Below are 60,948 nucleotides of genomic sequence, written 5' to 3'. Positions count from 1 at the left end.
GTTGCCGCCATCCATCGTCACCTCTGATACTAGCCTGGCCTCCCTCCTCCCTCACCTCCTCTCTCCCAATTCCTCTGCCGACTCCGCCATCGTCCTTTGCTCTGCCGCCCCCTTCTTCCTCCCCCTCCTCAACTCTGGCCTCCACCTCCCCCCTCCCCCTCTTCCAAGCCTTTTTAAAGAGAAGCCCAAGGGGGAGGCGGCGGCGGTGACGTTGAGAGTATGGATGGTGATCCATGCGCCGGAAGCAGTGGGGGAGTACGAGGAGCTCTTGAGGGCAATGAAGGAGTGGGGAGTGGTTGTGAGGGACGGGGAGGGGAGCATGGTGCTGCAAGTTGCGGCGGAGAGGGGGCAAGTGAGATGTGCAAGGTGTTGGTGGAAAAGGAAGCCGAGAAGAATGCGAGGAGCGAAGACTGGCATTGTATTAGGCAGCGATGAACGAGGATGCGGAGATGGTGGCGAATCCATTTCCTTTTTTTTTTTTTTTGGCTTTTGTTGAGATGGTTAGAATGGTACATGTGGCGGTATATTATTGGCTCAAAATCAAAATAAAAATACATACTTCACATCTACTATTACATTAATTTTAAATCTTATTTAAAAAACTAAAAGAAATTACTACCCGACTACCTATTAATTTGTCACATATGAATATAGTTTATATAGGTAAGAATGTACGTCAGCGATCAGATTGTATCTCATCATGAGAACAAGCTTCCATTCTTCAAAACAGGCTTGGCTGGTGCAGTGGACCCAAAACGGAGAATCCACTACTTCCATTCTTCGAAACAACTGGAGCCCCGGCCGTCAATGCAGCGGGTCGCCCCCGGTTTGTACACTGCAAAAACAATGGGGACTTACAACCTGCCTTCGGAGGCCGAAGCCAAGGTGGTAGCCCAGTTGGAACGGGGCGTTTGCTTCTAACCAAGTGGTTCCAGATTCGAAACGCACGGGCGTCGATTAAATTTGGGGACCGTATGCCCCGCGCCTGGACACGGGGTCTAGAAGTGCTACTGGTCGGCTGGTAGCCTGGGTGGTGCCAGGTGTGACGTACTCCCACGAGGTACTCGTGCCAGAGCCCAGTGGGGTAATGAGCCGAGGCCACGGGTGGGAAGGGTATGAGTAATATATGGCTGGGGCCTGGGGAGCTGGGCCTATACCAAACGGTCATTCTGCCCGCATCGAACATGCTCCTGGCGGGGCGGGGGCCCAGTGTGGGGCTGCTACGTGGGGGTGGGCTTGTCCCTTCTTCCCCTCTTCCCCTTTTTTTTAGCAAAAAAAAAAAAAAAAAAAAAAAAATAAAGCCAATATCACAAGTCAAATATGAGCATTTTGGCCCGGGCCATCAATGCTCTAATTTATTTGAATCCATCAATCCAGAACAACAAGCAAACGTAGTCACTCCTAACTAACTCCTAACTCTTATTATTCCCAAGGCTCTAGTAATTGCCTTGGCTCTCCATGACTGAAAACCACCGTAACTAAAGAAAGCTTTCTGATAACCTATCCTAAGCATCACCACACACAGTCCGACGGCCATCAACACAAGTAACCTGACCCGTGATATAGGAAGCGGCAGGTAGGCATAGGAACGACACGAGAGATGCCACCTCCTCTGGTTCTCCCACACGCCTCATAGGTGTGCGGGAGAGCTCTCTTGCTGTGGCTTCCTTGTCTTCAAGTACCTGCACAAATGCGAAGGATGAGAGATTCCAGCAGAAATTTAGCCCAACGACTTACCACATGTATTTGCCTTGGCGAAAGATGCAGCGCAAATGACATGAGGTTTGATTGCAACAACTGTGGCCACCACTAATTTCCTATCCATTTTTAGTTGCCAAAAAGAAAAAAAAGTGCAGCCCTGTAGGGCCACCTTGATGTATGGTATGTTGAAAAAAAAAAACTTAAATACGCACGCGGCCAAAATCTCGGGCCGCGTGCGCGTTTGAGAAAAAGGTAACGCCCAGCGGGCGTTACGCATTTGAAAACGGACGCGTTTGAAAACGCGTCCGCAAATGACCAAACGGCCCCTGTAAAAACCCCTATTTAAACCCTTTGATTTCATCTCTTTGGAAGCACGAAAAATTTGAGAAAAATAGTGGAAAAATTTTTGAAGAAATTCTTCTTCCTCTTAGCCACTTCCGATTTTTGTTTTTACATTTTTATTCAGTATATTTTGTTTTTTTTCATTCCGCTCTTTGCTGGATCTGCAAGTCCGATCGGGTTCGCTTTGACTTCTTCCGAGACGTGCCGAAGAAGAAGTTGTAGGGTCGTCGTATCTCTGAGAAGGATTGCCGGGTGACCCGTACGTGGGGGCAAATACTTCTTTGGAACAGCGTCTACGCGCTTCGACCTGCCTTCAATCAGGCTACTTTCTTCTACTTTTATTTTTAACTTAATATTAGTAGATTTGTAGGATTTGAATTTCTATAATATAAATTTATTAAATGCATAGATTTATTTTGTGCTAGAATAGATTTATTTTGCATTAAAATAGAATTATTTGGTTGCCGAATAATATGCATGTATATTATTTCCTTTAAGATTTTCCATTAATTGAATTAATAGATTTATTGTTTATTTATATGATATATTGCTAACAATCCAAAGAAGTATTTGTTTTTTGTTAGTAATATATAATTAATTAAATTCTTTATTACAATTGTGGCATATTAGATTTTAATTGCAATGTGTTTTTGCTAGCACATCATTAATAATAAATTATTCTAAAGAGTTAATAATTTGGTTAACCTCCAAGAGGTTTATTATACCTCCATTTGGACTCCTCAAGGAGTAATTTCCAGATCCCATTCAAACGGAAAATTCGGAAATTGGTTGATACATAATAATTAATCTATTGAATTGACTTATTAGATCTCAATCAATTATTCTAATAAAGGAATAAATCTTATAATTCATTAAATTGACTTATTAGATCTCAATCAATTATTCTAATAAAGAAATAAATCTTCTAATTCATTGAATTGACATCTTAATTACAATAATTGATTTGCTACCACAAGATTACTAATCAATTATTCTAATAAGCAAATAAATCAACTCTAATATATATATAATTCATTGAATTGATAAATTAGATTTTAATTATAATAATTGTTTGCTAGAATTAAATTTAGTAATCAATTGTTACTAATTCGGAAAGGTCAAACAAAAAAAAAAAATCAAAAATTAGTTAATTCGTTTAAATTTGCATTTAGGTTATTTTAAATATTGAATTTGTGTGATTTCTAGTGATTATATCCACTAACTAATAGTGTCTAAGAAAAGCTTGTCAAAAAGGCATACGTGCCTAAGAAAGGCTGGTACTTAAGTGAGCCTAGTGCTCCACCACCGATCTGGAGCTGATCTGGCTATTAGTTTTTTGGATATATCAATTAGACATCCAAAGTTCAATATAAATATTAGTGCAACCTTTTGACATAGATTTTTTGCCTTCAATCAGGTTTCTTCACTATTCTGTAACCCTGATCCTATGGCCTCAAACACTAGTGACCATCTTAGTGCCAAACCTGAAAAATTTGATGGCCATAACTTTAGGAGGTGGCAGAATCAAATGCGGTTCTGGCTCACCACATTAGGGTTAATCTCAGCCATAGGTGAAAGTACGACCGAAGTTGATAATGGGTCCAACCCAACTACCTCTTCCAACACTGAACATTCTGCCTCCACTAGCACACCCTCTAGGACACCTGATGAGATAGATTATCATTGTATCCATAGAATCCTAGGTGCTCTTTCTGAGAGGCTGTATGATATCTATTACACAGCCAAGAGTGCCAAAGAACTCTGGGACACCCTAGATAGCAAATATGGTCTTGATGATGCTGGGGTAAAGAGGTTCAAGGCCTCCGATTTCAATAAGTTTAGGATGGTGGACTCAAAGCCTATGAATGACCAAATTCATGAATTTGAAACCCTGATCCACCAGCTTAGGGCTAATGGAACCAATTTGGATGAATCATTCCAGGTAGCCTGTCTGATAGATAAACTACCTACTTCCTGGTCTGATTTTGCTAAGACCCTGAGCCATACCCAAGGAGTTCTCACCCTAACCCAAGTCTTAAACTCCATTAGGATTGAAGAGCAGCATAAGCTCAGAAATAATACCTCTACTGGACCCAAGAATAATGCATATAATGTAGAGGCCCCTCCTAAGAAAAATCAAAACCGACCATTCCGTAAGAATTTCAAAAAGAAACCCTACAACCCTAGAAACCCTAATCATAATTACAATAGGATACCTATTCAATCCCAGGAGCAGAGGAAGAAGAAAGAGGAAGGTGGTGCTCGTTTCTGTTATGTGTGTGGTCGGACCAACCATTTGTCTCCACAGTGCTTCTATAAGAAGACTGCACCTCTTCAATCTAAGAAGAAGGGTCCACACACATCCAGTGCTCAAGTCAACATGGTGACTTCCGGCGCTGGCTCCTCTGAGACAGCTTTCAGGTCTGTTTCCTTCACTCCTGAAGTTAACATGACTTTACAATCACTAGATTGGTGGATTGATACCGGAGCTGGTATTCATATTTGTTCGGATCGTTCCTGGTTTTCTTCTTACGAGATCTCAAGTGGAGGAGCTGTGATCATGGCAAACAGCTCGGAGGCGCGTGTGTTAGGAGTAGGACGTGTGGACTTAAAGCTTACATCTGAAAAAGTCCTGTCCCTGCACGGCGTCCAACATGTTCCAGTTGTTAGGAGAAATCTCATTAGTGGTTCCTTGCTTGTCCAGCAAGGCTTTCGTCTTGTTTTTGAGTCCAATAAGGTTGTAATTTCTCATGGTGTAATGTTTATTGGAAAAGGATTCCTTAGTGAAGGATTGTTCAAGTTGAATGTAATAGCTCCTTTAATAAATGAAAATCATTTGATTATGAATATAGAACCCCCTTCTATTTGGCATGGTAGATTAGGTCATGTAAATTATAATTCAATTAAGCAACTTATGAACCTAAATCTAATACCAAAAAGTAATCTTAAGAACCATGAGAAATGTCAAATTTGTGTAGAAGCTAAACTCCCTAGGAAGCCTTTTAAATCCGTTAATAGGGATTCAGATCTATTAGAGTTGATCCATAGTGATGTTTGTGACTCTGGTAAAACTTCTAGGGGAGGTAACAGATACTTTGTAACATTTATAGATGATCTATCGAAGTTCTGTTACATCTATCTAATTAAAACCAAGGATGAGGTGCTCAGCAAATTTAAAATTTTTAAGATTGAAGCTGAGAACCAACAGGAAAAGAAAATTAAAATTCTTAGATCAGATTGGGGAGGTGAATATACATCAAATGACATAACTCAATTCTGTGAAGATCATGGAATCATTCATGAAGTGACTGCACCCTATTCTCCCCAATCAAATGGAGTAGCAGAAAGGAAGAATAGGACTTTAATGGATATGGTGAACTCCATGCTTATAAGCTCAGGAGTGCCAGAAAATTTGTGGGGGGAAGCTCTTGTTTCAGCCTGTTATATCCTTAATAGGATTCCCTCTAAAAATAATGATCTAACCCCATATGAAGTTTGGAAACATAGAAAACCTAATCTTAGCTATTTAAAAGTGTGGGGGTGCTTGGCAAAAGTAAAAATACCTGATTTTAAGAGAAAGAAAATAGGCCCTAAAACAGTGGATGCCATATTCATAGGTTATGCAGCCAATAGTAATGCCAATAGATTTCTGGTGATAAGTTCAGAAGTAAATGATATTAGTAACAACACTATCATAGAAGCTAGAGATGCAACATATTTTGAAGACACCTTTCCACTTAAGACTAGAGTAGATAGCGGTATAGCTAGTAGCTCTAGTAGAATAAGGACAAGAGAAATAGAAATAGAAGCAGAACCTAGGAGGAGTAAAAGATCCAGGGTAGAGAAAACATTTGGAGATGATTTTTATACCTTCCTAATAGAAGACTCTCCAACTACCTTTGAGGACGCAATGAAATCTTTGGATTCACCTTTTTGGAGAGAAGCTGTGAACAATGAGATGCAATCAATTATCCAAAACCATACTTGGGAATTGACTGATCTTCCTCCTGGTTGTAAAACAATAGGATGCAAATGGATCTTTAAGAAGAAACTTAGGCCTGATGGCTCTGTAGATAAATTTAAGGCTAGATTAGTTGCCAAGGGCTTTACTCAGAGACCTGGTGTAGATTTCTTTGATGTTTATGCACCTGTAGCTAGGATTACTACTATTAGGGTCCTTATAGCATTAGCCTCCATTCATAAATTAGTGATTCATCAGATGGATGTTAAGACAGCTTTTCTAAATGGAGACTTAAATGAAGAAATTTATATGGACCAGTCAGAGGGATTTAAAATCCCAGGCCAAGAAAATAAAGTTTGTAGACTAGTCAGATCTCTTTATGGTCTTAAACAAGCACCCAAGCAATGGCACTTGAAATTTGATGAAACCATACTGACATTTGGATTTGAAATCAATAGTACAGACGAATGTGTATACCACAAGAGAGTTGGACACAAATTTGTGATCTTGTGCCTCTATGTAGATGATATACTGATCTTTGGGACAGATCTTCAGATAATTGATGAAGTAAAACAATTCTTAACTCATAAGTTTGATATGAAAGACTTGGGACAAGCTGACTTAATTTTAAATACCAAAATAATTAGAAGTGCAAAAAGTATTGAGTTATCCCAAAGTCATTGTGTTGACAAGATACTTAATAAATTTAATTATTCCGATTGTCAGCCTGTCTCTACTCCATTTGATCCCTCTACTCATCTTAAGAAGAACTTAGGAACTCCTGTCCTTCAAAGCCTATATGCTCAAATCATAGGCTCACTAGGATTCCTAACAAACTACACCAGGCCAGACATAGCATATGCTGTAAATAGACTTAGTAGATATACTATTAATCCAAATAGAGATCACTGGACGGCATTAGATAGAATTCTTAGGTATCTTAAGGGTACCAAGTCCTATAGTTTGCACTTTAGTGGGTTTCCTGCTGTTCTAGAAGGCTATAGTGATGCCAACTGGATTAGCGATACCTTAGATGTTAAATCCACCACAGGATACGTCTTTCTCCTAGGAAGTGCTGCTGTGTCTTGGAAATCCACCAAACAAACCTTAATATCTAGGAGTACCATGGAGTCTGAACTGATAGCTTTAGACACTACTAGCACTGAGGCTGAGTGGCTCAGAGATCTACTAATAGACCTTCCTGTAGATGAGTCACCTTTACCACCTGTCTCCTTACATTGTGACTGTAAATCTGCAATAGATAAGTGCAACCAAGAAAATGCCAATGTAAAAATGAACAGGCACTTAAAAGTGCGTCATAAATCATTAAGATATAAATTGAAAAATAATGTTATTACCTTTAATTTTGTTAAATCAGAAAATAACTTGGCTGATCAGCTTACTAAAGGCTTGTCTAGAACAGTAGTTCTAGAGTCGTCGAGGGGGATGGGGCTTAGCCCATAAAGATAGATCACCACGGTGGGAACCCAACCTTAAAAGGTTCAATGGGTAGAAACAAACCGGAGTGTGACTAAGAGGAGCACTATTTCATGTTTTCCTTATCCCTATGGCGCTAGTGCTCATAAAAGCAAGCGGTAGGATGAGTTCGTTTGTATAACTCTTAATGAGTCCGAGACCCAAGAGGCAGGAGCTTCCTTGCTAGCTTCCTTATTAGGACTCACCTATATGTGCAGTCGTGAGGCCGCGATTATGGGAAATGGGCGATTCCCAAAAAAGCACATGATAGATATCTGCGCATGGCCATAACAGCGCAACCCGCTTAGAACCCAGATCGGGCTATATTATGTGTGTTGTTGATTTAATCTGAGCCATGGACCGAGGTTCAAGGTTAAGACCACCTTGGCTCCACAGATGTAATCAATTGTCACTAAGTGAAGGTTCAAACCGAAGGGTACCTACACCTATTACATAATATAAGATATCCAGCATTTTATTTTGATTTTAAAATTATTTAAGTTTTTTTTGTGGGGGATTGTTGAAAAAAAAAAAACTTAAATGCGCACGCGGCCAAAATCTCGGGCCGCGTGCGCGTTTGAGAAAAAGGTAACGCCCAGCGGGCGTTACGCATTTGAAAACGGACGCGTTTGAAAACGCGTCCGCAAATGACCAAACGGCCCCTGTAAAAACCCCTATTTAAACTCCTTGATTTCATCTCTTTGGAAGCACGAAAAATTTGAGAAAAATAGTGGAAAAAATTTTGAAGAAATTCTTCTTCCTCTTAGCCACTTCCGATTTTTGTTTTTACATTTTTATTCAGTATATTTTGTTTTTTTTCATTCCGCTCTTTGCTGGATCTGCAAGTCCGATCGGGTTCGCTTTGACTTCTTCCGAGACGTGCCGAAGAAGAAGTTGTAGGGTCGTCGTATCTCCGAGAAGGATTGCCGGGTGACCCGTACGTGGGGGCAAATACTTCTTTGGGACAGCGTCTACGCGCTTCGACCTGCCTTCAATCAGGCTACTTTTTTCTACTTTTATTTTTAACTTAATATTAGTAGATTTGTAGGATTTGAATTTCTATAATATAAATTTATTAAATGCATAGATTTATTTTGTGCTAGAATAGATTTATTTTGCATTAAAATAGAATTATTTGGTTGCCGAATAATATGCATGTATATTATTTTCTTTAAGATTTTTCATTAATTGAATTAATAGATTTATTGTTTATTTATATGATATATTGCTAACATGGTACCCACGGCAAAATTCTTCTTCTAGGATACATAAACCAAACTTACGAATCATTGTATGGTACCCACCGCAAAATTCTTAAAATGATCAATATATCTTAATGTAATGCAATGCAAATGACATAGACAAGACATAAACAAGGAACTTAATTTCTACTGTTGTTATAAAAATGCCTACACAAGTAGCCAGTGATAGTTATACTTTCTTTTCGTTTCCTTGATAAACATGACGATCTTTTCCAATATATAGCATGGATTTGCTCGGCTTAGGGGTCTTCTAAACCCCCCATCCGATCCTCTCTGGATGGCTTGGTAGATATACAGAAAATGCAATGATATAATTAACTAGGTATGCTACACTAGAATATCTTTTTTTTTTTTCGAAGACAAGGTTCAGGCAACAATGAGAAAGGCCCCTTACAGACTTTACGAGTGGGGTCCGGATGAACCCTGGAACAACGCAGTTGACTCGGATATTGTCTTCTATCCACTCACAAGCCAGGTTCTTCGTGAGCTGATTTATTGCTCCTGAACAACATAGAAGATAAGAAAGCCATGAAGAGTGGGGGATCCACAGTTACTGATAAGAAAGTCATAAGATGGGCCTTATCTTAGATTTACCTTTAGTTGCTGCATAAATGGATATCTTTCGTAGGGCTACAACGCCTGCAATTGAGGAGATGAACACGATGCTGCCTGCCCCCGATGCCTTCAGAAGAGGGTGAGCTAGTTGGCTCAGATGGAAAGCTGATTCCAAGTTGGTAGCCATGAGAAAGGAATACTCTTCAGCAGTGAAATCCTGGGCTGGCTTCCAAATGTACGTCCCTGCATTGTTAACCTGGTGCGGGCACCACAACTTCGTTATATGGATGGAATGGATTCATACTTCAGTTTATTGTACTCAGAGAGTCAGCTATGGGAATGCTAAACAAGAGATCATCTCAAGAGAAAATTTACGGGTACAGAAACAATAAACGCTAGAAGACTCCTTATCAGAGCCGTGGACTACCTACATGAAAGAGGAACAAGCTCATACAGGATGTGGAACAACCTGGATATGGCCTCATAACTACATCAAATGCTGCAGCCGTTTAGTATGAAACAAGTTTGACCAGCATTAATGGTGTAATAAGAGATTTGTTGCAAGTTTTAGAGATTTACTTTTGTTGTTCTTTTTTTTTTTCACAGTTCCATCATTCATTGAACTTACAAGGATATTGAGCTTCCCCTGGAAAATGGAACGGACGTCCTCCATTAGTTTCTCTCTTTCCGCTAGGGAAGAGACATCGCAAACCGATCCGGTAACATGAATGTTCAGACTTTTCCATCGTTCCAGGCATTTGTTGAGCTCTGCTTCAGTCCTGGAACACGTATGTACAGTTGCTCCAAATCCAGCTAATTCTTCAACTATGGCATGCCTGGAATGTCATCAGAAGATCACATTTACATCGGTTGCAGTGGCTAAACAATGTCAGGAAACTTGATGAACTCTCTAGGATCTTCTTTGATAAGCAATCAAGGAGGTGTAAACCACTATCAGGTGCACTGGTTATAAATGAGCATAAATTTTATAGTCGCAATCCTAAGCAGGGGCGGCCCAATACAATTGGGGGCCTAAGGCAAATCCAATAAATGAGACCTCTTTTTTTTTAATAATAATTTTTTAATAAGTATAAAATATTAAAAAAAAATGATATGAAAATAGATAGCTATCAAGTACACTATTTCAACAAAGATACATGAATCTAACAAAGATGGACAAGAAGTCTTTTCAATTTAATATAATTTTTGAATAGGAGCACAAAAAAGTAATTACCCTAAAAAAAGGGCCATAAAACTGATTAAATAACTGAGATAATGCTTGATGATACTTTTACCCTGTCAAGCAAGAGCAGAATAGGAAAAGGTCATCCCATGGCACTTCATGGCCAAGGTAAAGAAAAAAATTTGTCCAAAAGGGAGCCTAGAAAGTAGGGGTATTATGGGAAATTCACTCAATCTAATTAACAAAAGTCCCATCCCACTATCTCCCCTTCAAGAACCGAGAGGAGAAAATTAAAAGAATCTCCACCCTCCAAGAAGTCCATTTCCTATCCCCCTTTCTTCCGGATGGCCCAGCTGGATCAGGAGTAATGTGAGGGAAGGAAAACCAAGACCAAAACCAAAAAAGAGAAGGGATGAAAGATAAGAGTGGCTTCAGGCGTGTATCAAGCCAACCAAATCCCTCCTCTCTATCTCTCTCTCTCTCTCCCCCCCCCAAAACAAAACTACTGTCCCCAACTTTCCAAATTGCCCCTCTGCAGGCCAGAAAACTCTCTACCTCCCTTCCATCAAGGGGAAAGACTCGTAGCCAGCTCCTGTTCCCATTTTATATGGGGCCTTTGCTTCCTTTTGGTCAGCCTCCCGGGGGCCTTTCATTGGCCCGAGGCCTTAGGCGACCGCCTCGATCGCCTAAGGCTTGGGCCGGCTCCGATCCTAAGTTCCTAATATATTCTTCTCTAGAAACCACTTGTAAACTGGAGAAATCTCTATCACCATGGGAGTTTAAAGAGACTAGGCTTTATTCTATCATCCTTTTTGATCGCGGCACCCGTGTGAATTACCGTTGTGCAAAAAAAAAAAAAAAAAGTTTCCAAAAATTAAGAAAAAAAAGAGACTAGGTTTAAAACATTAGAATTGCAAGTAGTTCAAATTTCAGAAAAGTGCAGAAATTATGATGATAGAGATTCTTCAAACCATTTATGAGATTGTTCAGCTTGTTGAATAGTTTAACCGGTTTATTTACAAACTGCTATCTTTTATAAAAAAAATTTATTGCTCTTCCGTGTTTTTATTTCTTACAATTTTTTTAGAAATAGTTTCTATAAACCTCCTTTCTCTAGTAAAGGCTGGGTGTCTTCGTCAAAAAAAAAAAAAAGGAAAAAAAAAAGAGAAAAAATTGGGATAGGAGGATAAGGCAGCAGATGCCTTACCCGATTCCTTTGGTGCCCCCAGTGACCAAAGCTGTGGTTCCATCGAGGGACCATTTCTTCACTCTGTTGCTGGCCCTGCTACTCTCTGCGTCCTCCATGGCTGTCTTCTCTCTCTCCATCAGAAGAAACCCGTTCCTCCTCCGTTACTTTGAGCCCACGCAAGGCTTCATATCTAAAAGGAGCTAGCCGCAGAACTCGGTGTGGTAGATAGAGCCCAAAACACCATCAATTTATATCCGCGAATAATGGAAGGCTATTATTGATGGGACTCAAAATATCCAGTGAAGCTTTCTTTTTTATTTTCGATGAGCAAGTGTAGCTTTCGAACATGTACTGTATCCATTCTGAACATAATTTTCCACTCAGACAACAGTATTAATTATTGCAGGCTCTACCATCGTCAAAGCGGCTACCAATGCCAAACTTTTTCGGAATATAATAAAAGAGCCGTCTGTCGAACTGTGAGTGGTGATGCTTAGGATAAGTTATCAGAACGCTTTCTTTAGTTAAGGTGGCCATCACCATGAGTGCGCAATCTGTTGTAACGACCCTATGTGTTATTTGAAACCTTGCTCTAAACCGACCAAGCATCATCGTTGGTGCAGAGTTTCAAGTTGCTTTATGATCTGTGCTTGCTCATAATGCGAAAGGCATCGGATGAATTTGCACGCCATGTTGGAATAGCAGTGGACCAAACTTGGGATCTAGTTCCATTCTTGCTTGATAAGTGCTCATGAAGCGTGTCACGCTCTGAACCCGTCACTTAGATCGACTATATGACATAGCCGCATGATCTCTAGAGCAATGCCCTAGAGATCATGCAAGACCAAAGATGAACAAATATTCATTAACTCAACGGTAAATAGTCGAATAATCCAAATAAATAAATTCATCATATTCAAATAATCTAACTAGTTTACTTATATAATCTTCAAATATTCATCAATATCAAAAAATAAACTAACTAATAACTCTAATGCTCGAACTCAATGCCCAACTCATCTGAAACTACGCATTCTGCGATCCTTAAAAAAGAAGAAAAGAAGTAGTATCATAGCATAGGTTTATCTTGGTTTGCCACCATAGGTAGCAACGTAGATTTTCTGGTTTGTCACTGCGGGCCGAAACATAATTATCATGGTTTGCCACCACGGGCCGAAGTGCGAATATTCTGATTTGCCATTGCGGGCCGAAGTGTAGTTATTTTGGTTTGCCACCGCGGGTCGAAGCGCAGATATTTTTGTTTGCCACCGCGGGCTGAAGTACGGATATTTTGGTTTTCCACTATGGGCCAAAGTATGGAATTATGGTTTGCCAATCATGGGTGGAAGCATGATTATGAATAGTTCAAATCAGGTAGATAATAGTTGATTAGAAAATATGCAAGATTAAAAATATAAAACCACTGTATAATAATATCTTACATATTTTTTGGAATGGGTTATATGTTTGATGACACATATTTATGGATGCATATTTACAAGGATTTTATCGAGCTATGTTGGATAATCAGTATTATTGTTATGATTTTTGTCTGTATTTTGATGTGGTTTATAGTTAATCTTTATTTTAAATTTATTATATCTATATTAGTGTAAGTATATGCAATTTTTACTGGGCTGTAAAGATCACACTACTTTTCTTTTTCTTTTAGAGCCGTAGGATGTATAGTTTCGGATGGGTTGAGTATGAAGTTCAAGCATTAGAGTTATGAGTTAGTTTATTTTCTATTACCGATGAACATTTGAAGATTATGTAACTAAACAATTTGGATTATTTGAATATAATGGATTTATTCATTTAGATTATTTGGTTATTCACCGTTGAGTTAATAGATATTTGTTTATTTTAGGCCTTGCATGATCTCTAGGGCTCATGCGGCCGTGTCACATAATTGACCTAAGTGACGGGTTCGAAGTGTGACCAAGGATTTCCTTATAAGCACTCAAGTAGATAGAGGCCTCTCCTTGAATTCTCATAAGGGCATAGTAGGTATTTAGAGGAGTGTTAAGTCACATACCTCCAAGGTGGAGTTCTCGGATGTCATGGAATCTTCTTTCACTCCACTGATTTCTTCTTCTTACTATAGAAAGATCTCTCCTCCTTATCTTAGCCCTTTCCCTTTTTCTTTGTTCAGTTGTCATCTGACTTTCTCTAAGTATTTATTGTCTCCTCGGCATTGATGTACTTTGGTACCCAAGTGAGGCTCTTGGAAAGGGGAGAAACTGGGTCTAGAGTTCTTTCATGCTTGAGTAAATGAAAAACAATGCAGTTACAGACAATTATCCATGCCTAATGTAGCTGATGTTGAATGCATCTGCAGCCAAAATGCAAGCAAAGTCCAGTTGAATCAAATCCCCTCGCCGAAGTAGGAAATCACCTCCAAGGGCGTGGCCCGCCGCGCAATGAGCTGCTTGATTTCCTTCCACCTACTCGAATCAAAGATTCGGGCTTTGACTTGAGCTAGGGGACCTCGAAGGCGTTGATGGGAGGCCATGGGCTGCTTCTAGGAGGCCCAAGTCGTGTACTAAAACAGGCCCGAGTCGGATACAAGGCGCCAGCTCAAGCAATGTTAATTATAAGGGAATGGATTTGCCCACATTTGATTGAAACTTGAACTGAGTTTCGTTATAAAATTCCATGGTTTCATCTCTTAGTGAATGCTATGTTAAGAAATGTCTAAAGGAAAATTCAACAACACCAGTTATTTGATGACCTGCAAGCATATTTTGGTAGTGAATATTACAAAGTGCTCAATAGAAATTGGTATTTTCTTTCTTTTTAAACCAACCCTCCCACGCATTAAACACCCAACGTCCGTCCCACGTTTCATTGATCAATGAAACGAGAGAGCAAGACAGCAAACCGTAAAAAAATCAAAGGAGAAGTGAGGAAAGGTTGTGGGGAGCCTGACGAGGCCAAGCATCGGGCCTGGTCCAAAGAACAAAACCCTGTCCAAAATTCTTTTGAGAAAGAAAGTTTCTGGCTGACAATGTCGACTAACCAGCATGCTCATAGGCGCCGTTTGAGTGTCTGATCTGTCATCCTAAGAAACAGGATCTTCTATAGTGCGGCTTTTGCATTGTAGAGTCGGATAGCTATCATCATATCATCCATCTCAGAGATGGTTGGCTCTTCTTCATTGTCACGATGCGTTATGTGTATCGTTTATATTTTAGGAATAAATGAGAGCCGCCTGTCTCCAAGGTGGATGATGTAGTAGCTATCCGCGGTAACAATATTCCGAACTCGCCTTCTAAAATTGTAGGACCGAGCGCTTACCATTACACCAAAAACAATTGCTGTTAGTGAATGCGCTATTCTAATACCTCAACCGTCTAGGGGCCCTTGTAGCACGAAGCGCCTCGAGTCGACTCGACCGACACCCAGCTGGCCTCCGCCACTTGTGACCCACACGCCAGAGACACCAGGCATCCACGCTGGAAATAGAGGACTTAATGCTGCGCCATCGAAACCGAGGCCAACAAGCACCATATCCAATGATCCATGATGTACAGCGACATGATTATGTCCATCATTTTTCTTTACCGATCCTTGGCATTGACACCATCATAAGTTGCATGGCTTCATGAGGGCAACATAAACATAGATTCATAGCTTCCACGGATCATGTATGCCTGCAGGCATACAAGGAAGGTAGCCCTAAATGTCCTCCTTTTGATCACCCAGGAGACAGCCAGCGGTAGTTTATCAAAGATCATAATGAATGATTCTTCCAATATAATACTCCGGGTTTCCTGTTGTTATTCTAATGTTTCCACACATCACAGGTGGCAAAAACATCCCTTCATGACGTATAAAACAATCAATCTAATGTATTTGACAATTAGTCAATGATAGTCTCATATAATTAAGTAGGAATGGATGACTGCCCCAGCAGTCATAGTTATCAGTTAGTAGCCAATTCTGATTTGATCAGGAAGAAGCAAGATTTCTTTCAACCCGTGCAACTCGAATCTTTCAAAAGATAACTAAAAAAATACAGAAGATTTTCGAAAGTAAGGCTTAACTCTCTTTTTCTTTAATTAATGATTGAAAAATGATGTACATCATCTCTATTCGTAACATGAGGTCCATCTTTACACAATTTGGGTTGGATTTCTCTTCCCAACTCTAGCAGAATTTTTTTTTCCTAAAATAGATATCTCCAGTACGAATCTTCTAGAAAAGACTAAAAATCTTAAGAAGGTAGATCTCGACTTTTATATTAACTTTGTCTTTTGTTGCTCTGTCTGATTCTTCTTGGATAAAGAGCTACGGCCAGTCAAAATCTTACCTAAAAAAGAAAACTTTCAATTTGACCGGCCCGTTTCTGACCTTAAACAATGGAATTTGGGCTCGATCGCTAGGGGCTTGGTCCAGTCTTGCTTGTAGTAGCCAAAATAGTTCATATCCATATGGGGATTCTTCTGGATCAAATTCCTTTGGTAGCTTGGTGGCTTGCAGCATCAATGTAAAAGCTTCATGTGACAACTGAGTACCCGATTGCATCAAGCGATTAATGAATGATTTAAGTATGTCCACTAGTTACATCAGAACAAGTAGATCCCCCAAGAAGGGGGTTGCCCTCTCCATTGGAACTGTGAAGTCACGGGGCTACTCCCAGCTTACTCTTTGGAAGAAAACTATAAGGAAAAAGAATGCCCGTTGTGGAGCCATGTTTGCTAGGTTGATACGTGACCAGTGCCGGCTCGAGCCTTAGGCGACCGAGGCGGTCGCCTAAGGCCCCCGGCCCAGGGAAGGCCCCCACGGGCCACCACCCACTTGTTTTTTTTTTTTTTTAATTCCAGCTCAGGGCTATCGCGGAGGGGACTGGCTATGCCTATGGCTATGGGCTATCAGCTATGGAGGGAGTGGCGGAGTGGGCAGCGGGTTTGGGCGGCGGCGACGCGACGTAAAACGGTGAAAGGCTGAGGCCGACTGCGGCGACTGGCGACGGGCGACGGGCGATGGCGTGGTCGATGGTCGAGCGGTCGAGTCGTCGACACTCGACAAGCAACGGGCAAGTGGGCAACGGCTTTTTCCTCCCCGGCTCCCCCCTTCTCTCCGACAGTCCGACTCTCCCCTTCTCTGCCTTTTTAATGCCGGAACCTTCTCCGGTTCTCGGCACTCGGTCTCGGCACTTGGCAGGGCAGATCGGCTATTCGGCTTGCAAAACCCTCTCTAGCTCTCTGCTCTCCTCGCCGACGTCCGGTCCACTGTGCGTCCGTGCAGAGTCCCGTGACTTCCGTCCTCTCCTCGGCGTCCAGCGTCCTCGCCGACTCCGAGTCGCCGTCCTCGGCTCCTCCGACATCCGACTCCGCGGCGACCGAGGGCCGAGGCGGTGAGGCCTCAGTCCCATCCTCTTCTCGCCGACGTCGCCGACTCGCCGTCCTCGGCCTCCCGTGAGGCTGTGACCGGCGCCGGCGGTGGCCCCGTCCTCTCCTCAGACCTCAGCTCCTCCGCCGCTCCGGCCGGCGGCCTCCTCGTCCTCGGGGTTCCCGGTTCCCAAATCCCAAGTCCCGACGGCCGACGGACCCGACACCCGACCTCCTCCCACTCCCAGGCTCTCAGTCCCACGGTCCCACCGGGCCACCTCCCGAGGTTCGGCTGTTCCCAAATCCCAGTTCCCACTGTAGCACTGTGCCACTGTCTACAGTCCACTGATCCCGATTCCCCAATCCCACTGAGGTGAGTAAGTAACTGTAGTATGTAGTTACTTAGTTTATTAATTATTTTTTGGTTTAATTAAATTATATTTAGTTAAGTAATTAATTTAAAATTTGTTATTTTTTGGTTCAATTTGTAGATTGGTTGTGACTTCACTACTTCAGCGGTTCGGCACTATTCGGCCTCTTCTCGCTGTCGAGTTCGGAACTATTCCACCTCTTCTCGACACAATTAAGTTCGGCACTACTTGTCGGGACCCGAGTTTGTTTTTCTTGACACAATTAAGTTTTATCATTTTTAACTTTTTATATTTTGATTTGTTTGTGGTGGTTTTTTAATTGCTTAGTTTGATAATATTATTTATAGATTAAAATGTCTAATAGAAAATATGACTGTGGGTATGAAAAACTCAAAAAAAAAAGAAAAATCGATAAACTCATTCAATCTCAAAAAGGAGCTCTAGATAGATTTGTTGTTACAAACAAACATAACACTACATCAAATTCAACTCAAGAATTAGCAATAGAACAGGCACCCGAAATAGAGTTAAAAAATGAGATTGCCAGTGAAACAATATCTAGTGAAGAACACAATGGAGAATCAGATGGAGATAGGATAAACAAGGAAAAAGATTGTAAAACTAGTTCTATTCCTACAAATTTATATGATCCTGGTCAATGGAAAATAATTGATACAAAATTTAGAGATCTAATAGTGGAAAGAGGTCCAATTAGGAAAGATTAAATGGATTAGCTATATTATCGATTGAAAATAGTATTTTAATGGATCTTGAGTATAAAAGTTTAATTAGTAATTTTGCTTCTCAAAAAGCTAGGCGAATTATTTTTAAATAAAAATTTTAAAATATTTTTATACTTATTAAAAAAATTATTATTTAAATAATAATAAAAAAGGCCCCTTCTAATGAGTTCGCCTAAGGCCCCCAAATGTATTGGGCCGCCCCTGTACGTGACGCTTACCTCTTCTCCTTCATTACTTCTATTCGATTGCAGGTTGTCCCAGTAGCTATCAGTATCAAAGCATCACATCTTCACCTAGGGCTGAAATTGGACTCTTTCTAGCTGTGATTATAATAAAAATGGCTGTTCTTTTCGAGCAGGAGATCAGACTCATGAGAAGACAAGCAAGTTTAGATCCGTCATGAGGAAATTCTTCAGAGGAAATTTGAAGGGTCACTCTCCAACCATTTGAGATTCTACTATAACTGATCGAGATCGTAAACAACCATCAAGGAATGTGCTATAATCATCCAGAAATGTGCTGTAACCGCCCTGGGACATTATTATAAGTTTTAACTCTCGGCGTATGTATGAAGCGATGGGGCAGCCATCGGCTAAGATAAAATGGATCGGGTCGGCTTGGGATGGTTGCCGAGTCGAATAGTTATGTGGCCGTGCCGCAAGATTTCATTTGGCGATGTGTGATCTCAAAGGTCGGTTCCTTTTGGTTTGCTCGGCTGGCTGGGCTTTTAGATTGATCGGAGTTGACTTGTTTTATTGGTCAAAGGGTTGTAAAGTGTACCTAGTTACCAAGTCATTCTTCGCCCCAGCCTCTCCCCCTAGCTCCCTCTTTCCCCTGAAGCCTTATGATTGCTTCCTCATCAAAGCCTCCCTCTTCGCCTCCTTTGATGACTTCAATGCCACCACACCACCCGCCGGTTGGCTATGTTGACCCCTCCTCCTTCACCATGCCACACCATGCTCGGCGATGTTGCCGGTGGATACTTCCTCCTTCACCATGCCACATCATGCTCGGCGATGTTGCCGCCATCCACCGCCTCCTCTCCCCTCACCTCTGCCGACTCCATGATCGTCCTTTGCTTTGCCGCCCTCTTTCTCCTCCCCCTCCTCAACTCTGGCCTCCACCTCCCCCCTCCCCCTCTTCCAAGCCTCTTAAAGAGAAGCCCAAGGGGGAGGCGGTGACGTCGAGAGTATGGATGGTGGTCCATGCGGTGGCAACAATGGGGGAGTACGAGGAGCTCTTGAGGGCAATGAAGGAGTGGGGAGTAGATTGATGGATGGGGAGGGGAGAATGGTGCTGCAGAGGCGGCGAAGAGGGGGCATGTGAGACGTGCAAGACGTTGGTGGAGAAGGGGGCTGAGAAGAATGCGAGGAGCAAAGATGGACGTTGTATTAGGCAGCGATAAACGAGGATGCGGAGATGGCGGCGAATCCATTTCCCTTTTTTCTGCTTTTGTTGAGATGGTTAGAATGCTACATGTGGCAGTATATTATTGGCTCAAAATCGAAATAAAAATACATACTTCACATCTACTATTACATTAATTTCAAATCTTATTTAAAAAATAAAAGAAATTACTACTCGACTGCCTATTAATTTGTCACATATGAATATATTTTATATAGGTAAAAATGAACATTAGCGATCAGATTGTATCTCATCATGAGAACAAGCTTCCATTCTTCGAAACAGACTTGACTGGTCAGTGGACCTAGACCTGACCACGGTTCTGGAACTGCCGGTTCCGGTTCCACAAAAACCTAGAACCTTAACCATAACTGAAAATAGTCAGTTCGGTTCTGGTTCTAGAACTGCCGGTTTCGGTTCCGGTTCTAGACAGATCCGGTTCCGGTTCTAAACGGTTTCGATTCCAATTTTTCAACATAAATTATAAAATTTTGAAAAAAATAGATTGTGTAATTAATTTGGAAAAAAAGTATAAATACAAATAGATTGTGTAATTAATACAAAATGATAATTTGTACCTCATTTTGTTATTTACTATCAAAGTAAATTTTAATAATACAACTAGATAACATTATAAAAAATAATAAGTTACATTAAATAAATTTGAAACTAATTTATTTTATTATAAATGAAAAAAAGAAAAAAATTAGGCTTCGGTTCCGGTTCGGTTCCATCAAACCTGGAACCTTAACCGAACCGTATTTCTCAAAGTTCCGGTTCGATTAAGAATTGTGAGACACGGTTCCAGTTCCGGTCCTGTTCTTCCCGGTTCGGTTCCGGTCCGGTTCCCCGGTTAGAACCGAACCGTGGTCAGGTCCAATCGTCCAAGTGGACTCTGCAGTTTGCACGCTGCAAAAACAGTGGGGACTTACCTGCCTTCGAAGGCCGGAGCCAAATAAAGCCAATATCACAACTCAAATATGAGCATTTTGGCCCGGGTCATCAATGCTCTAATTTATTTGAATCCATCAATCCATAACAACAAGCAAACGTAGTCACTCCTAACTCTTATTATTCCCAAGGCTCTAGTAATTGCCTTGGCTCTCCATGACTGAAAACCACCATAACTAGAGAAAGCTTTCTGATAACCTATCCTAAGCATCACCACACACAGTCCGACCGCCATCAACACAAGTAACCTGACCCGTGATATAGGAAGCGGCAGGTAGGCATAGGAACGACACGAGAGATGCCACCTCCTCTGGTTCTCCCACACGCCTCATAGGTATGCGGGAGAGCTCTCTTGCTGTGGCTTCCTTGTCTTCAAGTACCTGCACAAATGCGAAGGATGAGAGATTCCAGCAGAAATTTAGCCCAACGACTTACCCCATGTATTTGCCTTGGCGAAAGATGCAGCGCAAATGACATGAGGTTTGATTGCAACAACTGTGGCCACCACTAATTTCCTATCCATTTTTAGTTGCCAAAAAGAAAAAAAAAGTGCAGCCCTGTAGGGCCACCTTGATGTATGGTACCCACTGCAAAATTCTTCTTCTAGGATACGTAAACCAAACTTACGAATCATTGTATGGTACCCACCGCAAAATTCTTAAAATGATCAATATATCTTAATGCAATGTAATGCAAATGACATAGACAAGACATAGACAAGGAACTTAATTTCTACTGTTGTTATAAAAATGCCTACACAAGTAGCCAGTGATAATTATACTTTCTTTTCGTTTCCTTGATAAACATGACGATCTTTTCCAATATATAGCATGGATTTGCTCGGCTTAGGGGTCTTCTAAACCCCCCATCCGATCCTCTCTGGATGGCTTGGTAGATATACAGAAAATGCAATGCTATAATTAACTAGGTATGCTACACTAGGATATCTTTTTCTTTTTTCGAAGAAAAGGTTCAGGCAACAATGAGAAAGGCCCCTTACAGACTTTACGAGTGGGGTCCGGATGAACCCTGGAACGACACAGTTGACTCGGATATTGTCTTCTATCCACTCACAAGCCAGGTTCTTCGTGAGCTGATTTATTGCTCCTGAACAACATAGCAGATAAGAAAGACATGAAGAGTGGGGGATCCACAGTTACTGATAAGAAAGTCATAAGAAGGGCCTTATCTTAGATTTACCTTTAGTTGCTGCATAAATGGATAAGTTTCCTATGGCTACAACCCCTGCAATTGAGGAGATGAACACGATGCTGCCTGCCCCTGATGCCTTCAGAAGAGGGTGAGCTAGTTGGCTCAGATGGAAAGCTGATTCCAAGTTGGTAGCCATCAGAAAGGAATACTCTTCAGCAGTGAAATCCAGGGCTGGCTTCCCAATGCCCGTCCCTGCATTGTTAACCTGCGTGCGGGCACCACAACTTCGTTATATGGATGGAATGGATTCATACTTCAGTAAATTGTACTCAGAGAGTCAGCTATGGGAATGCTAAACAAGAGATCATCTCAATAAGGCAGCACCCGGCATGAACTTATTTACTGCAGTATTTAGGTTGAAGTCGTACGTTCTAGGTTGCCATCCGACGGACGTAGGCTGGAAGAGCAGGTATCAAGGAATGGTAAAGGTGCAGTAGGTATAAATTAATGAAAAGAAAAAGAAAATTTACGGGTACAGAAACAATAAACGCTAGAAGACTCCTTATCAGAGCCGTGGCCTACCTACATGAAAGAGGAACAAGCTCATACAGGATGTGGAACAACCTGGATGGCCTCATAACTACATCAAATGCTGCAGCCGTTTAGTATGAAACAAGTTTGACGAGCATTAATGGTGTCATAAGAGATTTGTTGCAAGTTTTAGAGATTTACTTTTGTTGTTGTTTTTTTTTTCACAGTTCCATCATTCATTGAACTTACAAGGATATTGAGCTTCCCCTGGAAAATGGAACGGATGTCCTCCATTAGTTTCTCTCTTTCGGTTCGAGAAGAGACATCGCAAACCGATCCGGTAACATGAATGTTCAGACTTTTCCATCGTTCCAGGCATTTGTTGAGCTCTGCTTCAGTCCTGGAACACGTATGTACGGTTGCTCCAAATCCAGCTAATTCTTCAACTATGGCATGCCTGGAATGTCATCAGAAGATCACATTTACATCGGTTGCAGTGGCTAAACAATGTCAGGAAACTTGATGAACTCTCTAGGATCTTCTTTGGTAAGCAATCAAGGAGGTGTAAACCACTATCAGGTGCACCGGTTATAAATGAGCATAAATTTTATAGCGGCAATCCTAAGTTCCTAATATATTCTTCCCTCGAAACCACTTGCAAACTGGAGAAATCTCTATCACCATGGGAGTTTAAAGAGACTAGGCTTTATTCTCTTATACTTTTTGATCGCTGCACCCACACCCGTTGTGTGTGAATCGCCGTTATACCAAAAAAAAAAAAAAAAATTGAAAATAAAGGGACTAAGTTTATAACATTAGAATTTCAAGTAGTTCAAATTTCAGAAAAGTGTAGAAATTATGATGTGAACCATAATTTCAAGCAGGGATTTCTGATATTAAAAAAAGGGGATAATCTGAATGTGATCATTGACAAAGAGACAAGCTTCTTGATCAGGCTGAAAAGAGATGGCAGCAGCAAGAGAATAGAAGGGAGCCGTCTTACACAGAGCGATGGACTTTCAAGCCCACTTCATTGGATGTTGGCAATTTATTTTATCTGTTCACTCTCATTTTTCTGTTCATTTTTTATTGACGAGCAGAACATATATGCTCTGTGTCCTCATGTATCTCTGAGTTTTACCCACTCTAGCATTAAGCTTTCTTTTACTAAGAAAGCAATCATACTATAAACGTTTTAAAAATCTAAAAATGCTTCTTCTAATGAAAAGGCAGCGTGATAAATCATCAGGCAATGAACAAGAAAATTATAGAATCTACCCATTTATGTATAATTTACAACCTCTGTTTTTCTTAACTTCATGATCTACAGATTTAAACTGAATGGAGAGCACCGATTGGACAAGTTGGTAAGAAGCAGACAAGGACATGATAAAGTCATCGGCAAAGATCATCCAGTTCGGAGATTTGGACGAAAACCGAAGGAAAACTACTTGGGTGGCCGACGATGTGGGATAGGATAAGGCAGCAGATTCCTTACCCGATTCCTTTGGTGCCCCCAGTGACCAAAGCTGTGGTTCCATCGAGGGACCATTTCTTCACTCTGTTGCTGGCCCTGCTACTCTCTGCGCCCCCCATGGCTGTCTTCTCTCTTTCCATCAGAAGAAACCCGTTCCTCCTCCGTGACTTCGAGTCCACGCAAGGCTTCATATTAAAAGGAGCTAGCCGCTTAACTCGGTGAGGCAGGTGGCAGATGGCTCTGTTATTATATTCCGAAAATGTTTTGCATTGGTAGCCGCCTTGACGGGGGCAGTGCCGGCAATAATTAATACGGGTAGTTTAATTCCCCACCGTCCGAAAGACGACAGTCGACACTGGTATAACAAAAAATTTCTTGGTCGAACAACTTCATTTAGTTTAATTCATTGTCCTTTAGAGCATTTTATTAAGTTTAAGGCCATGGCCCCTGCGGCTGCTGCAGGCGCTGCTGGCCAGCCGTGGTTGCCGGCAGCCACGACCCGGCCCCCTTTCGAGCACTCAAATGAAAAAAAAGCTCTCCCTTGAGTCGCAGGTGAAGGAAAGAGGAAATGAGAAGAAAAGAATAAGAAGGGAGGCCGGGCCGCTTTCGTAGGTGCCACCGGTCAGGGCTCGGGCCCTCTCTCGCGGCCACCGCGGGTGCCGCAGGTGCCGCCGGCTTCGCGAGAGAAGAAGAAAGGAGGGAAAGCCGGGCTGCTGGCTACTGCCCGACCCCCTCTCGGGCTCTCTCTAGCGGCCGTCACGACCCGACCCCCTTCCGATGCAGCCGGCCTCGCGGAAAAAGAAGAAAGGAGAAAGAAGAAGGAAAGAAGAGAAGAAAAAAAGAAAAGAAAAAAAAAAAAAGAGAGAAGAAAAGCAAAGTAAAAGAAGAAAAGAAAAGAAAAAGAAAGATAAATAAATAATGCATATATATATATATATATATATATATATATATATATATATATATATATATGAATGAATAAATAAATAAATAAATAATTATATAAATAAATATATTTTAATAAAATAAAATAATAAATAAAAAAATAAGTGAGTGGCAAATAATTTTATCTTTGTGATATTGATAGGCGCAGTGGATTTGTCATCATTTCAATTAGTTAAGTAAGCTTGGAACTCAGTTCATATAGTCTCGAATACAGTTAACTCACCATTACAATTAGGTTAGTAAACTTGGTGCACAGATAATATAGCATAGCACACATTTAAGTAAGCTTAGCACGCAATTAATCAATATTGAACACTTAATCTAGCGGTGAAGTCTTTTCCTCCCGCGAGGCCGACGGCGCCGGAAAGGGGCCGGGTCGCGGCGAACGCGGGAGGGGCTGGGCTATGGCCGATGGTGGGACGCGGGAGGGCACCTCCTTCTTCTTCCTCTTCTTCGGCACCTTCCCACCATAGGGGCGGGGGTATTCCCAGTGTGGAAGGGGGCTCGGGAGGAGGCCGGGTCGTGGTCGGTGGCGGCCGCGGCCCGGCCTCCCTTCTTCTCCCTTTTTCTTCTTTGTTCTCCTCCTGCGAGACCGGTGGCGCCGGAAGGAGGCCGAGCCGTTGTGGCCGCGGGAGGACGCCGGGCCTAGCCGGCGGCCAAGGTGCCCAACGATGCATCTCTCGGCCTCACCGTGGAAGAGGTATTTTCGTCGAAGAATCGAAGAGCAGATTCATAGGGGGTATTTTCATCTTATGATAGAATATCGAAATATAGTTGGGCAGGTTGTTAAACAACCAATCAACATGGATTGAAAGTTAGAGTTCGGTTAAAAAATGGACCGGTCATTAGTTACTCCTAATTAATATTATTGTTTGAGGGGAAAATTATGTTCAGAATGGACCGCTTTGGTCGGATATTTTTGTTTTTTATTTTTTTTAACGATACAGTACATGTTCGAAAGCTACACTTGCTCATCGAAAATAAAAAAGAAAGCTTCACTGGATATTTGGAGTCCCATCAATAATAGCCTTACATTATTCGCGGATATAAATTGATGGTGTTGTGGATGGTGTTTTGGGCTCTCTCTGCCACACCGAGTTATGCGGCTAGCTCCTTTTAAATATGAAGCCTTGCGTGGGCTCAAAGTAACGGAGGAAGAACGGGTTTCTTCTGATGGAAAAAGAGAAGACAGCCACCGCAGAGAGTAGCAGGGCCAGCAGCAGAGTGAAGAAATGGTCCCTCGATGGAACCACAGCTTTGGTCACTGGGGGCACCAAAGGAATCGGGTAACGAATCTGCTGCCTTATCCTCCTATCCCACATTTTTTTTTTTTTGATGAAAACACCCGGCCTTTACTGGAGAAAGGAGGTTTACAGAAACTATTTATAAAAAAGATTTGTAAGAAATAAAAACACAGAAGAGCAATAAAATTTTTTTTATAAAAGATAGCGGTTTATAAATAGACCGGTTAAACTATTCAACAAGTTGAACAATCTCATAAGTGGTTTGAAGAATCTCTGTATCTTCAATATGTAACTATACAAGTTTTGTATCCTAATATGAGTCGGTCTTTTTCTAAAAAGATAGATCAATGTCTTTCAACGTGCGGCACCAATGTTGCGAGGTTATTTCAAAGTTTGAGATGAGCATCAAGCAGCTTCTGTGAACACAAATGCTTCTAGTTGAAGAAGGTTGATAAGATTTTCTGCAAAACAATAGATAGAACTTGATTTTTTTAAGAATATCTGACCATTTTGCTTCTTCCAGTTTTTCCAATAGATAGCAGCAATCAACTGACCCACAGTTTTTCTCATTGGTTGTTGGAATTTTTCGTTTCTCCATTTGGTCTCCAGATCACTAATACTAGCAGGCCATCCTCTTAAGTTTAGCTGCATTTTAATTATCGTCCATAAACTACGAACAAATGGGCACATAATTAGTAGATGGAAGATCATTTCGGCTCTTCTTCCACAGCGCACCCATTTATCACTAACTTGTCATCCTTTCTTAGCAAGAATCTCTTTTGTATGCAGTTGAATTCTAAACGCAAGCCATATAAAATTTTTTACTTTTTTTGGTAAAGCCGCCTTCTACAGGCTCTTATAAAAAGGATAGCAAAGGCCACCATTATTAAGAAATTTGTAGAAAGAGTTTACTGTAAAACAATCTCTTTGTGAGAGTTTCCACCAAGGGGAGTCATTGCTCTGCAAAAATATCCAATCCCATTTTGCAAGAAATGCCAGGTTCATTTGCTCAATATTTTTTATCCCCAGCCCTCCTTGTTTCTTGGACTTACAAACCAAATCCCAATTCACCAAGCAATGGAAGCCACTAACTTTGTCCACTCCTTTCTAAAGGAAAGCACAACACATCTGATCAATTTTGTTAATAACCTATTTTAGCAATCTAAACACCGACATATAGTAAGAAGGGAGAGCTGACATCATGCTATTAATAAGGGTAGGCCTACCTCCCAACGAGAGAAATCTCCCTTTCCAAGCAGCCAATCTCCTATTGATCTTCTCTAGCAGTGCAAACTAACATTGTCTTGTAAGTCTCTTGTCAAATAGTGGCAGTCCTAAATAAGTAAAATATATGGTTCTTTTCTTGCAATTCATCAAAGCAGCCATCACATCAAATTTCTCTCCATACATATTAAGGCCGATAATGGAGCTTTTATAGAAATTTATTCTTAACCCCAAAGCCCCTTCAAAGGATAGGAGTATGGCTTTTACTGCAACAATACTTCGCGGCACATAAGAGCAGAGTGTCGTCAACAAATTGAAGGCTTTTAATGGTGTGAAAGACATCAATTTCTCTAATTTCTTCAACTAGCCCTATAGATCCTTCCTATTTAAGAAGCCTCGCCAAAACATCAGTAGCAAAGATAAATAGGAAAGGAGATAAGGGATCACCTTATCGAAGACCTTTGCAACATTTGATCCAATGGTTTACCGTTCACAAGGAGAGCCACCCAAGTAGTTTTCCTTCGGTTTTCATCCAAATCTCTGAACTGTATGATCTTTGCCGATGACTTTAACATGTGTTTGTCTGCTTGTTACCAACTTGTCCAATCAGTACCCTTAATTCAGTTTAAATATGTAGATCATGAAGTTAAGAAAAACAGAGGCTGCAAATGATACATAAATGGGTAGATTCTATAATTTTCTTGTTCATTGCCTGATGATTTATCATGCTGCTTTCTCATTAGAAGAAGCATTTTTAGATTTTTAAAAAGTTTATAGTATGAAAGAAAGCTTAATGCTAGAGTGGGTAAAACTCAGAGATAAATGAGGACACAGAGCATAGATGCTCTGTTCATCAATAAAAAGTAAACAAAAAAATGAGAGTGAACAGATAAAATAAATTGCCAGCATCCATTGAAGGGGGCTTGAAAGATAGTCCATCGCTATGTATAAGACAACTCTTTCTTTTTGTTTTTGGGTATATTAGCGGCTCACACTAATCTCGTATGAGCATTACCATGAGAGTCCAGAGAGAGGATACACCCTAGGGAGGAATAGATATATAGCGAGTCCAGAAAATCTCACTGGATTGGTGAGCAGCAAAGGAGACGACCTAATCTGCAGCTCTGTTCGTCTCCCAATAGACATGTGCAACCTAAAAGGCATCACACTCCCCCGATAGCTTCCGGATGTCGATTAAAAGGGGATGGTCTGCCTCTCTCGACCCCATCTGTAGAATTCGCTCAATGATCTCCACTGAATCATCCTCTAGGATGATGCTCCGTGCTCGAACACCCGCTTGGCATAGAAGATCTACTCCCGCACCGCTCTAAGTTCTACTCCAGGGACACATGCCTCAAAAGTATGCCGTCCCTCCATAGCTATCAGCTTAAAGTAGTGGTCCCTGATCACAAATGCAACACCTGTATAATCGCCGCACTCTGGCAGACTACCATCAAAACAACTCTTTGCTATTTTCTTGCTGCTGCCGTTTCTTTTCAGCTAGATCAAGAAGCTTGTCTCTTTTCAATGATCACATTCAGATCATCCCGTCTTTTTCTTCTAGGTTGCAGAAGTTTCTGAATCAAAAATTCTGAATCTTTGCTATTTTTCTTTTTGTTAATTGCAGGGTACCTTAACTTGCTGTGTCTTTTCTATACATATTCTTGTACATAATTTTTATCTTAACAATAATGATGGGCGGTATCTTGCCTCCCTCATCCCTTTTTTAAAAACTAACAAAAAAAAAGAATAGATTAAATAAATAACTGGAAATTTAGTGCTAAATTGGAGAGCAAAAATTCCTAATCTTGCTGGTCTATACCATCTAGGCAAAGTAGATGTCTGATAGGTAAATTCAATAAACAGGGTATTACTTCTTGATACTATTTGTTTGGAAAAAAAATATAGAATAATAATGTCAGGCATAGTCTGTAGCTTATATGGAATATATATCTTTTTCTACCAAAACAGAATGTGAACGTATGAAAGGATTATAGTTGTTTTTCCAAACACTTAAGTTTCTCTTTTTTCAATATCAGAAATCCCCTGTTTGAAATTATAGTTCACATCATAATTTCTACACTTCTCTGAAATTTGAACTACTTGAAATTCTAATTTTATAAACCTAGTCTCTTAAAACTCACATAGTGATAAGAGATTTCTCCAGTTTGCAAGTGGTTTAGAGAGACGAATATATTAGGAACTTAGGATTACCACTATAGAATTTATGTTCATTTATAACCAGTGCACCCGATAGTGGTTTACACATCCATGATTGCTCGTCAAAGAAGATCCTACAGAGTTCATCAAGTTGCCTGACATTGTTTAGCCACCGCAACCGATGTAAATGTGATCTTCTGATGACATTCCAGGCATGCCATAGTTGAAGAATTAGCTGGATTTGGAGCAACTGTACATACATGTTCCAGGACTGAAGCAGAGCTCAATAAATGCCTGGAACGATGGAAAAGTCTGAACATTCATGTTACCGGATCGGTTTGCGATGTCTCTTCTCGAGCCGAAAGAGAGAAACTAATGGAGGACGTCCGTTCCATTTTCCAGGGGAAGCTCAATATCCTTGTAAGTTCAATGAATGATGGAACTGTGAAAAAAAAAAAAAAAGAACAACAAAAGTAAATCTCTAGAACTTGCAACAAATCTCTTATGACACCATTAATGCTCATCAAACTTGTTTCATACCAAACGGTTGCAGCATTTGATGCGGTTATGAGGCCATCCAGGTTGTTGCACATCCTGTATGAGCTTGTTCCTCTTTCATGTAGGTAGGCCACGGCTCTGACAGGGAGTCTTCTAGCGTTTATTGTTTCTGTACCCGTAAATTTTCTTTTCATTAATTTCTACCTACTGCACCTTTACCATTCCTTGATACCTGCTCTTCCAGCCGACGTCCGTCGGATGGCAACCTAGAACGTACGACTTCAACCTAAATACCGTAGTAAATAAGTTCATGCCGGGTGCTGCCTTATTGAGATGATCTCTTGTTTAGCATTCCCACAGCTGACTCCTGAGTGCAATTTACTGAAGTATGAATCCATTCCATCCATATAACGAAGTTGTGGTGCCCGCACGTAGGTTAACAATGCAGGGACGGCCATTGGGAAGCCAGTTGTGGATTTCACTGCTGAAGAGTATTCCTTTCTCATGGCTACCAACTTGGAATCAGCTTTCCATCTGAGCCAACTAGCTCACCCTCTTCTGAAGGCATCGGGGGCAGGCAGCATCGTGTTCATCTCCTCAATTGCAGGGGTTGTAGCCATACGAAATTTTTCCATTCATGCAGCAACTAAAGGTAAATTTAAGATAAGGCCTATCTTCTGACTTTCTTATCAGTAACTGTGGATCCCCAACTCTTCATGGCTTTCTTATCTGCTATGTTGTTCAGGAGCAATGAATCAGCTCACGAAGAACCTGGCTTGTGAGTGGATAGAAGACAATATCCGAGTCAACTGTGTTGCTCCAGGGTTCATCCGGACCCCACTCGTAAAGTCTGTAAGGGGCCTTTCTCATTGTTGCCTGAACCTCTTCTTCGAAAAAAGAAAAAGATACCCTAGTGTAGCATACCTAGTTAATTATAGCATTGCACTTTCTGTATATCTACCAAGCCATTCAGAGAGGATCGGATGGGGGGTTTAGAAGACCCCTAAGCCGAGCAAATCCATGCTATATATTGGAGAAGATCGTCATGTTCTCAAGGAAACGAAAAGAAAGTACAACAATCACTGGCTACTTGTGTAGGCATTTTTATAACAACAGTAGAAATTAAGTTCCTTGTTCATGTCTCGTCTATGCCATTTGCATTGCATTACACTAAGATATATTGATTATTTTAAGAATTTTGCAGTGGGTACCATACAATGATTGGTAAGTTTGGTTTATGTATCTTAGAAGAAGTTATTGGGATCAGTCCAACCACAAATGGACTATGCCCACAGGAGGACATCAAGGTGGCCCTACAGGGCTGCACTTTTTTTTCTTTTTAGCAACTAAAAATGGAGAGGAAATTTGTGGTGGCCACCGTTGTTGCAATCAAACCTCATTTCATTTGCGCTGCATCTTTCGCCAAGACAAACACATGTGGTAAGTCGTTGGGCTAAATTTCTGCTGGAATTTCTCATCCTTCGCATTTGTGCAGGTACTTGAAGACAAGCAAGCCACAGCAAGACAGGTCTCCCGCATACCTATGAGGCGTGTCGCAGAACCAGAGGAGGTGGCATCTCTCGTGGCGTTCCTATGCCTACCTGCCGCTTCCTATATCACGGGTCAGGTTATTTGTGTTGATGGCGGTCGGACTGTGAGTAGTGATGCTTAGGATAGGTTATCAGAAAGCTTTCTTTAGTTATGGTGGTCTTCAGTCATGGAGAGCCAAGGCAATTAATAAAGCCTTGAGAATAATAAGAGTTAAGAGTGACTACGTTTGGTTGTTGTTATGCATTGATGGATCCAAATATATTAGTGCATTGATGGCCTGGGCCAAAATGCTAATATTTGAGTTGTGATATTGGCTTTATTTGGCTTCGGCCTCCGAAGGCAGGTATAAACCGGGGGCGACCCGCTGCATTGACGGCCAGGGCTCTAGTGTTTGGAAGAATGGAAGCAGTGGATTCTCCGTTTTGGGTCCACTGCACCAGTCAAGCCTGTTTTGTTAAAGGCCCATCCATATACTTCAAACCAGCTTGTTCTCATGATAAGATACAATTTGATCGCTGACGTACATTCTTACCTATATAAACTATATTCATATGTGACAAATTAATGGGTAGTCAAGTAGTATTTTTTTTAGTATTTTAAATTAGATTTAAAATTATTGTAATAGTAGATGTGAAGTATGTATTTTTATTTTGGTTTTGAGCCAAATAAATGAGCCTAAGTTCGGTTCAGCTAGGCAAATCTCAAGCTTGCATGGATGGCTCTATCTACTACTTTGGGAGTTGGGACACAACAGAAGCTGCTCCTAGTCTGCCGCTACTCAAAGCCCATAGTTTTAGAGTGGGAGTATAAGATCCGAACTCGCCATGTTGGTCTTTGGGTTGCATGTGCGGTGCACGTGAGGGCAACAGGAGTCTTCTTCCTCATCGCGATGAGATTGGGAGTTTATTGTGATCCTGTAACCGACCGGATAAGGCCTGGATTAACTATTTAAAGTCTCTCTTCCTTCTTTTTCGAGTTCACCCGAGATTGAGCCACCGATCCCGAGCTCCTTCTCCGGCCTTCTTCCTCAATTTGTCGCCGGAAGGAGCTGCAAGAATCCCTCACCGGATTGAGATATGTACTCCTCTTCTTCTTCTTCTTCTTCTTCTCTCTCTCTCTCTTGATGTTGAAGCATAGACTTACCTTATCTTGGGATGGCGAATTGTCAGAAAATTGCCCGAAACAGGAGAACCCTATTTCGGTCTGTTTTTCCTCGCCGTCAGCACCATGTTCCTTCGAGTTCGCCACCGTCGGATACTGAGGTTGGCCGAGCCTGCCTTGCCTCCTCTTGCCATCATCGGGGTTGGCCACCACGGCTGCCCCTTGGATGTGATCAAAGAGGAAAGAAAGAGACGAACTCCCTCTATTTTGGAGAAGAAGAGAGAGTTTCTCTCTTCTTTCTCTCTTCTCTCTCCTCTCTCTCTTTCTCTTTTCTCTCTCTTATTGGACTTTCTCTTCCTACTCTTTTTAGGGTAGTTGGACCCAGTAGAGACTTTTCATAGTGATTTTGAATTGACCCTGGTGATGGGTCTTGATCTCGGATTATCGGGCGGCGTGTCAGCCCCCACCCTGGCCTTTGCCAAACACTATTAGATTTGATTGCCCTGATCTTTGTTGAACTATCTATCTGAGTCCGAGCATAATTCAATGAAGTTCACTTTGACCAAACCAACCGAGGTGTCGGGAACTCCCGCTTGGTCAGCCCTATTAAGTGTTAGAATTTAAGTTTTTTATATAATTATGATGATATTTTAAGAAAAAAATAATTTTTGGATATTAGGGTACGCCTGAGAAAAAATTTTAAAATTAATTGGATCTGTTAGTTAGATTGTGTTCGCAAGGTAAGTAATATTTCACTTTTTCTAAATTTATTGAAAATTATTAAATTATTATATTTATGTCTTTTGAGCGGTATTATTCATGATGCATGAATTTGATAGATAGTATCTTATTACAAAAAATATTATTTTAGAATATTATGATGGTATAAGATTTTATTAGAGATATGATTGATTAATTTTGACACCACATAATTTTAGAACTGAAATATGAAATCTAAAACTATTTGAATTTCGTCCTGGCTATGTTGAGGACCCCGCCAATGGAGGCTAATACGTTGGCACATGATTTGTCTTGAAGATTGTGTCCAAAATGATTAGCGACATACCACCAGCAGACCAGCAATCTTGAAGGACTTTATTACAAGATGACGCGCAGCTCACCACAAGAAGATTAGTCGGTGTTATGACCCTACCACAGGATGATGTGGTCATAGCTCAGGATTGATAAGATGAATTGAATATTTGATAGAATTTGAATCCATGACTGAAATTTAATATTTTAAGAAAGATTTGATTCGTATATTAGTACTGCATATATGCTTATTTTCTACAAATTATTGTTTATTTGATTGCCTGATTTTGTTTAGTTAAAATGATCCTTACTTACTGGGCAGTCTAACTCATGATGTGATTCCCTCTTTTTTTTTTTTTTTTTTTTTTTTACAGATTTAGAGAACTAGCCTCATCAAGGTTTTCAATATGGGTGATTAGCAGAATTTTGGTACAGATTATCTTAGATTAGAGTTCATTTAAATTGATGTGTTATCTTAGAATAATATTAGAATTGTTAGACATTTAAATGTTGAGTTAGCTATTGAAATAAAAATTTGTATATTATCATTTATGGTTGTTTCGTTGCATGTTTATGATATCATGTTGAGATGTCGTGCGTGCTTGTGGGGAGGATTCTCTATGAGTATGCGGCGATGGTCACGACCCCCGATTCGCAAACTCGGATCAGGGGTGTGACACGTATGGTAAAGTAGATTCGAGATTGGTCATCACCATCAGTGTGCAATCTGTTGTAACGACCCTATGTGTTGCATGAAACCTTGCTCTAAACCGACCAAGCATTATTGTTGGTGCATAGCTTCAAGTTGCTTTATGATCTGTGCTTGCTCATGATGGGAAAGGCATTGGATGGATTTGCACGTCGTGTTGGAATAGCAGTGGACCAAACTTGGGATCTAGTTCCCTTCTGACTTCCTCTTAAGTATTTATTGTCTCCTTGATGTACTTTGATACCCAAGTGAGGCTCTTGGAAGGGGAGAAACTGAATCTAGAGTTCTTTCATGCTTGAGTAAATGAAAAACAGTGTAGTTACAGACAATTATCCATGCCTAACGTAGCTGATGTTGAATGCATTTGCAGCCAAAATGCGCAAAATCCGGTTGAATCAAATCCCCTCGCCGAAGTAGGAAATCACCTCCAAGCGCGTGGCCCGCCGCGCAATCAGCTGCTTGATTTCCTTCCACCTACTCGAATCAAAGATTCGGGCTTTGACTTGAGCTAGGGGACCTCGAAGGCGTTGATGGGAGCCCATGGGCTGCTTCTAGGAGGCCCATGTCGTGTACTAAAACAGGCCCGAGTCGGATACAAGGCGCCAGCTCAAGCAATGTTAATTATAAGGGAATGGATTTGCCCACATTTGATTGAAACTTGAACTGAGTTTCGTTATAAAATTCCATGGTTTCATCTCTTAGTGAATGCTATGTTAAGAAATGTCTAAAGGAAAATTCAACAACACCAGTTATTTGATGACCTGCAAGCATATTTTGGTAGTGAATATTACAAAGTGCTCAATAGAAATTGGTATTTTCTTTCTTTTTAAACCAACCCTCCCACGCATTAAACACCCACCGTCCATCCCACGTTTCATTGATCAATGAAACGAGAGAGCAAGACAGCAAACCGTAAAAAAATCAAAGGAGAAGTGAGGAAAGGTTGTGGGGAGCCTGACGAGGCCAAGCATCGGGCCTGGTCCAAAGAACAAAAGCCAGTCCAAAATTCTTTTGAGAAAGAAAGTTTCTGGCTGACAATGTCGTCTAACCAGCATGCTCATAGGTGCCGTTTGAGTGTCTGATCTGTCATCCTAAGAAACAGAATCTTCTATAGTGCGGCTTTTGTATTGTAGAGTCGTGTACTATTATGGATAGCTATCATATCATCCATCTCGGAGACGAATGACTCTTCTTCATCATCATGATGTGTTATGTGCATCATTTATATTTCAGAAATGAATGAGAGTGGGCTGTCTCCAAGGTGGATGATGTAGTAGCTATCCGCGGTAGCGATATTCCGAACCCGCCTTCTAAAAGCACCATATCCAATGATCCATGATGTACAGCGACATGATTATGTCCATCACTTTTCTTTACCGATCCTTGAGATTGACACCATCATAAGTTGCATGGCTTCACGAGGGCAACATAAACATAGATTCATAGCTTCCAGGGATCATGTATGCCTGCAGGCATACAAGGAAGGTAGCCCTAAATGTCCTCCTTTTGATCACCCAGGAGACAGCCAGCGGCAGTTTATCAAAGGCAAAGAAGTTGACCCAATCTAAGATTAGATACGAGCTGAGTTGTTTATGAGGCAATACTGCAAGAGCTAGCAAACGATATAACATGGTGGCATTTAATGGTTTAGGGCCTAATGTAGGCATTGATGACTTCCATTACACCACAAAATTTGAGACCATAGGAGGAAGCCGGCCTACCCATTTCATTAAAAAGAAAAAAGTAGTTCGAGCGCTTTAATGGAGCAATGACCAAAAACCGTATCCAGATTCCAGAGTTTGGTACCATAGCATCTAGACCTACGTATCAGAAGAATTCAGTATGAAGCTTGTGGAAGGCCTCTAGATTTGACGCAACCAACACTATGGCACTGAAAAACGCAAGGCCTTTGACCAAGTAAATACAAGTGAAGCATTCCACCCGGTCGGTCACCTGGGGCAAGTCTACCTTCAGGCTTTAAATCTCCGAGCTGGGTTTTGGAGCCTTTCCCAGAAGTCTACATCGACTTATCTATACAAGTGACCACACACTTGACCATTTAGGAATTAGGTATCGTTCAGATTACAATCCATCTTAGAACAGTAGCTCTAGATCCAGTTCGCCAAAAGTCAGAAAGCATGCTGAAGGTCTTAGATTTACTTGATCTTTCTTCTGAACTTTTTGGAAAAAAATGGTAGGGTCAAAACAATCCGACCATTTGATATAAACATGCTTCGTAGAATTTGGAGTTCAGCCGACTACTTGCATTAGAATGCATCAAAGTTTTAAAAGCTTCATCAGGAAAATCCAATATTTTAGTTCAGAATCTAGCCAAAGATCATAATGAAAGATTCTTCCAATATAATACTCTGGGTTCCTTGTTGTTATTGGAATGTTTCCACACATCACAAGTGGCAAAAACCTCCCTTCATGACGTATAACACAATCAATCAAATGTGTTTCACAATTAGTCAATGATAGACTCATATAATTAACTAGGAATGGATGACTGCCCCAGCAGTCATAGTCATCAACTAGTAGCCAATTCTGATCCGATCAGGAAGAAGAAAGATTTTCTTCAACCTGTTCTACTAAAATCTCTCAGAAGATAACTAAAAATAGACAGAAGAATTTTGAAAGTAAAACTTAATTTCCTTTTTCTTTCATTAATGTTAAAAAAAATATGAGGTACATAATCACGAGGTCCCCCCTACACAATTTGGGTTGGATTTATCTATCTAACCTTAGTAGAATTTTTTCCTAAAATAGACATATCTAGTATAAATCTTCTAGAAAAAATTAAAAATCTTAAGGAGGTAGATCTCGACTTTTATATTAATTTTGTCTTATGTCGTTTTGCCTGATTCTTCTTGGATAAAGAGCTACACCCATTCAAAGTCTTACCTAAAAAGAAAACTTTTAATTTGACTGGCCCGTTTTAGACCTCAAATGATGGAATTCTAGGAGCTCGGTCCGGTCTTTCTCGTAGTAGCCAAAGTAGTTCATATCAACCTGGAGATCCTTCTAGATCAAATTCCTTTGGTAGCTTGGTGGCATGCAACATCAATATAAAAGCTTCATGTGACAACTGAGTTCCAGTTTGCATCAAGCGATTGATGAATGATTTAAGTATGTCCACCAGTTGCATTAGAACAAATAGATCCCCCAAGAAGGAGGTTGCCCTCTCCATTGGAACTATGAAGTCACGGAGCTAATCCCAGCTTACTCTTTGGAAGAAAACTATGAGGAAAAGAATGCCCGTTTGTGGAGCCATGTTTGCTAGGTTGATACATGTGAATGCGCTGACCTCTTCTCCTTCATTACTTCTATTCGATTGCCGGTTGTCCCAGTAGCTATCAGTATCAAAGCATCACATCTTCACCAAGGGCTGAAATTGGACTCTTTCTAGCTGTGATTATAATGAAAATGGCTGTTCTGTTCGAGCAAGAGATCAGACTCATAAGAAGACAAGCAAGTTTAGATCTATCATGAGGAAATTCTTCGGAGGAAATTTGAACGGGATCATAAGTTATTTATAGAATCTATTAGGAGAAATATTAGACATCTCGGCCTCGGGCCAGACCTATCCTTTTTATCTTAGATATAAGCCGAGGAGAACAATCTAACCGACGTGAGCTCCTCGGCCCTGGCCGAGAAATCAATTAGCCAAGAGGCTATCAACCGAAGAGACTAATCAGCACATGTCGATAAAGACTGACAGTCTCAACATCCGACAGCTCTGGCAGCCCGCAGTCATGGCAGCGCCACGGCCTACGCCCTACTAGCTTTGTCCACTGCCCACATTGTAAATTCGACTGTTATTTGGCCATCGTTGTACGCTACGTCAAGCCAAGTAACAACAAAATGGACTCCTCTATATAAAGAGATAGTTCGGGGGACTTCAGGTACGCATGCAATATTGCTCACATAAACCACACTCCGCCGAAATTCTCTTCCTTCTATGTTGTTGCCTCATTATTTTGACTTAGGCATCGGAGATCTTCTATCAGAAACTCTCCAGCAAGCGAACTTTTTACATGCTACATCTATAAGAGATCCATCCTCTGTACCTTCGCAAGCCTACTTAGCTCGTCTCCAACTAATCTCAAAGTCGTCTGAGCTGTACTCCTATCTCAGCTCGGATTCGGCAGCAACAGAATCCATCAAAGCAACCTATGGAGATTGAGAGGTTAACAGTGGGTTGGAACATCGCAACCAAGCACGGCAATCATGGGTCACCAAATCATCAAATGTAATATATACTCAAAAATTATTATTTCTAGTTTTACTTCGGCACATTTCTTTTAATCCTTGGTCATCCATTTTTTTCAAATTTAAGAATATGGATCTCTTTTTTAAGCTTAGATGGTAACCTATTATACCTCGTTGTTACCAATTAAAAGAAGTACGTGCAAGCTTTTATAATCTCGTGCCAAATCAAAATCCCAATCTACATCAAATTGCTGCAAGTGGTATTCTCTCATTGAAAATGCTATGGTCATTAACTTCACATGAAGAGTTCTTTAGACTCACTATTACTGACTTGGCAGCTTAGCACTTTAACACCTCGTTAGCTGGCGGCAACTCCTGCGAATTACACCAAATTCTTACGTAGAGGTTTTTAGGATTTGTTTGGTTGATTAGAAAATGAAAGTATAAATATTTTATAGGAAAGAATCTTCTTTTCTATTGTTTGCGGTAAAAAGAATATTCAGAAAAATAAAAAATCAAAGAGAAAATATGGGCCAAATTTTTTTTTTTTAGGAAGTACATTTTTTTTTTCAAAAGATAGTGATATTGAGAGAAAATGAAATGTGAAAAGTAAATTAATATAATTTAATCATATCTTAACCACTTCTTCAACAATTTTAATAATTTTTTAGTGTAAGCAAACATAAAAATTAAATATTCTTTCTTTCTTTCTTTCTTTCTTTTTGCTGATTTATCTTTTTTTATTATTTTTTTTTTGGCAATCAAACAGAGTCTTAATGTGGTCCTCCCATGACTCGTACAAGTTTTTTTTTTTTTTTATTTGATGAAAATGACTCACGAAAGGTATATTATGTATGCGGAAAACTACAGCGTTACTGTTTGAAAAGGCAGTATCAATAATAAAAGATGAAGTCCTCGGGGAGCACTCTACTTTGTCATAATGCCAGCAAATGGGAGCAATCATGTCTTGACTAAAATGATATAAAATGCATGCATAATAAATTAAAAACATCAAGAAGTACTCCCTAATTAAGCGTAATCTGTCTATATTTGGCCAGAAACTTCCTGATCTAGTTTTACTTGTAGATGAACTCAAGATTTGCTCAAAAGAATTCGAGATTAGATAAACTCAAGCATTAGGGAATCACTGGAGCCTTTGCCAAGAGCTCCCAAAATTAAAGTAAAATAATTGGCTACAAAAGAAAAGATTCTTGTATGGCTGCAAGGGAATCTTGCAACCAGATAGCAAACTGTAATTTTCTGATATTAGTAGCGTGGTAACACAATATAACTATGTTGCTAAATTGCTGAGAAGCATCATTCATTACTTTTATTTTTCTTTTTACAATGGATTTATTGAGAAGTGCAAACACCACCAAATTGCATTATATACATAGGACTCACGCGAAGAGGAAAAGTATGACCAACAGAGTTATTTTTGTAGAATATGAAAAAGTCCAATTCCTACCCGCTGGAAATTGAGATAATATTTTTTTTTCAAAATGCACTTAAGCTTTTAGATAAAATGAGGTAACATCTTTTCCTTTATCAAGGGTATAATAGATACCTTATACAACTTTTCTAAAAAAGTATATGCTCAACTAAACATAAGCCACTTTAGAATTTTTCATGGTTAACCAAATATACAAAAACCACTTTATCAAGTGTTATATAATGATGTATCAGCTTTTCAGAAAAAAATATTTCACTAAGAAAAAATTCTTCCGATGAGCCAAACGAGTCCATAGCAATCAAAAACCATTTAATTTGAATCAGATTTTGGAAATCTTGTGCTAAAGGTGGTCCTTCAAAAAAGGCATATTTACACCTTTTCTTAAAAAACAAAAATCTGTGGCTTTCCTAGTAAAGGGAAAATTAGCTAGCATTGGAGCCTAAAAAGTGCCATCGAATATGGTCATGCATATAAGCACGAGCATCATAGGAAAAATATTAGAAGTTATAATATGCATTATAATGTGGTTCCAAGAAACAAATTTTTGGTGCAAGGGACTAAGGGAGGGAGACCCACCAGTATCCTAATTATCTGGGCCCAAACATTATGACGATGCATCACTGAAGACTTGAACACAGAACAACTATGTCTCGTGATAAATAAAAGGTTAAAAAATAGATACAAATGAGATGCAAATTTATGAAATGAGCTCATCAAGTTCATGAAACTTGTCAAATGATGGAATATATGTGAAGCTACTCATGTCATACCCCGAATCCATCACCTGGATGAACCACTTGACATGATACGGTAAGACCCTAAGAGAATATGCAAGGCATGTTGGAACAATTTTCGCAACTTATCATTTCTGACATAACAAGTCACGCTACAAAATCGGGACATAACACGGCTATGCTATCGAGGGGTACAACCCATGATCACATAAAGTCAACATTACATTTAGCTTTTAAATCTATCTCAAATAAAATATAATAAATAGGAATCCAAATTCATCATCCATTAAATAAAACTAATACTAGTTCTGAGCGTTTAAATCCAAACATAAATATCAAAGCCATAATCCTCAATATTCAAAAAATCATAAACTATAAATTCAAAATCTTCAAGCTTGCTAGCGCAAACTCCAAACTTGGACTATCCTTCATTTCTATCAACATTATTTGTCTCTAGAGAAAAAAATAAAAATAGAAATATATGAGCGACACAGCTTAGTAAGTAAATCTTACTCCATCTTATCGGACTAAGCATAATTTTTTCATATTAATACATCACTTAAAAAAATAGGTATTACAAAATAAAGCATTTTATAATACAATATATTAAAATAAGTCATAAAGCCAATCATACATGCATAAATCATTCATATTTCATAATCAAGGTTTTTATTTTATTTTACAAATAAATTCATAAATTATTCATCAACCATTTAGCTATATCATAATTCAAAATGTTGTTCACATATATTTGTGCTACAGTCACTTTATACTTGTGACACAACCTGTGTTCGTAATCAATAAAGATATCATAGTTTGTATTCGTTACCAACTTTAACCTATTGGCAGAGGGTGGTTTTTGTTAATTTCTTCAATTCTAGAGATCATACATAACCATCTGAGAGCTTTTAGAAAATTTATATTTTTTAAAAAAATATACACATAAATAGATGAAAAACACTAAATGACATGATCAAATTCATATTACATAACAAAGCAAATTTTCATTAAAACATTCATCAAAACTATTTTTCATAATAAAGCATGATTTTCATAACATATATGCTGGTCTATAATTTTAAAAAAACATGACATCTTTGTTGGCAATATGATTTGTATGAAAAAAATGATAATTTGAAAAACAATAAGAAGTGCAAGATCTACTTACTTTTATCGTCTTAGACCGTCAAGCTTCACAAGGCAAATTTGCTGCACCTATTTAATAGTAAAAGCGAGATTAATTTTTATTCGATGATCAAATTAAAATAATAAGAAAAGAAGTTGGTTGGGTGGTAGTGTTTGGGAGCTCCGAGCAAGTTAGGTCTAAGCAACTCGATCAAGGCCAAGGTCGTTCGACAAGGTTCATCATTAATGGATTCCAGGGATACTTTACAAAAGGTCATTCGATAAGGTTCATCATCAATGGATTCTAAGTCAACTTCCCATGTCAACTGGCCTCCTTCCGTCTCCTCCTTCCAGCGGAATCGAGGAAGAAGAAGACTCCTGTTTGGAGTCGACTTTCTCCTCTCCCACCTGCACAACCCGTGTGAGCCTTTTCTCAAACGGGCTTGTGGTCTAAATCATGTGCAGACCAGTGATGGGTCGAGCCAATCAAGTGGATCAGGTCTGAATCGGGCCTTCACATAACAAGCTTACTCAATGCAAGGCCTTAAGACCTCACATAAGTTATGCGAGGATCCGTGTGGGCTTGTGTTTAGTTGCGCATTAGCTATGCATTGGATAAATCTTAAATATTTGTATAAGGTCAAGAAACTCCAATAATACTTTTCGGCTAGTTTTTGGGTGTGAGATCCTATGTTATTACAAATGAAGTCAAAGAATATCCGGTCTATGGTCCACATAGACTAGGAGATACTGCAGCATTGGTCTAGATTGGATTTGTAGTATTTATGATTCTATCTGAATGAATTTGGACCTTTATCCTAATGGGATGTCCAAGCTTAAATGTGGAGATTATGTGAGGATCTGTGCAGACGTATGCTTAGTCCGACTTATACACACCTGGGTCGCTACAACTCATGCTCCAAGTATTGATTTATTCCCTAAGTTACAAGATGAATTAAGATGAATGAACTGTCTTCAAAATATCGAGTATTATTTAATCAACCTGCGCCTCAAAGGCACATATTTTGTAGATATAAGAAGTTTTTTATTTTTAAGAAATTACACATAAAAAGTTGAAAGAATAGATTGTTGAAGTGCCTTGCAATCATCAACTAGACCTTTTTAGAGTTAGTGCCAAACCATGCCAAATCAAGAAGGCGTTCAATTAAAGGAAAATCCACAGTCATGGCATCAACTATTTTTACATATATACAGATCATATTCCATCCCAAGACAGATACAGTCACATACTCAGACCCACATGGCAGAAAAATGACATGTCACCTAATTGAAATTAAAATATTCCAAGAGACAGCAACTTTAATAACCAATAATCCAAAAATTAGTACTACTGGAAGAGAGGATGTGCAAGCAACAAAAAATTAATAGATCAGCTCAGAACACTTATGGTGTGCGCTGTACAAGATTTCAGTCCAACTGGCTTAAAATGAACGCCAGAAAATTCCAACCGACGCTTGAGAACCTCTCAATCCTATTTTATTGCTCTCTCTCTCTCTCTCTCTCTCACACTCTCTCCATGTGTCGTTTTATTTGTAAGGGTGGGACTGGAGAGCACTACCTACCACTCCAAAAGCCAACAGTCTAAAAATGGATACAACCTACCTTTCGAAGTGTGTTGTTCATTGAGATTACTATATGGTAAGAAAAGTTCTAATTACAAGTCCAAGAGTCAGCTAAAATGTTAAGGTTAGTATGGAAATTGAATTCATTTTTGGTTGTTACGCTAATCTTATTAAACAGTTATTATATATCATTCAGTGTTTCAGTGTCATGTCCTTAATTTGCGTCCAACCCACCAGTTGTATTATATCTGATGTCTCATCGTCCCTTCATAATTATTAATGTTTATTAGTCTTTTCTTTCTCTTTGTAGGGAAAGGGAAATTAGGAAATAAAATTTGAGGTGGCCCTTTTCTTCCTTTTTTTTATTTTATTTTTTTAACCCCCTAAACAAGTGGAGAATGATGCCAGTTTTAGGTAGGATCTATAATAGAAGGGCAATATAACTATTATATTTAGTGATTAGTCTTCAATAAGCAACAAGCTGATATTATATATATATATATATATATAATCTCATCCAAAAAAACTATCCGTAAAATATTATTTAGATTGTTTGGTCCTGTATAAGTATCTAAGATCTATCCAGTACATAACCAATGTGGGACTAAGCACACACTTACATGGATGCTCACATATTCTCCCCATTAAAGCCATACGTCTTTACCAGGCTAAGGATGCAAATCCATTCAAATCTAATCATAAGCACCGCGATCGGCTGTGGGCTAGTGTTGTACTATCTCCTATTTCACATAGGTTATAGGCTAGCCGGAAAATATTATTTAGATTCTTTAGTCATTTATAAATATCTAAGATCTATCCAGTATATAACCGATGTGGGACTAAGCATACGTCCGTACCAGATGCTCACATACTTTCTTCGTTAAAGCCATTGCATCTTTACCAGACTAAAAATTCAAATTCATTCAAGTCTAGTCCTAAATACGACGGTTGGTTGTGGGACAGTACTGCAATATCTCATAATTCACATAAATTATGAGCCGATTCTGTTCTGATACTATTTTATAGCAATACATAATCTTATTCAAAAAAAGTTATCAAAAATATATATTTTATATTTTTTAATTTTATATAAATATTTAAAATTTATGTAATGCATAGCTGGTGTGAGATTAAATAAACGTCTGCATGGATGCTTATATTCTATGGAAGAGTTTTTATGCCCTGCTGTTTCTCTAATTCTCAGTAACTGATTGGGGATGCATGCAGCAGTGAGATGCCAGGAATCCATCCTAGCTTGCACCTTATGCCAACAGTCATCGCCGATGTATTGAATTCATTTATTATTGGTTGGAGGACCAAAGGACGATAAGGTGAACACTGACAAAAGTCAAACAAAAATACAAGAAGGGACGGGAGGACAAAGATCACAAGGCACAATCACTGCAGGCTGCAGCAAGTACTAGGTGGTTTAAATGATTCAACTGACCAATTACAAAGACGCAACCTTCAAGATGACTCAAGCATTCTGCGCACATTGACCAGGCAAACAAAACAAGTCCATACATGAAGGTTGAGCAGCACAAGCTAGTTACTCTCATTAGTTTATTAAATGTATGCCATTTTAATCCAGAGAATGATTGAATGTTTACCTAGAACCCTGATCGTTAAACGAATGGGACACTGAAGAAAGGACAGTTATATTCCATTATTTCAGTCGAATTCTGCATATATTTAAATCTCTGAGTACTGGCCCTGTTCACAATGGCAATTGTCCGGATTCTACTTTCAGTCGTCAAGGCCTTCCTGAGTACAAGTAGGAGAGCATGGTAATAAACTATATAATGATTTGCCTCTAGATGCCATGATTATCATCTAAAACAGGTTTTTGAGCTGTCATTTTTATTAGTTTGTCAATATTAATTTGCAGCCATCAGTAATTACTATAAAACTGGTAGTTTTAGAATGGTACACGCCATGGGCTCGGTATCAATCTAAGATGACCCTTTTCCAGACTTCAGCTAAGGTGTGAGCGGGACCCCATTTTCTTTTATCTTTAAGAAAAAAGAAGAACAATGAAAGGGGAATAGTTCTGAGATTGGCAATTAGGTAAGCAGGAATGGCCTCCTGTTTCAGCTGTTCAATCATCGGGGCCACAGCAACCAACAATTATTCTTACGAAATGAGGCTGTTAATCCCTACATATTGTTTCAAAATTATGTTAAACACCAACTGCTGATGCAATTAAATTTTGTTTCCCATGGACCCATAAACTTGCGGTTTCAACAAAAAAAAAAAAGAACTTTCCTAGGCCACAGTATTATTAGTGGAAAATTTTTTCTTTTTGAGAATAGATATTAGTGGAAAACCGAAATAACCAGTAGCTCAAACTAGATATGCCTTCAGTTAAAAACACAAGCACCCATCACTACAACAACCCTCGGTAGACTTTTTTCCTACCCTCCAGATTCTTCCGTACCTATCTAGGCCTCCTGGATGGAGATGCTTTCCTCCATCTTTTTCCACCTTTCCTTAAACTCCTTCCCACAGGGAACCATCTAAGTTCTTCAATTCTTCCAAGCTCAAGTCTCTCCCTTGCTTCTTTTTCCTCCGCCCATGCACAGTGATATGGAGCAAACAAGGTATTGGATGTGGACAAGAAGGAAATCTGATGAGAGACCCCTTTTCGGCCCTCCAATCCACGAAATCTCCACCAGTTCCTCCCACAATGACTCTTGGGAAGAACAAGCCTTTGCAGAGGACTCCGCGGGCCACTTGGGTGGTTGTGTCTGGCCTCCGAGATCCTATTCATGCAGCTTTTGTCGACGGGAATTCCGATCGGCCCAAGCACTTGGTGGCCACATGAACGTGCATCGAAGGGACAGGGCGAGGCTCAGACAGTGTTCGAGCCCCACAAGAGAAAGCCATGAGGGCGATCAGCATCATAACCACAGCCCTTGCACGCCACTGGGCACATGGCACCTGGACCAAGATGGCTCTCCGGCATGCAACAGCAATTCTAACCCTAATTGTGATGTTATGGCATCAGTTCTCTCTCCTACGGTGCCAGCATCATCCACCGGAGGAAACAGCAAAAGCTCGTTGGTTTCTCCTCCCTATTCTGCAACCATTACTCAAGAGAACCCGATGAAATCCCTTTTCGCTGCCGCTCGATCCTTCGCAGATCCAACAAACGCTCGCCAACTTACTTCGGCAGAACTGAAACTTGGAAGAGAGAATTTGAAGCTCAGGGAAGTAGGTTTTCGGGTGTCGAGAAATCCAGGCGATGAGGAGGAGACCATCACTTGTAGCAAAAGACAGCGGACTGTTCCTTTGTTTCCTTTCTGCAGAGGAGCCACTCCAGTCGACCAACAAAAACTCCATTCTGAGGTACTCAGTCCTTGCCCTGATGAAGAATTAGATCTCGAGCTTAGGCTCGGGCATCGTCCTAAAGATAAATAGAATTACAAATCCATCGCGCTTGAGTATTTGTTTGTATCCTTAGTTTCTTTTTTCCTTTCCTTTGTACTTCTCAACTTTTGGCCAAAGGCCTTTCTCATCTTCAGATTGAATGGTTTGCATCTTTAAATCTCTCCGTGGACACATACCGTAAGTATAACACTAATGGTGCATATATTAGAATGCAATTTCATTTTTATGGACAAACTTTTACCCATCAAAGAGATGAGAGTCTAGTAGTCCTTTTAAATGTTTCACAACATTTAATCTTCACCATGTTGACATCTAGGTTTGCTTTGTTTTGAGAAAGACATCAAGATTTGCATTAATTCATACAAATAACAGGCATGTGCTGATGATTTAATCATGCTTTCATTCTCTGGATCAAATTGATCTAACATGCAATCTTCATACATAGAGCGACCTCCTTGAAATGGTCTTTTTAAATTGATAGTTTGTTCTCTCATATATCAAAGACTTCATTTTACTACAACTAGTAATTAGATATATATAACCTTAATCAGCTTGTTCCACCATTCTCATTAATCTGAGTGCCACAGCTGCTGTTACTTTATTTATTTATTTATTGTGGGGGGGGGGGGGGGGGGGTCACGTTTCTAGAAATGGGAAAAAACTGATGCTTCCTACCAATATCTAGGTCCTGATAATTAACCACTTCTAATCTGCTTCGAAGCAGTGTTATCTTTTTATTAGGGGAACAAGGCGAGTCGATTATTAAATGTGCCTGTGAATGTCTTGATCTTACCATCAGACAAGGAAATTCATCAATGTCTTATGGTAAGTGATTTTATTACAACCTTCCATAACAAGACTTCTCGGCCCGAAGTGCAGAGAGAGAGAGAGAGATTTATGAAGGATACATACTGGCTCGACTTTGAAATGCATGCGAAGTGGCGAGGTTGTCTTTTTTCTTTTCCCCCAGCCTACTCAGCTAACTTAAATGACACACTCGAGCAGATGGGAGTCTGTTTTTAAGATATATAAGATCTGATGCATTAGTACATGGATTCCCTTTTCTGAAGCATTTCATCACGAGCCAGATCTCTCTCTATTTCTCTCTCTCTCTCTCTCTCTCTCTCTCTCTCTCTCTCACACACACACACACACACACACACTCAGAGCTTAAATCTACTGTTAGTGTTTCTATTATTTTACTTTCTAAAGGCTTCACAAGCGCAAAAAAGCCCCACCAACCTTATGGAATCATCTCATTAAAGTATAGTACTAACACACCACATTTATAATTGAATCAGAAAGAATGACACCAACCGCTTTCTACGCTTCTTTTGTTTCTTCTCCTGCAAGTATTAACCACTGGATAAATTCCTATGTATATTACTATGGACCCTAAACCTAAACCATGATTCAGCCCTAGGTTACCCATGCCAAACAAGGCCTGATGCTGGAATAGATGCACGAAACCTGGCTATCTTTTAGTACATCTATATAGCTAAAATGCAAGGTGTGACAAGCGAAGCAAATAAAACGTCAAGCTTACATTAAATGGGCTGCAAAAGACTCTAAGAATAGGTCTAACATTTGCTTTCCACAAAAAGGGCTAGCTGTGACTTCGAGAATGAACGAGTGATGTAGGGTAGGAAGGTTTCATTGGTGGTCATTGCTATCTTGGTGTAAGAGAAAACGAGCAAACGGTAGTGTAGTGGGTTGGTGGGTTCCCTGCTGGATACTGGATCTATGCAATAGGTTCATTATGAGGGATTGACATTGTATATATTGTCTTAATTGTGTTTCGGCTGTTGGGTAATGGAGTTCTAAGGAAGTACAGATGAGTGTCTAGCTACGCAGTGACAAGAGAGAGCACATGGGAGTAGAGAAGTAGTGTCGTTTGTTGGCTGAAGTCTGTAAAATTCAGTAAAGGGAATGGGCGAGTATTTGTGCCTGGGGATGCGTGTGAAGAGGCGTTGGGTTGTCTTAAGGAGCTTTAGAGATGCTGCCGCTCGTCATACTTAAGCTGGAAATGTCTGATAGTGTCTGAAGACTGAAGAATATATGAAATTAAATATGTTGATCATACGCGTAATGTTTACAAGTGGTTTTGGACAACATGCAACTGGAGCAATATTATATCTATTCAGTTTATAGAATGTGGTAGATTCCCCCATCCCCTGCCTTCTCTCTCTCTAACTACTCTGCGACACAAATGCACTTGCATGCATGCTCATATGCATGCAATCATAAGACATTCTCGAGCCCATATATACTGACATGCTCCCCTCTCTCTCCCCTTCCTCTCTCTCTCTCTCTCTCTCTCTCTCTCTCTCCTGTTGCATGTAAATATGCATTAATCTTGTAGGATGATTTACGTTGGAAACAAGAAGCATTCTTCATAGGTTATGCCTTCAGATATATTTGTTGGAAAAAAAAGTATTGTCACTGTATGATACTTTAGTTATTCCACCGGACACAACAGAGAAGACCACTCCAATTCTTTGATGTTGGGGGCATCCTAAGTTTTACTTGAGGATTTTTTTGCATGTATACCCTCCAAAACATATATAATTATATGAATACTTTCGTAATATTGCTATTTACATGTATACCCTTATAAAATACTTATTTTGCATGTATATCATTCTTTTACTTTTATTTTTATATATGTACCTATTCCATCTAATACTATTAAATAATAAACGATTTTAAATTAAAATGACTGAAATACTCTTATAGGTAGACATAAAAAAAAACTTTATATGGATATATATGCAAATAGTAACTTTGCGAGGATATTCATGTAATTATGCATATTTAGAAGGGTATACACTTTAAAAAAATCTAATAAAAAATGATCAAAATTTAGTAAAAATAATTTATTAATAAAAAATAACCAAAATGATTAAATCATATCAATATCAACTCTTATAAAATAAATCATATTGCTTTTATGAAATTCCGCCTCAAAAACAAACAATAACTCAATATTTACAAATCACTAAAAAATATTTTACTAATCCAAGCATCTATAATTAATTTAAATTCGATATGATTTAATCTTTTAAAAATAATGAAGAATATGTAGATGCCATAGATTTAATAATAATAATTATATCAAAATCAATTGGGGAATAGTATTACCAAAATGATCACCTAATATTCTAACTTGACCAAGTCAAGATCTTAAAAAAGAAAATCAATAATATGACTCGATCTTTTTTTTAACTTGCCGATCAAACTGAATCACAAAAGACTTGACAAATTTTAGTCGAATTTTATTTTTTTTAATAGATTTTTTGAATGTATACCCATTTAAATATGAAAAATTGCATGAACACCCTCATAAAGTTGCTATTTGCGTGTATCCCTTTATAACTTTTTTTGCATATCTACACATAAGAGTATTTCAGTCATTTTAATTTTAAGTCGTTTATTTTTTAACGATGTTAAATGATATGGGTACATATGAAAAAAAATATACATACAAGTAGTAATTTTACGAGGGTATTTATGTATTTTCATATATTTAGGAGGATATACATGCAAAAAAAATCTTTTATTTTAACTTGTACATGGAGTTATATATCTAGAAAGTACATAAATTTAACATTTTCATGTCTTGAGTGGATGGGTTCATGAAGATCAAGTGTTTGGCTACTTTGATGTTAGAAAACCTGGTATTGAACAAGTCATCCATTAATGCGGTTTTAGACCTTGCTTCAATCAGTCCTTATATTGTAACCAAAGTCTTTTATGTTTCGATTCAAGAAGACATTGGAATTCCTCAGTAATCAATGCTGACCCCCTTAGGCCTCCCTGACTTCATATGGAAACCTTGATCCTCCAGATAAAGTAGACTTGATCCTTCAAATAAAAGTAGACTAGATAAAAGATTTAGTTCTACCTCCGGATCTCACAAGTTCACAGACTTATCATAGGGTTCCGGTCACCTTGCTAAGGCCTTAACAACATTTTCCAGATGAGTTCTGCTGTTAAATCTCGAATTTTTATTGGGCATTCAAAATCCACAATGAAAAAGTCATCTAAATTATTAATCCATATTATAGTGTTTTGAGATTTCAGAAAATAAATCGTCCCCCATAGCCTGGGAGGTTAATAGGTGGTTTGTGTAACTAAGATATAGTCTAAATCTTCTCTACGACTGCATGTAAATTTCTTGAGTTTATTCTCCATGCACATTAAAGAAATAGAAATGGTTGGGAGCAAATTAAGATTTCTGGAAAGGAAGCGACTCAAAGTAACAACCGGAACTAATTCTTTGCGAAGAGGAGGTTCTATGGAAACAAATATCGCGAATCAACAGGCTCAAGCATGGGTTTAAAATCACTATATTCTTCTTCCATGCCTATGCAAGCTGCCCGTCGGAGGAGAAACACCGTTTCAAGCATCACACATCAAGACAAATTCGTTGAAATTTCAGAAGAAATTTAGGAAATCCTCATCAAGTTTTGCTCTGACTTACTTGGATCATCAAGCATTAACTCCCCTAAGCAGACTGGACCAATATCTTATCAGAGAGCCACACAGACGTGTCTGTTCTGGATCAACATTTCGTGGAGAAGGAATCAGAAACGCAGTTTTCGGCCTGCCCAAAGACAAGGCATGCACCAGGACCCGCCGGTTCCAGATGTCGTTCTACCAGCATTTCTGGGAATTATTGAAGGATATCTCTGCAACTTCTTGTGTCAAATCTTCTCTCACAGCACGGACGTCTCAACACTAAACTATACGTTCATCTCACTAATACCAAAGAAACAAGAATGCAAGTGCGCCTGGGACGTCAGTTTGATAAGTCTGACGAATGGAATTCTCAAAATCCTATCAAATGCACTTAGAATTCGGTCGGCCAATGTCATTACTTCGCTCATTACGGACTCGCAATCAGCACTAATAAAAGGAAGACGAATAAATGACTGCTTCTTTAGTATGGCAGAGATCATTAATTGCTTACAACAAAAAAGCAAACTCCACAGGTGTAGTTCTTAAACTTGATTTTGAAAAGGCCTTTCGGGCGGCTCCTTTTTGCCTCCCCTTTACATGAAAAAGAAAAGAAAAGAACAGAAAAGAAAAGGCCTTCAGCAATGTAGATTGGTCCTTTCTACTCTCCATTTTAAGAGCAAGGGGCTTTGGTGCCAGGCGGTGATGGATTGAAAGCATCTTTCTTCAAGCGAGGCAGCACTGATTCTGAATAATCTAATTGCAAGGATCGGCTCCCCTTACACCACTGGAAACACTCTCAGTTTATAGTGATGCTTGTGGTAATTTGTGATAATCTTTTTAATGTCTACAACTGCAAATAGCAAGGCTGGTGGCTGTCAAGGCAATTTGGAACTCTTCTTCTCGATTATTGGGCTGGGTCTGATATTTTCGCATCATCATTGAATTGGTTTGGCTCGAGCCCGGTCCAGATTGATACACGTCTAACCTTAGACTAGGTTCCAGTTTATAGTTCCAATTATATATTCACCATTGGATGGGATCAGGTTGTACGTAGCTTCATCCTAGCTAGGACTTGGAGGGGACACTAGCTTAATTTTGATGGCCCCCGAACCATTTCCTCATCGAAAAAGTAAGAGCGTCTAATCAAATTATGAAATTTCAGGCTAATGTTTTCCCTAGTCTCAATTGACACATGTTTGAGAATCCAGGTGACGGTCATGATACTTGTCAAAATGGTATTTTGTCGGCACGCGGTGAGGAACCTGCGTCTGGCGTCTATACCTCTCCTTATAATTTTTGGAATAGAGGCCGGCATTGAGCGATGATTCGCTTTTATCATTGCTATACCCATAAATGCCACTTGAATGCATTATGAAATTGTTCATCTTATTGAATAGTTTAATATGTCTACTAACAAATTACTATCTTTTGTTAAAAAAAATTATTTTATTTTATTTTTTTGCAAATTGCTTATAAATAGTTTATGTAAACTTTCTTTTTCTAATAAAGGGCGGGGGGTGGCTTTCCTTCTCTTTTCATAAAAAAAAAAAATGTAGCTCATGAAAAATTTTAGACTTTGGGCTAGGATAAAATTCAATTTTTTTTTTCTTATCAAAAGTTTAGCTCGGGTCTAAATATGAGCTCGGCCGAGCCTAGTTGGATTAGTTTGGATCTAGACTTGAACTTCTTTTGTAAGCTCCATGCAAAATAAGAGAGAGAAAGAGAGAGAGTATGAGGGGAGAAGAAAGAGAGAGATTAGGAGAGAGAGAGGGTAGATATTACTGAGAGACAAAGAGTGAAGAAAGATCATGTCCATCGGAAGGGATATAGAGAGAAGAGAGAGAGAGAGAGAGAGATAAGAAGGGATTATGGAGAGGAAAAGAGGAGAGAGAGATTGGGTGGGAGAGAGAGGAAAGAGGAGAGAGCTTGGGAGGGGGAGAGAGAGGAGAAAGGAGAGCTAGCGGAGAGGAGAGAGAGATTGAGTGGGAGAGAGAAGAGAGAGGAGAAATTGGGTGGGGGAGAAGGAGAGAGAATGAAGAGGTCAAGCTTGGATTGGGTGCATTGTCGGGCTTAAGCTTCAGGCCGTGCCTAGCTAACGTAGGCCAAGCATGGGCTATAGCTTATCCTGACATATATTTGGTCCTATTTTTAGGCCGGAGCTCAACCCAAACACTTGGATTTGAATCAAGGCTTGATTCTAAATTGGCTCATCGAGATGGGCTTTAAGCTGGCTTGGGTCATTTTCTAGGTCTAGATCTTATCTATGAACTTGATCAAGTTTGATTAACAGCATCTTGTGGTAGAAAAATGACAGACTTTTTTTGTTTATCGGGATGTGTTATCGTGCGGATGTGTATTTAGTCCCAATTGATTATTTGCTAGAGAGATCTTTAGTACTTATACAGAACTAAGAAATCAAAGTAATGCCTTTCGACTAGTATTTTTTAGTGATATTCTAATTATTACAAATGGTATCAGAGGGGACCTGATCTATGATATATAGACTAGGAGACATTATAGTACGAGCTCATTCGAATTGACCATAAGCTAATCGTATTGTTTGAGAACATCAGGTCTTAAATAAGAGCAGTATATAAGGACTCGTACAGACGTATATTTAGTTCTATATTGTTTATTCATCAGAGAGATCTTAGGTAAGTTATACATGATTAAAAATTTTAAATAATATTTTTTGGCTAGTTTTTTTGGATGAGGTCCTATATTAGTTATTTTTAACTCTTGAATATTTATTTAGAATTATTTAACTTACATCTTCCTAATTTGTAACAGAATGAAATTTCATTTTCTTTTTTCTAAAAGAAGGTGATGAATCACCCTTATTTATTGCTCAGTCAGACACGTTTCTTAGCGTGGGTATTGTGCACCCACCAGCTAGCCACATCCACACCAGCCCAAATCACCATCATCCTGCTGCCACGTGGCATATGGACAGGCCTCAGGAATGTCCCAGTTGGCTAACAGCTTTCCGCGTAGCCCCGCGCGGGCGGCAAATCCTTACAGCTAAACCTCTCACCCCTCGAGCTGGAATCTAGTTAGTCCCTGCCGAAACTTCTGGCCAAATTGGCTCCCAGGCGGCAGAAGAGAGACTATAAAATGGACACGGAGACGACTGGTTGCCGGTTTCTCAGAAGCATTCCTTGGGAGAATCAGCTCTCATCAAAGGTAGCTTTGCCACGTCTTTTCCGTGATGAAGCCATATGGCTTCACCAAGACGGGGTCCAAGACTCCTTCCAAAACTCCATGGGAAAGGGATGCTGGATTCCAAGGAAGGCCTCAGGAATTGCCAGCTTTTGAAGGCCCAACTCAGCCCATCTTAGACTGGGGAAGGCCGGCAGCAAGATTTATTACCTTAGCTCGGGCATCAGAGCCATTTGTTTTGTACCCAACGACTATGATTGACAATAGAGGTCTCAGGCTCTTTATTTGGAGGGTAGAAGATATAATGATCGAAATTGGCTTCATTCATTAATGGACCAGCATGTCGGCCCATTAATTTTTTCTAAATTTTTCTAATTTTTCTGAATATTAGAGATGATTTGAGTTTTCTCTCTCCTATCCGTTTAATAGGTACAGAAATATATATATTACTGTTTGGAAGACTTCAAAGATTAAACTAGGTCCAAATGTAATCATAGGCTATGCACAGTCCATGAGGCCTCTGCTGATTAGGTCTATGGACGTCATAGGTGCAAGATGTATTAAAGAAACATACATCTTGAAGAGTTGCATGGGCCCTCATAGTTTTAGCAAAAAGATTGATGTGCTATAAACTTAGAAACAGTTAATAAATTAACTGATATAGGTCTTCTGATTAGTCCAGTGGAGGACACAAATTTGGCTGTCACCATCGTCTGATCATTGCCATCTCATGTCCACCCATAAAGCTAAGCTGGTTTGCTGACCTAACAAAACTGATGATACATGCAGGCTTTATCATGTATAAGCAATAAAACAACACCACTCATTTCCAGTTTACGTGCAACAATTGTCGAAGGATCGGTTCGTTGCACTGAAGGAATGCGACAAGCTTTATGAGTAAAACAGCCTTTAAAAGCCTAGTTTTTGGCAAAACAAACTTTATAGTATGTGTGGCCCACCAGGCATGTTATATTCTTTCCAAGGCGAAATTTATAAAGATTTTTGTATAGAAAAATTAGTCATCGTAATTGTATGGTTTGATGGTGAGAATTTCACAGTATGCTCATAGTGATACCATGATCAGACGGTTGTGATTAAATCGAAGCAGAACCGAGCACCTGGAGTCTGGAGACCTCCAAATCTATAGTTCAGTATTTAAGGTTCCGATTATACACTCTAAAGAGCATGCCTTGCCTTTTTCTGTGCCTTCTGCAGATATAAAAGCGTATACTCTTCCTTAGCAGCGAAGTTGACCTCAAGGCTGGCTTGCCCTTCTTCGCACCTCCCCCTCTTCATGCAACCCTAGCCAGTAATGGAAGCCGATCATCCCAGCTCCGATGAGACCCAGACGGCCGTGCCCGGAGAAAGCGGTGGCTCGAGCACTCGCACCCGATCTTACGACTGCACCTTCTGCAAGAGAGGCTTCTCTAATGCCCAGGCTCTGGGAGGACACATGAACATCCACAGGAAAGATAGAGCCAAGCTCAAACAGCCCTCCAATCAAAGCCAACAATTCCCTTTCGATGTCTCCAACAAGTTCGCTCCCTCGTATTCTCCGACCCTAAAGAACTACCCGTCCCAGCCGATGCATGGAAGCCAGGATAAGGGGCCCATGTCCACATCGCCATGGATGGCTCCAAGTGAGCAGGACATCCCTGGAAATAGGATCCTTGACGAAGGCTGGCCCAGGCAGCTGTCTTTGTTTGCAGAGAGGCCGTCACGAGGAGACGATCCGGCTTCGGGCGGCTCTGGTGAGCGACCAGAAGATCAGATAGAGCAGTCGGGCGGCTTTGGAGCGGCGGCAAAGGAATTGGACCTTGAGCTCCGACTAGGACCAGAACCAACCGATGATGTCTCGACAGCAGGCCTCAAGGACTTTTTGTGAAAGTGGACGCTGCCTGATATTTGGTTGTGCGTAGAAAGGTCTTGTTCTCTTCTCCCATTACACCATCTGCGATACACAAGGGATGAAGATTAAATTAAGAAAAGGCACTGTATATATGTTCTTTCTTTTTTAGTTTCAACACTTGTGGAACATATGCATCATGATAGAGTGATAGTTCCTTCTTATATAGATGGTTTTATAATGCCAAAACTCTTCTTTGTTTTAAGTTGCAATTACTCTATGCAAAATCAGATGCTCTTGTTTGTTCTTCTGGAGTTAGGATATGCGAACGGTGAAAAGCAGGCATGTTTAGCTGCGGGTATTAATATACATCTCCCTGGGAAGCATGAATAATTACTGCATATACCTAGAATGGTCATAGTTCTTAGCATATTCAAAGATTGGACATAGTTGCGAAACATGAGGTGTTTGATATGCCTTATCATTATCTTACCTTTGTTTATGGTGTTTGATGTGAATTTGCAAGTTCTAGCATGGTTTCTCCTGCTCTATTGGGGTACTCATTATGGCTGTTACTTATACATGTCTGAAATCTCTTGCTGTTTTTGATATATCAATGCACTGCATAAGCATTCATTTCTGCAGTCGAGCTCCTAGTATTGCCTTTCCTCATTTGCAATTACATATATATATTACTCTCCTAGAAGGCAAACAATGACCAGGCGACTCTATTCCAAATTTTTATCCAATGCTGTAGCCTCGAGAAGGTTAGGTTTAGGGCTAGGGACGATATAGTCCTAAGGTTTTGCCAAGTTGGTGCTTCACACATGGAACTTCCAAAATCAGGGCGCTGTTGTAGATTAGGTTTGGAGGCAGTATGGAATGATCATCATTTTTTCCCTTCTTTTCTTCGACGTTCTTCGTTTCTTATGAATGAGAATGCATAATTATTAGAAAATTGATATTGACACCACATCACAAATTGTTTACTAACTTTTTGCCTTTTGATTGATCTGGAAATCTTTCTATAGCTCACCTCTTGGAGTGGAAAGAAATGCATACTAAATGAATGATTTCTACCATCTCTCTTTTATTGTTGTGGCTATCTAAAAGCAGGAGATAGGTTCATATGCTAGGGTCATTCAGCAAGTGTGATCCTCCTAATGCGACTGGAATTATCATGATAAGTGTTGTAGTTTGCTTAACTTGTGCATGATTTGGTGACCTCATCTTCCGGGATGGACTTCAATCTAAGATCTTTTCTTTTGGAAGCTATTTCATTTGCAAGGCTGAATTCTTCTTGATTATTTACTAATGCATGATTCAGGTTCTTAACCTATTTGCATGGCTGCGGCCTCCTGTCAAACATCATCATTAGATTCAGTTATAAGCAAAATAATCTACATTATTTTGTCAGATTACTTTTCACTTGTTGAAGGAAAATTTCATACTTCGTAAATCAAATGATTCCTTTTCTTTTGGATAGCATCGGGTCAAGATGTTACCTTTTTTTTTTTTTGATGTAAAGAGAGGCAAAAAGGAGCCATTTGACTTTTATTGAAGATTAATCATATTTACAACAGAGATAAAGAGCAAAGATAAGTTACATTGTCGAGAGAGGCTAATTGGTCAAGATGTTATTGAGTGAATGATGAAATACAGAAGTGGATTAGTTTGCTGCCTAACTTTGAGCATTATTAATCTCTGTTGATATAATTATCAGGTTTGTCTAAATATACATCACTTGTTTGAGCTGTCCAACACAAAGTATATAGTAATTAAGCCTGTATCTTTATCTGATTCCTTGTGAAGCTACGGCACTACGGCAGGCATCAAATTTAGCTCATTAGTATGTAAAGAATCATACTTCTGCTGAAAGTAGTGCTGCAATATTAAGCCTCTCATTTAATTATTTACGAGTACCAAGAAGGCAAATTATTTAAATAAGAGGCCCGTCCTTCATGCTGAAGTAAATTCACTGGTTCACAAGCAGTACTCATCGACTAAATTTGCATTGTTTGCATTTTAGTGTAGTGTCTTATTTTATTTTATTTCATCAAAAGAAAAGGGTAGTGTTTTATTTCAAAGACACCTTATTTTTTTTTCTTTTTTCTGTGGTCTTAAGAATCCCGTCAACTCTCGAGGTGATGTTGTCTGTACAGTTAAAGACTATATATCCCGCAGTTCTCTATACGCAGCATCAAATGTTCTTTTGGCTGCAAGCATGGGAATTAAAAATTAGAAAGCATGTTGATAATATTTAGGATATTGAAGCTAAGCTGCCATCTTAAAATGTTTGTGATAGAACAAGAGTGCACTGCATTTCCTATTTCCTTTTCTATATCATTTGAGGTCTAGATAAGAACAAAGTTCTTTTGAGAAATATTTTAGGTATGAACACATAAGATGCCTTCAGGTTATATGTTACTTCTGAGAAATGAGAAGGCAAAAGTTCTAAATCTGGGATGTACTTTGAGCACTACTGTAACACTCCCTTTGAGAATAGGCACATTTAGTCTCCTAAAATTGAGAAAGCTAGCCTTCAGGCTCTTACAAAGAATAGCAGCCTATCATCAAAGAGAAGTAGAGAGAGAGAGTGGCAGCCTATCTTGTAGCTAGTCTGTATGAGGAGTTATGATTCTAATTGGACAATTTTTGTCTTAGTAGTGTATCCAAGACTAGCACAGGGCATGGAGAGTATGAATAATTCTTTATTTGGGTTGGAATAAGGAGAGCATCGGCTTTTACTCGGCACATGCAAAACACGTGATCGATGTAATAGGAGGAAATATTGATGTTTGATTGCGAGCTACAATCTAATAACTAGCAGTTATTCCTTTTCTTTTTATTTTTTGGTGAATGGGTAACTGCATTTTTTTTTTTTTTTTTTTTGATGCATTTCTCGTCTTTGTTCATATATATTACCAATGCAACTGTGTGAAGGAAAAGCTAGCACTTGCTTAGTTCAAAGCTTTGTTCTCCATGTAAGTCTTCGGCCTGATATCTGTAACATGAGCAGTTTGGATATGAAAAATCTTGCAATATGCCCCTTTCTCCATTCTGAGATAGATAAAGGGGAAAATAATAACGTAGTGTCTGATTAATGTTGGATTAGCTAGCTGCAAGGCACGGTTTCAAGAAAAGAAGGTGAAAAGTTTTCCCTCCTGATGGTAAAAACAATTTAACATGAACAAAATGGCATAACTCTTGCTGATATCTTTGGCATCCAAATGATGTGTTTGTGATCATGATCATTCGATGGACCAATCAGATACAACTCAGGTAATATTGCATATCTGTGGTCTTAATCTTTTCAAATAGTTGCATAGGTAGTATGATTTTTGTCAATCTTAAAAAATCAAAATCATGACCATCCAATTACTGCATTGCTAATATTTGTTTGGCCCTCCACTACAATTTCAAAGATTAGATTTTCTTAAACGACGATTGAGATTTCCAATAAATGATCCATTGGGAGAAAATAATGCAGCTTCAAGCTTTAGCTCGAGCAAATTACAAATTCATAGTGATTGGGCTCGATCTTTTGGAGGAATTTTAGTAGAATTGTAGCCCATAGCATGGTTTCCGAACTGGCTTGATCTTTCTAAGGAAGCAAGAGGACTGGGAAAGCTCTCGGTCCAAATTTTTAACATTAGGCCCAAGCAAAAAGTGCAAGCACAGGCTTAGTTTCTAACATTAGGCCTTTAGGCTGTTCAAGCTGGCCAGGTCCATTGACTGAACTGCATTTGTTGGATTTTTTTTTTTTTTCAAGTATGAGAAGGCCGGATAAAGACATTGCTTATAGCAGAATGAATCCTTCTTAAGTTTATTATGTATGGTAACATGAAAGTAATCATATCATATTGCAACATGAAAGCGTTGTAGTAGCTTAACTTGTTTAATTTACTTTCCCTTTGGAGCTAGTTAGCTGGCTGGTGAGAATGAGTGATTGCCATGGTGTGGCCCAGACATAAGCATTTCATTCACTAACTATTACTGACTTCACACCTGGTGAAAAAAGAAGCACAGATATATACTAACCCCCATGAATGCGTGGATGCATTAGATGTGTCTGAGCGACAAATAGAATGATAAAACCAATTTTTACATAGGAAAAACTTTTGGGAAGACAGCGTTCTTTGAGAGGTGTTTGAAATCAGCCAAAGTTTCTCCTCGAAGGAAAGGGATGAAGACAAACTTTGCCTGACGTTGCCTGCAGCTATTCATTCTCACGTACACTGCAGAGACGATCATATTTTAAACATAATCCTGGTAATACGTAGGCCCAATCAGCAGCCCAGGCCCGCACAGACGTGTATTTAGTTCTATATCGGTTATTCACCGAAAAAAATTTGAATACTTATACATGACTAAGAAATCTAAAAAATACCTTACAGATAGCCATTTTGGATTAGATTCTGCATTATTATAAATAACATTAGAACGGACTCGGCCCACAACCTGTATAGATTAGGAGGCACTGCAGCATAAATTTATTAGGGCTAACCACGGATCGATTATGGTGTTTGCGATTAGATTTAAATAGATTTGAATCTTAGTCTGACAAAGATGGATGAACTTATATTTAATTTTATATAGAATCAAAGAACTAAATAATATCTTCGGACCAACTATTTTAGGGGAGGTCCTAAATTTTGGCTTGTTAATACTCTTAGTAAAATAAACATGGCCGGTTGGAACTCGGAAGGTAGAGGGACAAAGGGGCCTTGGCTGTCGTGCACGTGCAGTGCGAGTTCCGTGGGAATTAAGACCCCTCGCACATGCCGTCAGTTCCATCTGCCCTGTTTCCCGGGCAATGTCTCGGAAATCTCTCCCGTCCGCTTGCGGAGACACCACTTTTTTTACTGCCCACCCGGCAACAAC

General features: G+C 39.6%; 5 protein-coding genes and 1 long non-coding RNA gene across 7 annotated transcripts; 4 read left to right on the top strand and 2 right to left on the bottom strand.

Annotated features, from left to right (window-relative positions):
* Positions 1-1,307: 1,307 nt before the first annotated feature.
* Positions 1,308-11,950, bottom strand: LOC103697356 (noroxomaritidine/norcraugsodine reductase-like). 2 transcript variants are annotated; one of them, XM_088711011.2, is made up of 6 exons: positions 11,688-11,950; positions 9,877-10,133; positions 9,729-9,784; positions 9,337-9,553; positions 9,137-9,243; positions 1,308-1,682 (listed from the first exon to the last, which is right to left on the bottom strand). In XM_088711011.2, the coding sequence occupies exons 1-6, from the start codon at positions 11,804-11,806 to the stop codon at positions 1,506-1,508; spliced, it is 933 nt and encodes a 310-aa protein (XP_088567137.1). In that variant the 5' UTR covers positions 11,807-11,950; the 3' UTR covers positions 1,308-1,505. The 2 variants fall into 2 exon arrangements, with proteins under 2 accessions (XP_088567137.1, XP_088567138.1); XM_088711012.2 differs by lacking the exon at positions 9,729-9,784 and having other exon boundaries at positions 9,926-10,133; positions 11,688-11,928.
* Positions 11,951-16,864: 4,914 nt separating this feature from the next.
* Positions 16,865-17,980, top strand: LOC149751409 (uncharacterized). Its single transcript, XR_016398376.1, has 2 exons — positions 16,865-17,378; positions 17,497-17,980. It is a non-coding gene; the product is annotated as an uncharacterized LOC149751409 (long non-coding RNA).
* A 2,533-nt stretch (positions 17,981-20,513) lies between these two features.
* Positions 20,514-24,537, bottom strand: LOC103697337 (noroxomaritidine/norcraugsodine reductase-like). Its single transcript, XM_039132488.3, has 5 exons — positions 23,659-24,537; positions 22,410-22,617; positions 21,678-21,894; positions 21,478-21,584; positions 20,514-20,857 (listed from the first exon to the last, which is right to left on the bottom strand). Exons 1-5 carry the CDS (start codon positions 23,826-23,828, stop codon positions 20,681-20,683), a joined length of 879 nt encoding a protein of 292 aa, XP_038988416.2. The 5' UTR covers positions 23,829-24,537; the 3' UTR covers positions 20,514-20,680.
* Positions 24,538-24,659: 122 nt separating this feature from the next.
* LOC103697345 (noroxomaritidine/norcraugsodine reductase-like) lies at positions 24,660-31,547 on the top strand. Its single transcript, XM_008779190.6, has 5 exons — positions 24,660-25,868; positions 29,423-29,630; positions 30,144-30,360; positions 30,454-30,560; positions 31,204-31,547. Exons 1-5 carry the CDS (start codon positions 25,756-25,758, stop codon positions 31,378-31,380), a joined length of 822 nt encoding a protein of 273 aa, XP_008777412.1. The 5' UTR covers positions 24,660-25,755; the 3' UTR covers positions 31,381-31,547.
* A 13,989-nt stretch (positions 31,548-45,536) lies between these two features.
* Positions 45,537-46,992, top strand: LOC103697954 (uncharacterized). Its single transcript, XM_008779908.5, has one exon. It carries the CDS (start codon positions 45,783-45,785, stop codon positions 46,626-46,628), a length of 846 nt encoding a protein of 281 aa, XP_008778130.4. The 5' UTR covers positions 45,537-45,782; the 3' UTR covers positions 46,629-46,992.
* Positions 46,993-55,530: 8,538 nt separating this feature from the next.
* Positions 55,531-56,103, top strand: LOC103697948 (uncharacterized). The gene has a single exon (XM_008779895.3). The coding sequence runs from the start codon at positions 55,531-55,533 to the stop codon at positions 56,101-56,103; it is 573 nt and encodes a 190-aa protein (XP_008778117.1).
* The last annotated feature ends 4,845 nt before the right edge of the window (positions 56,104-60,948 follow it).

This window comes from Phoenix dactylifera, chromosome 14, assembly GCF_051530095.1.
Source record: "Phoenix dactylifera cultivar Ajwa chromosome 14, Ajwa_hap1_PhDact_Kaust_v1.1, whole genome shotgun sequence".
Lineage (NCBI taxonomy): Eukaryota > Viridiplantae > Streptophyta > Magnoliopsida > Arecales > Arecaceae > Phoenix > Phoenix dactylifera.
This window is presented reverse-complemented; position numbering and strand designations above follow the sequence as displayed.

Coding starts and splice junctions, on each gene's coding strand:
- LOC103697356 (XM_088711011.2), bottom strand. CDS start 11,806: ATGGAGAGAGAGAAGACAGCCATGGAGGACGCAGAGAGTAGCAGGGCC. Junction 10,134..11,687: donor GGGGGCACCAAAGGAATCGG/GTAAGGCATCTG, acceptor ATGACATTCCAG/GCATGCCATAGTTGAAGAAT. Junction 9,554..9,728: donor TGAGCTTGTTCCTCTTTCAT/GTAGGTAGTCCA, acceptor TGCCCGCACCAG/GTTAACAATGCAGGGACGTA.
- LOC103697337 (XM_039132488.3), bottom strand. CDS start 23,828: ATGAAGCCTTGCGTGGACTCGAAGTCACGGAGGAGGAACGGGTTTCTT. Junction 22,618..23,658: donor GGGGGCACCAAAGGAATCGG/GTAAGGAATCTG, acceptor ATGACATTCCAG/GCATGCCATAGTTGAAGAAT. Junction 20,858..21,477: donor GGACCCCACTCGTAAAGTCT/GTAAGGGGCCTT, acceptor GCATTTGTGCAG/GTACTTGAAGACAAGGAAGC.
- LOC103697345 (XM_008779190.6), top strand. CDS start 25,756: ATGGAAAAAGAGAAGACAGCCACCGCAGAGAGTAGCAGGGCCAGCAGC. Junction 25,869..29,422: donor GGGGGCACCAAAGGAATCGG/GTAACGAATCTG, acceptor ATGACATTCCAG/GCATGCCATAGTTGAAGAAT. Junction 30,561..31,203: donor GGACCCCACTCGTAAAGTCT/GTAAGGGGCCTT, acceptor GCATTTGTGCAG/GTACTTGAAGACAAGCAAGC.
- LOC103697954 (XM_008779908.5), top strand. CDS start 45,783: ATGCACAGTGATATGGAGCAAACAAGGTATTGGATGTGGACAAGAAGG.
- LOC103697948 (XM_008779895.3), top strand. CDS start 55,531: ATGGAAGCCGATCATCCCAGCTCCGATGAGACCCAGACGGCCGTGCCC.